We start from the raw sequence: 67053 nt of genomic DNA, 5'->3' as shown, positions 1-67053 counted from the left end.
GTCAGTAATAGCAGTAGTGAAGCCAAGCTAAAGGCATGCATCCTCATTTCTTACCTATAAAACCCTACTTCACAGATCATTCCGGACATTAAATTCCATGGCTATGAAACAGTAGCAACTGTCAGTCCAAAAGTCTGGACATGTAGAAACAGGAGGTTCTTCGTGTTTCTAAAACCAAGATAATTATTATCATTATTGTCACTAAAGGAACCCTCCCGTGTCAAAGGCTGGCTTTGAGCATACTATTTAACTGAAGGGGACCTTGACTCTCTGATCCCCCTGCCTCCACTGCCTGAGTCATGCCCTGCCACCTGGTTTAGGCACAATGAGGGACCCAGGGCTTCATGTATCTTAGGCAGGTACTCTTCCAAGTGAGCTACACCCTCGCCCCTCGCCTTCTGTTTTGTTTGTTGTTGTTGTTTGTTTGTTGTTTTTATGTTTAAAGCTATTCTGCAAAATAGCTGGAAATGTTGACCAACTTCAACAAGTAATCCCTCAGCTGAAAATCTTGTTCTAATGAAGATTCTAATTTTGAAGATCTGAGATGAAGTCGAGTCTCATCTCTAACAAGTTCCCAAAAATACTGATGGTGACTGATTGCTGGTCCACAGTTTGGACTGCAAGAATCCAAATCTCAGAGCACTGACAAATACCCTGCTTATTTAGAACTGAAAGAGACCATGGAGGAAGGGAATGGGCCCGCCTCAACTTTAGAAGACTGTCTCAGTCTCTTCTGCTATGAGAAAGCACTGACCAGAAGCAGCTTGGAGATGAAAGAGTTTACAGTCATATTCTGTCACTGGGGGACGTCCAGGCAGGAACCATAGAGGAGGGCTGCTTATTGGATTACCCCCTACGGCTTGCTCAGATTTCTTATACAGTGCAGGACCACCTACCTGTTCGGGGCAGCACTACCCACAGTAGCCTGGGGTCGTCATCATTAACCAAAAAAATGCTCACAAGGTAATCTGATGGGGACATGTCATCAGCTGAAATTTCCTCTTTTAACTACTTTTGCCAAATTGCCAAAAACTAGCAACACAAGCCTCCTTCCAGAACACAGGGCAGTAGGCACTCAGCAAAGGAGAGCGGTGTGTGTTCATCTTTGAGAATAGATTCTATCTGTCCTCACAGGGTTCCCAGTCTGCGTTAATGACTCATGTGCTGCCTTTTCTTCATGACTTCATTGATCCGGGTCACTTTGCCCCAGAGGATAAAGTTGCAAACAGCTTAATCATTTCTTTTGAGAATATCCGGAAACTTATTTTACAGGAACCTTAAACTACTAAACAAGCCTGTGTCTTTTTAAACACACAGCTTCAAATGATTGCTTCTGGTCCAGCACATCCCGGAAGCCATTGCTCTTATCTCTATTTCTAAACATGTTAAGGGTTTACCAAACATAAAAAGCCGCTCTGACCAAACGCCTAGCTCGAGCCGGACTCCAAGCCTCTTTCCTTGTCCTTCCCGCTCTGACAGTGGAGTGGCACTTTGGACATGAAATTCATATGCTGAGGGAGACCTGTGCATCGAGGTAATACTACGGGGATGGGCACAAGGTCACTGGGTCATGAGAGTGAAGTCCTGGCAAACAAGCTTGGTGTTGTGATATGAAGAGATGTAAAGGAGAGAGTCCTCCTTCCGCTGTGCAGAGGAGGGGGCTGTGCTTCAAGGTCCTGGTCCCCGCTCTGGCCCTCCAGGATGGCATGTGGGTTGGCGAGGAATGCTGGAACTTTTCTTCGTTGCCCCGTGACTAGGTTGCTAAGAGAGGAAAGGTTCTCGTTCTCATCAGAGCCTGGCAGGTAGGAAAGAGGCAAAGCTGAGAAGGGAGACTGGTCCTCAGATCCTCACAGGTCCTCTGAGGGCATCTTCTCCCTCCTGTCCCAAGCCTTGAAATGACATCTCCATCCGGGCCTCAGATCTCTCATCACAACCCCCCACTCCCTGATGGTGTCATGGGGGCATTAGCAAGAGACCTGTTAGGATTCTCTCCTGGGTCGTCCTCATGTTTCTGAGAAGTTTGATGTTTGATAACCTGGAGAACTCGCTGATCTTGTTTTAACATGTTGTTTATTCTTTAATGGTTCAGTCAAAAGATGATTCTAATGCCTATGATATTCTAGTGTTCTATGTGCTGTAGCCAGTCATAGATTCTCACCCTCAAAACAGTTCACTGGGGTAGAGAGGGTTTAAGGGGAGGTAGTCACGGAGATCCAGGTTGGGGATTTATTCAGCCAGCAAGGTTTAAGATGCTGCTTTGGTCATTATTCGTAATAGCCAGAACCTGGAAATAACCTAGATATCCCTCAATTGAAAAATGGATAGAGAAAATGTAGTACATTTACAAAATGGATTTTACTCAGCTGTAAAAACCAATGACATCTTGAAATTTGTAGGAAAATGGATGGAACTAGACAAAAAAAAATCATCCTGAGTGAGTAACCCAGACCCAGAAAGACAAACAAGGTATGTCCTCACTTTAAGCTGATATTAGACATAAAGCAAAGCTTAACCAGACTACAGTCCACTCACTACCCCAGAGAAGCTAGGTAACAAGGAGGACCCTAAGAGGGACAGGCATGGAGGGCCCCAGGAAGGGGAAATAGTTAAGATCTCCTGAGTAAACTGGGAAGGGGGGGTAAAAAGAGGGGATGTGGATGGGAACATGAGGGATAGAGATGGCCAAGTTGCGGGAGAAACGTAGAGGAAGAGCGATGAAAGCAATATCTGGAAAGTGGGAGCCATAAGGTGTTAGGGAGAAACCTGATGCTAGGGAAACTCCCAGGAATCCGCAAAGCTGACCCCAGCTAGTACTCCTAGCAATACTGGAGAGGGTGCCTGAACTGGGCTGCCCTTGTGATCAAATTGGAGACTACTCTGTCATCCTAGAACCCATAGTAACTGATGGAAGCAGATGCAGTGACCCACAGCCAAGCACTGGGATGAGCTACTGGAGTTCAGCTGAAGAGAGGGAGGAAAGATCATAGGAGCAAGGGGGTCAAAACCATGATGGGGAAAACCAGAGACAGCTGACCCAAGCTAGTGGGAGCCCATGGACTCTGGACTGACACCTAGGGAACCTGCATAGGACCAAACTAGGCCCTCTGAATGTGGGTGACAGTTGTGTGGCTTGATCTGCTTGTGGGACCCCTGGCAGTGGGACCAGGACTTAGCCCCATGCATTTGGAGCCCATTCCAAAGTGGTGGGATACCTTGCTCAGCCTTGACACAGCAGGGAGGGGCCTGGTCCTGCTTCAATTTGGTATACCAGACTTCATTGGCTCCCCTCTAAGGAGTAGATAAGGGGGTGGGAAGGGATGGGAAAAGGGGAGGGAAGGAGAACTGGAGTTGATATGTAAAACGAAAAAAATTAATAAAAAAGATGCTGCTTTGGTACAATTAAAGAAAAGTCAAAACTCTATTTGCCTGAACTCAACAAAGAATGTCTGTGGTGTGTGAATCAGGGAGCAGGACACCAAGAATGTGCAGGTGACTGTTTTGATGCTCTGGGCAGTCCCGCCCTACCCACCTCCTATGAGCTGAGCTAAGAGTCTGTCCTCTGGTCTTAGTATCTCTGTTGGTCCACAGAGCACGTGACATCCCCCGGCAGTCCTAAGTACCTGGTGAGCACAGCGCTGCTCACAAGGAAAATGCATTGTCACTGCATACGGGTCACTGAATGTCACCTCAATGCCAGGGGAGACAGTTGGGCCAAATCTCAACACTTAAGGGAGTTACTTCCCAGACACCTCCCAACATCATCTTTAGGCTAGCTACACTAAGCCAGAATTCCCTATCTTCCTAGATGTCTATAGCTCTAATCTCTAACACAAATGCATGTGTAGTTACTAAAATGAAAAATAATTTATTGGAATAAGTTCCTTTCTTTAAAAAAAAGTATATACGTTTCCAAACTGACAGTGAGCCATCATTACACATAAGAAGACATGTTTACTGTTTGTGTTTATTCAATAGTGTTACTCAATTTCTGCTTCGATAACCATAACACAGTCCCATTTATAGTGTTCTTACCCTGATGGTGAGAATTTATTCTTCCCTCGTCTGCTTACATGGTTTCTAGAAGTAAGCAAAGAAATGTGATTTCTGTCTGTTCATTCCAATGAGTATGTCTCTTGTTCTACCTACCTTCAATAACTGTCCTAAGGAAAATTTTTATAGCTTTTATCATTATAAAAAAGATGACTTTGGAATGAACGAGAAAGATCACTGTATAACCTTTCAGTGAAAGGCAAAAGGCTCCAGGAGTTACGTAACTCCACTGAGAGGTGACTTTACTATGCTATGCAATGCCAAAGGTGTGTGCTAACCTCTAATAGACTGACAGGAGTACAAAATGGTTGTCATAAAAATTTAAATTAGATGGAACCAGCTGGAATAAAACTATTGCCTTATAGGTAGACTAGTGTGGTAGTTTCATTTAAACATTTCCTTACTGTATCATAATGCATATACTCATCCAATAAAACCTTTAACATGTGGATTTATATCTGGAAGTAATAGATCCTCTCGATTTTTGAAAATTAGCCTCTGTGGTCACAAATTTCAGTGAATTAGTATTGATTTATTTATTAGTAACATCAAGATGTGGAGTATATATTGGTCAGCTATTCAATAAAACAGACTCAAAATTCTTAAAACTTGGCAACATCAGGATTTCTTTGTTGGTAGAACCCAGTGCTTTTTACCCAGATTTCTAATTGACTTGACAGGGACTCACACATTGGCTGGTCACATCCATTGCCAGTGTCACAACGGTGATGGAGACAGCCACGTGGGGTGCTAGAAGGGTTTCCTTGTTTAAAATGTACATGGAAATGATACCTGGACTTGGAAAAAATGCTTGGATGAATCTAACACTTTATAATAATTATTTCTTAAAGTATCACAGGTCAACTTAGCTTTGGACTACTTTATGGTTTCACAGCAAGGAATCACAGCAAACAGCATTCTCTGCAGCAGTCTTTGGCAAACACCACTTGTCTGCGTGTGGGTTGTGAAAACAAATAGCAATACTGTTGGAGAAATGCATAAAACTGTGGGCATCCATAGACCTCAGACAGCATGTTCTGGATCCATCAACTACACGGAACAGCGAAGCTATTTGGAAGCCCGAGGAGTGTTGCAGGTGTCTGTCTACAAGTTCCAAGGAAACCGTGCAACGCAAGAAACAGTAAACTAATTGTGGGTGATTATTTTTTAATATTTTTCCTGTGGAAACAAAATATATGGGAAAAGCAATAAAAATATGGTAACTATTGTGGGGAGATCTTGCTCAAAAGTTTGAACTATTTTCCTCTTCTCTTTCGGATTGTCTTGTCACACACAAAGAGCAAGTCTGTTGACACAAATCTATCCAGATCCCTGAGGATCCAAAATTGTCATCTCTCTTGTACTGTCTTCAAGAAAAACAAGTACAGTCTCTGCCTACAAATGGCACACCAACATGGGGCAACGACACCCGCATAAAACCTGAGAGATCTTGGGAAGGAATCCTAGACACACAAAAAAAAACCAGTTAAGCACAGCTTCTTGGTAGCCACATTTTTTCATAGGCTCTGTTTGCTGGCAGCACAAACTCTGGCCTTTTAGGAGGTCCTGCACTTAATGGAGTTTGTGAACAGCATGCTACAACTTGCTTAATGGCAACATAGACCTGCTGTGTCCCTGGAGCTGGGGTAATGAGCATGGCTGGCAGAGACAGTGAATGTACCTCTGCCGTATTAAAAGGCCAAGAGAGGCAAAGCCAGCATCCAGGGCTGCTGCAATCACACTGCCTACCATTTTAAAATGCTCCTTGGGAGAAAAGGAATTCAGATACACAATAGGACAGATTCAAACATAAAAGACTTCAACACGAGACATAGTAAAAAAAAAATGTAAGTAGTCTTGAAAAAGAGAGAAAAGAGTAGAGACAGTTATAAAAAGACTGACAGTCATAGATTAAAGAAATAAAGATAATAAAATAAAAATTTTTAATGTAATAGAAAAAAGCCCCAGAAAAATGGAATATACACACAAAGTCTGGATTATGCATATTATTGTGTTTTCTTTGAATTTTGACTTCAGAGGGATATTTGATTCTGGGGGCTGCTAAGCTAAACCAACATAAAGGTATCTTGACTTCAAAATTTGGGTTTAAGGATATGTTACTTTGGAAAAGAGGTTCTATTTTTGTTTTCACGGAGGATTGAAACCGGCAAATTCCTTCCAGGATAATGTGGTTTGATGGAACAAGACCCCAAAAAGTCTCTATGAACCCTAAAAATACTTCACCCAACAAAAAAAACAGAAAGCAGTTTTGAGAAAACTATATCCAAATTCCCAAAATGATTGTTTATAATTTTTTGTTTTCACTTAAAGGGGGTTGATTATAAGTGATTAATGGTCACAGTCAATTTCTTAAAAAAAATAAGGGAGATATGATATAGAGATGGATATTTTGCATTGGTATGGATCTTGGTCTATTTAAGACTGATTTTGTTATATGTATTTCTGCTCTTGTTTAAGGTGTTGTGTTTGTGCAGTCCATTTAAAATGTAATATATAATTAAAAATTACAGATTAATAGATGGCCATTTATAATGGCCAAACTTGTAGTCATGTTAGTTAGGTTTTCTAGATATACAGAGATGTATTTCAGATGTATAGGTACTCTTCAAATGTTTCAAAGACCAGCCGGCGCCGGAAGCGACACACACAGTCTTGTAGTCCCTCATGGCTGCCGTAGGTACCTGGGCGGGGCACAGCGGTGACTGAGCTGCGAGCCCGACTGAGCTGCGAGCCTAGCGGGCCTGTGCCAAGCCACTGTGCCCCCCACCCCTGGGCTCTTCACCCTGATGCTGCACGGGTGCTGAGCTCGTCCGGGTCGGGACGATGGTAAAGTATTTCCTGGGCCAGAGCATACTCCGAAGTTCCTGGGACCAAGTGTTCGCTGCCTCCTGGCAACGGTACCCGAATCCCTATAGCAAACATGTCTTAACGGAAGACATAGTACACCGGGAGGTGACCCCTGACCAGAAGCTTCTGTCTCGGAGACTCCTGACCAAAACCAACAGGATGCCACATTGGGCAGAGCGACTTTTTCCTGCCAACGTTACCACTCGGTGAACACCCTGGAGGACTCTATTGTGGACCCACAGAACCAGACCATGACCACCTTCACCTGGAACATCAACCATCCCTGCTGATGGTGGTGGAGGAACGATGTGTTCACTGTGTGAACTACTCTGACAACAGCAACTGGACCGAAATCCGTCCGGAAGCCTGGGTCTCCTCCCCCTTATTTGGTGTCTCTCAAGCTGTCCAGGAATTTGGCCTTGCCTGGTTCAAAAGCAATGTGACCAAGACGATGAAGGGCTTTGAGTACATCTTGGCCAAGCTACAAGGGGAGGCTCCTTCCAGAACACTCGTTGAGACAGCCAAAGAAAAAGCAAAGGAGACGGCACTGGCAGCTACAGAGAAGGCCAAGGACCTGGCCAACAAGGCCACCACCAAGCAGCAGCAGCAGCGGCAGCAGCAGCGGCAGCAGCGGAGGCAGAAGCAGCAGATGCTCCCTTCCTCTCCCTTCTCCCCACTGTGCTTGATTATTAAAGATGCGCCTCCAGCCCTATCTGCTGTCTGGGTGTTGGGTTCGGATGATGTCCTGGTCCGCATCTGCAGGACACCCAGCTTAGCGTCTACTGAGCCCAGCCTCCTTTTACCCCATTGGGCAGAAAGGCGCAGTGACTTGCCCAGGGTCACAAGCAGTACATAGGTGAAGCGGCGACACACAATAGACTGTGCGCTCCACGAGGGCAGGGCTCCTTGTTTTATTTTCTGATGTGTCCCAAGTACCCTGAACAATATTTAGCACATAACAGGCACTCAATAAACACGTGAATTGATTGCCCCCCCCCCAAAAAAATTCAAAGACCTACAGAACACGGCATTTAAAACTTTTAGACTTTTCTCGACAGACATGTCTGCTTCTGGCAACACCAATTACTTCAGAGAGGTTGATGGGCATTGAAGAAACTCGTTAGGGAATTTGCCTTCAATGTGACAAGGCTAGCCATTTGGGCAAGGAACTGCTCTTGGACAGTCTGCTTGATGGTATACTGTATGAATTAGACATGCAGGACCCATAGAAAAGTGACTGCTGAACTTTCCAAAAGACAGAATGGTCCTTCAGGGTTCCTGCTTCACAGAAGAAACTACCAGATATTCTGCAGGACACAGAAGAAAGTGACTGGCAAAAATGACAATATAGGAGAAACAGTCTTTTAAATTTCCTTCTTCATGGTAAAATTTGCCAGATGCTAGGGGCCTGTAGGCTGAAGACGGATGCATCAACATTACAGAAGAACTCTGGATGACTGTCCAGGCAGCAAGATGTCTCTGTCTATTCTAGACTTTGGAAGTTGCTTACAATTCACTTCCTGTTAACTTAGGTGATATTATATCCTTCTGGGGTCTCTGATGGAGTTGAAGGCAGATAATTATAGTTTTCCTTAGTTATGATAAAAGATAAGCTAGATATAAAACTTTAGACTCACAAACATAGGATAGATGATAGATTATTTTCCTTAATTTACCAAATATAAATGGGCTTGATATTGTTAACTATAATTCTTGCTTAATAATTGTTTTGTATATGTAATTTCATTATGTTAAAGTTAAAACCTTTCTTTTTAGCTAAATAGGAAAGGGGGATGATGTGAGATGTCCTTCTGTATATGTGTTGCTTTGCTGTTTTGTTCAATGGCTTAGCACAGTAAAACCAGGCAGAAAATCCAGAGAGAGAGAGAGAGAGAGAGAGAGAGAGAGAGTAGGCAGAGTCAGAGAGACGCCATGTAACTGCCAAAGCAGAAGAACATGCTGGAACCTTAGGAACTTTTCTGGTAGGCCACAGTGTCAAAGTGATACATAGATTGGTAGAAATGGATTAATTCAAGATGCAAGAGCTAGCTAGGAATATGCTAGAGTCATTGACCAAACAGTGTTATAATTAATATAGTTTCTGTGTGATTATTTGGGTAGGGCGGCCGGAAAAGCAAGCACAGTCTCCACCTACACTTTGTGTTATCTTTATCTGGGTTTTGGATCAGGAATTTAGTATGTCTGGAGCACAGAATGAATTATGTTCTAATTTGTGGAAGTGTTTGCTGAGTGTCCACATTTCTAAACTAGGGCAGCTTTCAGAAGTGGTGGTTGAGGTGAACAGGCACAGACCTTCTGAAGATAGGCTTGTGACTAATTTCCCTGGCTCACTAGAAACTTCCTGACCCACAGGCAGGGAAGTCTACACTACCCAGGTTCTGAGAAGTCCCATATCTGCTTCTGCAGCCTCGTTAGGATCACCTTCTGCACTGGACTTTCCTGCTGTTGTGTTCCCTGTATTTATACACTTTGAACGACATCATATTTCAGGAGTCCTTTATTTGCTGATAACTCTCCTGTATTGCTCCTTGTTTTAATGCATTTACTTCCTTTGATGCCTCTACTGATCTTTCAAAGGGGTCTCACAAAGGAGGTGAGCTCAGTGTGGGCCCAACCTGCCATCAGGAAATGGAAGCCCGCTGCTTCTCCTTGATTAACCCATGCCAGACCCAACCTCAGTGTGTATGTAAAGCAGAATCAAATTTACTACAACATATTAGTGCTTTGGAAACTAGATTATTCTGCCTAACTATTACCTGAAGATTTTCATATTTACAGAATGAGAATATCATTTGATTTGCTTTATAGCCCCAAAAATGCAATACAAAAACCAATGAGCTCAGGTTTACAAGCTTTCATTCTGACCGTATAAACATACTATAGAAGAATTTAATATATACTATATATTATTCTAATTTGCTATCTACCTCTGTGATAAAGATTATGACCAAAAGCAACTTGAAGAAGAAATATTTATTTGGCCTTCAGGTTCCAACACTGAGGGACCAAGGCAGGAACCAAAGCAGAGACCATGGATGGAGTCTGTTATTGGGTTGCTCCCCCTGGCTTGCTCAGTTTGCTTTCTTACATATCCCAGACCACCTGTCCAGATATGATGCCACTCGCAGTGAGCTGGGCCCTTTGCTATCAATCACCAACACAGATGTCCCACAGACAGGCACACAGGCCAGTCTGATGAGGGCAAGTCTGCAAATGAGGCTCCCACATAACAGGTGATTCCAGTTTGTGTCAAGATGGCAAAGAAAGAAAGCAATACAAACACACACATGTATGTATACATGTACATGATACTATTGATATTTATGCATATGATATATATGTGTGTATGCCCATACATATATACATATCTGAAATTGTAGCTGTTTTAAACTGATATTGAAATATCACATATATTGGCCCTCTTTATTTCCTTTGAATTCTTAAATAGCAGCAAAATATTACCAAAACCTAAGTTTTTTAAATAATTCTTACATTCAGAGAGAATGGGTACTGTTTGATACTTCCTAATTATAAAGATATTAGATAAATGTTATCAAGGAGTTGAATTTGAGTTTGGGATTTCCTTAGTAATGAAAATTCTTCATTTTCAAAATTAAAGTCAACCAGTTTCTCCTGTAGTGGGCTGAGTACTTTAAGCCTTCTGAGGATATTTTAACATATTTCTTCATCATAAATTTCCATAGTTATTACACTCATAAGAAATTCTTCTGGCTCCAATTTGAACTCGTCTCCCTCCCTCTTTTGCCTCCTAACATTTTGAAGGAGACCAGCACATACTAATAGCATCACATAATCACCTCCAAGAAGTCACACCTACCACGTCGTGTGACTTGAAAAATGCCAAGGGCTATTATCGTTAAAATTGAACACTGCCATAGAATGATAACTAATTTGATCTTTAATGGTTGAGTGTCACCCCCTGCACGAGAAGCAATGGATGGGGTAAGGAATGCACTGGCTAAGGGCACAAGGTTTCTAGTGGGTCAAGCGGAAGGTTCCCTCCTATCCCCGTAGGCATGCTGCGGAGCCTTATTGACTCCCATTTTCCTTTCTTGAAAACAGTTCTAATACTAGTGCCACCGTTGCGTGGCTGTAAGGTTTAAGCAGGTGTGACACTAGCCAGAAAGAGCCCTGCACTGACGTGATCTGCACCTTCTCTTGACTTGCTCTATCGGAGCATCCCATGTCCTAGACTGGGTCTGTAAAGAGGACCTAGAGATCTTTTCCATTCTCATCGCTCCATGTGGTCAAAGTTGAAAGCAATGACAGAAGTTTATTTATTTGCTTCAAAGTTATTCTAGGTTTGAGTACATAAATAGAGGGGAATTTTTAAATGTTTTCACAATCTTCAAATAATTTTTAATGAAATTAAATATTTTCACACAAATGATTCTGAGCATGTCTTCCCTCCCCCAACTCTCCGCAGATCCTCCCCACATATTCTTCTCCCCCCTCCCTGACACTTTCACAGCAATGTCCTCAAACCTGGCTGGCCAGGCAACAGTGGTGCTCAGGGGGTGACTCTCAGCCACTGCTGGCCAAGAGTTTGTCAGGATTAAATAATTCTTAGATTGCTTCATTCAGTTCAGTAGACAACTATTAATTGAGTATCACAGAAAGAAGAGGTAGCAGGATAAATAACATAAATCTATAACACACACAGGGGTTAGACAGCACTGTTTTCAGGGTAGTCAGAGATGGCATGTCAGGGGATGAACACAGGGCTGGGTCAGTACAAGGACCTTAGCCTCTCTACTGCTCCAGCTGCCCTGTTCTGACATAGAGGGCCCATTACTCTGGCATGCTCAGCTTGGAAACCACACACAGAACCTGGAACACTCCAGAAACAAGGCAGCATAATCTATGCAAACTAAACTGATCATAAGATGGCCTATTGGGTTTGTTCCCTTTGCAAGCCAAAAGCAGATATTTCAGCTGAAGTAGTAGTCACAGGTGAGAACCAAGCACGAAAGAACAAGTCACAGGCCTTGTCTGACTTAGATGGGGTCTCAGCCCTGTTGTGAAGGACATCTGGTTGTTGTTTATTACCTATTATTTAGGTGAGGCAAAATTCCAAGAACGAACTACTTACAAGAAAAAGAGGTGTTCAGTTCATTGATGTTGAAAGTCTGGTGGGTAGGAAGAGGAAGCCAGAAAGAGGCTGACTTCCACATTCTCTTCTGAGGCCCCATTTCCTATGACACCCATGCCACTCTCCAGTCCACCTCTTAATGGGTCCACAGCACCTCCACACCTCAAGCCTAGGAGCAGTCCCCAACACATGAACCTTTCGGGAGAACAGATTTAAACTATACTCAAACCACACCAGGCACTTTTCACATTACCCATTTCCTCCAAAGGCATTCTCTTCAGTGTTGATCAAACCATTCTTTCTACTAAAAAATACAGAACTTATAGCAAGTACCCACGTCCACCCATGCCATGATTACACATGCTACTAAGAAATTCTCTGGAAATAATGTGAAGACTCCAAACAGCAGGTTTAATTACTGATTTTATCTTTTAAATTAAAACTGGTGGAGCCTCGGGTCCCGCAGTGTTGAGTCCCTGCATCTGTTCTTCATTCATCAAACGTTTATTGGCACCTTCTGATACCTAAAAGGGAAATCTAAATTCGCAACGGCAGCTGCACTCCTGGAATGGTGCTGGCATAACTCTGAGAATTGGGGGCTGGAAAAGAAAAGGTAGATGCAAATTTCAGAATCAAAATACCGTGGGATATAGTCCATATTCCCTGCAGTCAAGGTTTCTTTGTTGATTTTGAATTCTAAAACCTGAATATAAGAAAGGGAATAATCTGGGGAGAGGAAGAACATGGAGAAAGAAAAGTGGGGTGTAAGGAAAGGATGTGCAACAGATGTATAAAAAGTGCCAACAAGGAACCCATTGCTTGTATGGCAACCTGTACTGGTCAGTTTTTATCATCAATTAAAATGTAGAGTCACCTGGGGAGGGGAAACCCCAAGCCAAGAATGGCTTGGTCAGATTAGCCTGTGGCCATGTCTGAAAGGAACTGTCTTGATTGATGATTGATGTGGGAGGGCCCAGTCTACTATGAGTACTAGACAGATGGGACATAGGTGGCATGCTTTAGTAATTAAAACAAATAATATACCACTATATTTCCCTTTTTTGTCTAAAATAAAAAGGCTATAACTAATATAAAAACTATGTACAATAAATACAGTAACTATATGCAATATATACAGGCAATGAGTATAACAATGTCTAGTTCATTTGTATTTGACAAATTCAGAAAAAAATACTCCATTATCTATCCTATCTTGATGAGTCCAAAAGGTTGTACCTAATTCACTTTCTAGTCTAATTTGTGTTATCAGATTCTCTTTTAATGTCACTTCTTTAGTGAGTTCCTTTTCTGAGTCTGGTAAAAAAAAAAAAAGGAAAAATATAACTATCTAGTCTTCAACTCTCTCAGAGACACAAGAAGGAAATAATATTAACTGAGTAAGCAGAAAGTGCAAGCAAGTGACTTCCAAAAAATGTGAGAAATAACAGAAACAGCTGGCTGCCTGGACAGTCACCCAAAGTTCCTCTGCAACATTAAGTCATCCATCTTCAACCTAAGCAAGGTAGAATTCTCACCTGCCTAGGCAGATGGGCATGTCTGGTGTAAGAAAACTAACAGAGGGCAACTCAGAGAACAACCCAGCAAGCAGCTGTGGTGGTGTGAATGAAAATACCCCATAGGCTCACATTCAAGTGATTGATCCCTAGTGGTGGAACTGATTTGGAAGGATTAGGAGGTGTGGCTTTTTGGAGGAGGTTTGTCACTCAGGGGATGGATGGGCTTTGAGGTCTAATTAGTCCCAATTAGTTCTCATTCTCTCTCTCCCTCCCTCCCTGCCTCCTGGCCACTCTGCCTCTGACCTGTGGATCAGATGTGACCTCTCAGCTGCTGCTCCAGCACCATGCCTGCGTAGTGCCATGCTCCCCACCATGATGGTGATGGGCTAACCCTCTGAGACTGTAAGCCTCCAATTAATGCTTCTATGGTCATGGTGTCTCTTCGCAGCAATAGAAGTTTTTAGAACAGCAGCTCTCACCCATGGGTTCTGCCGCTGCTCCTGCTGGAGTTCTTGCCCTGGATCCCCTCAGTGGGGGACTGTGACATGGCGTATGTAGAAGGAAAACTGTAGATGGAGCTGCGGGCTGCGTCCCGCCACCCAGCCGCTGGCTAGCTTTACACCCGAAATAATTACACAGAAACTGTATTCTTTAAACACTGTCTGGTCCATTATCTATAGCCTCTTATTGGCTAATTCTCACATCTTCCTTTAACCCATATTTAGTAATCCATGTAGCACCACGAGGTGGTCGCTTACCAGGGGAAATCTTAACTTGCGTTCATCTTGGAGAGGAGAGGCATGGTGACTCACTATGGCGACTGCCTGAAGTGTCTGTCCCACTACCTTCTACCCAGCATTCTGTTCTGTTTACTCTGCCTACCTAATTTTCTGTCTCTTAAAGGGCCAAGGCAGTTTCTTTATTAATTAACCAATGAAAGAAACATAGACAGATAACTCTCCTCCATCAGACATAAGCCAAATAAAGCCTTTCCTCTCCAAGCTGCTTTTGATCAGGTGTTTACCACAACAACAGAAAACCAGATGTAGAAATCTAACCTTTTAAAATGCTGAAGAGCCCCATTCCTCCCCACCTTTTTGTAACAAACAATCCCTCTACCAGTGCCACTCAGAGTCCCATGTCAATGCTCAGTTTGCAGTGCTAATAAAATCAGCACTCCTCGGGTTCTAGTCCAGCCCAAGTCTCCACACCTCAGGAAAGGGGTGTATGAGCAGGGATGCTCTTAGTGTGGCTGTGATCGCATGGCTGCTCTGGCAATCCAGTGCTCATGACGAAACAAAAATGAACCATGTGTGGTGTGGGACAATGGTCTGTATTCTGTCAATTATATTTTAAATAACCGCGGATTGGCCAGTAGCCAGGCAGGAAGTATAGGCGGAATAACCAGACAGGAAGTAGAGGTGGGTCAATGAGAACAGGAGAATTCTGGGAAGAAGAAAGCTCTTTCTGCAGTTGTGGTCCAATCACAGAAGAAGCAAGATGTGACTGCCCCCACTGAATAGGGTACTGAGCCATGTAGCTAACACAGATAAGAATAATGAGCTATATAAGTTATGAGTTAATAAGAAGCCTGAGATAATGGGCCAATCGGTTTATAGTTAATGTAGACCTCTGTGTGATTTCTTTGGGACTTACTTAACGACTGTGGGAACTGGGCAGGACAGAAACCCTGACAACAGAATGGCAAAAACTACAACATTGAATTCTTAATTTTAAAAAATTATTTTTAAAAAATTGAAAACACTCTAATAGTCTTGCTTCAGGAAACTTCTGACATACTAATAGTATTGCCTTAGCAGTGGCAGAGAAAAATCCATGAACTCAGACTCATAGAAGGTGAATCAAGAATTCATCCAAAATGGATGCCTTCTGGGCACTAGAACTTCTTAAGAGACTGGAGGAGGTGAGCTAGGTGAGCTGCCTGATATTCAGCCTAGCTGGGGAGCAGGGTTTTACCTCAACCTTTGAACCCTGAATTCTTTGGAGGGACAACGGTTTAGATAAATTCCCTTTGTAACTGAGAGTAGAGGCTGAGGGAGCAGAATTTTCCCAGGCTGTGGCTCTGGCAGCCTAACCTGCTGGTGTGGGTGGAGCTGCAATTACTGGCTAGGACAGCTCTAGCTTTAAAGGCAGCAACAATTAAAAAAGGGAACAGATGGTAGAAATAGCCTGCCTCTCTTCCCATCCATGCTTATTCTTTCCCTCCAATGTTGACTGTAGAAGCCATGTTCTGAGTGTGGTGCTGGCACTGGTGAGGGAAAGATAAACAAACAAACAAACAAACAAATAAATAAATAGAAATGGATGCATGCTGCTTCCCACATGGAGAAGGGTCCAGGATTTCAGTACCTTCCTTGTAACACAAACTAGGAATAGACTTTTATTAGGTTTAGTCACAGATGCTGGATGATTGGATATGGCTTCTCATTACCGGGACATCCCCTACATATTATGATAAGGAGATGGAGGGCTGTTTACCTGTTTCTTAACTTGTGGGTCAAATGCATGTTCTACTCACAAGAGACTTTTGCTTCTTGGTTTAGTTTTTGATTTTTTTTTTCGAGACAGGGTTTCCCTGCAGTTTGTAGAGCCTGTCCTGGAACTAGCTCTTGTAGACCAGGCTGGCCTCAAACTCACAGAGATCCGCCTGCCTCTGCCTCCCGAGTGCTGGGATTAAAGGCGTGAACCACCACCGCCCGGCCTTGGTTTAGTTTTTGAGAGAGTGCCCTCTTCTGTAGTCCACACTGACCTGGAATTTTAATCTCTCTCCTCAGCCTCCTATTGCGCAACGCCTGCCCAGGGAGCTTTACTCTTACTTTGTTGTTGGTTTGTTTTCAGTTCTTCCTCTTGAAGTTTCTCATGTGCTTCAAGATGTCCTTGTGAAAGTTAACAGGAGCAGAATTCCTGGAGTCTCCGTCTGTTTCCTTTAGTAGGAGGTGGGATAAAGCTTTCAGAAAACACTGCCCTGTTTTTATAAATCAGGTGATATGACTGACACCCGATTGCTTCAATGTTTTTCTATGGCAAATAAAAATCATAGATATCTTTGGGGTACAAGATGAGGTTTTAATACATGTATAAAATGTGTACTATTCAAGTCAGGGAGCTGACATGCTCATCATCTCAAACGTTTATCAGTCTGATGTGGGAGAGTCTTCTGTTTGTGTTAATTTCATTTGTTAATAAAGAAAGTGCCTTGGCCCATTTAATAGGCCAGCCCTTAGGTGGATGGAGTAGACAGAACAGGAAGAAGGAAGTGAGGTAGATGGCTCAGACAATTGCCCCGCCTCTCCTCTCTGGGACAGTCCCCATGAAGCCAGCCACCAGGTCAGACATGCTGAATCTTTCCCAGTAAGACACCACTTTGTGGTGCTACACAGATTATTAGAAATGGGTTAATCAAGATGTGAGAATTAGACAATAAGAGGCTGGAACTAATGGGCCAGGCAGTGTTTAATTGAATAGTTTGTGTGTTGTTATTTCAGGTGTAAAGCTAACCATGCGGGAGCCGGGCAGGATAAAAAGCAGGCCGGCAGCTCCACACTACATCAGTCCTAAGTGGTCGCAGCATTTAACGCCCAAGAGCTTTTGAAATTAAAAAAAAAAATGGTAAATTGAATCATGCACATCACTGGGTACATAGGTCTAAGGGTCCTTTCATTTATAATCTACTTTTAGACCTTTGAGGCATTTAATAGCCATAAAGACTGCTTACACCATTCGTCCTATCATGAAAATATTCAGGCATCTCTCTCTCACACACACAGTAATAACAATGAAATGAAATTTAAGCAACTAAAAAATAGGTGGGGACAGCAAAATGGCTACGTGATTAAAGACACTTGCCACACAAGCCTGAGGACCCGAGTTTGACCCCACCCATGTAAGATAACAAAGTCGTCCTCTGAGCTCCACATGGAGCATATGCAGCCACACAGCCGGGTGTACATGTACGATAATAACAAATAAATTTGAAAACTTAAAAAAAAAACACTTTACTTGTACATTTTTAGCCAGGTTATTTTTCATTTTATTTAACCTTATAAATGAAAAACTTAAAAGGCATTTAATAGCAAGCAAAATAATTATACTTTATTGACAATTCAGAAGTCACAGTACTTTCAGACACTTTCCAAATTCTTTTACAAAGAATAATAAATTATAAGACACAAGTCCAATGACACTTGACTTTCAGTAAAGCTAACAATGAAAAACAAAGATCTATAGCCTTTTTCATGTCACGAACATGTTTTCCCATGTGATCATCATCCGGTCCAATCTGCGGCAGAGTAGCTGAAATGGACTCAGCTGTGAGTCCCTCTGGGGTGACATGCATGGATGCACCTAGAGAGCAGCCAGTTCTAACAGGAAATCTGAGCAGTTGGGTGATTTGTCATTTCGCTTGCTAGGCAATCAATTCTAGACCTAGACATATTTCTTTTATATGCTAGGTCTAAACCAAGCCAATCCAGGAAGTAAGTCATGTGTGGTCAAGTACATACAGTCATTTAATGAGAGGAAGCAGTCTGTTTCCCTCCTAGACAAATTTCTCACATCTTCTTAATTAAGGGAAGATAACTAAGTTGAGCTGATCAAAATAAACCCACTTCCAATATTTTACAATTTTATACTATTGATGCATTATATTTTAACCAACTGTTTTATTGGTCTACAGTTAACATCTGTTGATATAAACAAGTATATTTATTATCTCCATTGGCTTGTTCTGTATCTTTTCCATCTTGGAAGAAAAGGGAGCTGTGCGCAATACCTAATTTAGGTTGCCAGCAATCAAGGCACTGGCATCTGTGGGGACTGAAGTGGAACAGGGAGCTGTTAAGACGTCTTGAGACATGGCACCCATACACACTCAAGCTGACATGTTCTAGGACTATGAACATATCAAAGCTTAAACCCTGTCGGGTAACTCACAAGTGCACTGCCATAAGTGGATTACACTCTAAGGAGACCATCTCACAAGACTCACCAGGCTTTGGTGACAAGTCAGAGAGAGCAGAACAGGAAGTAGCGGGGCACAGCAAGTGCCAGTTTGCTTTCTATAAGTGACTATCTAAGCTCTCTCAGCTCCCGCTTCTTAACCGTGAAGAAACTGGGCCGCGTGTTAAAAGCTGTGTGGGACCAGTGTTCTGACGAATGCCCTAAGATACTCAGGGAACAGAAGCAGGTGGTGGATAACTGAGGTTAGCCCATGGCTTTCCTCTCACCGCCCCACAGTGGAAATGACACCCACACAACTGACTAGCCTCCTGGGAAAGTTCCCAGTGTGATGGGAAGTAGCAAACATGAGTTCAATGTGTGTGGCCACTTCCCCTTCTTGCAGGCCCCCCAAACAAAAGAAACAGCTGCTAGAATCAAAATATCTTCTCCAAAAATCTTTAGAAAATTATGTAAAACTAAATATTATAGAAAAATGATGAAATGATAAATATATCTTTGGGCACCCTTAAAGAACGGGAGTGTATGCCTTTTACAGTTTGTATCTAAACAGTGTTTCACAAGAAAACTGAAAACTCTCTCCTTCTGTCAGCCTACGCTCCTTTCTGTCAAGGACTTCTCTTGTGTTGATAACCTGGGGGCTTCCGCACGGGTGCTGGCGCAGCAGCCCACTGTGCGGGAAATCCTGGCTGAGGAGATGTCACACTGTGAGTGCAGAACCTAGAGTCCTGCAGTGACCCGTTATGTAAAAACCCATCGCACCTGGTGAATTCCACAAGTAACAGGTGGAGATGCAGCTAAAACTGAGCACGCAGAGCAGAGTGGCGTACGGCGCGAAGGCAGCTGACAAGAGCTCGCGCTGCCCCAGCCTGTGAGCTTTTAACCCTTGTACGTCACTGCACATTTTAAAATATCTACTACAGTGCTCACAGTCAAATTCCTATGAAACTACTGTCCTCATAACCTCACCCACTGTCTCTGCACAAGACTAGAGACTTGGAATAACGATTTAACATAAAATATCATAAACAACTATTAGAAATATCTAACATAAATGTTTTTAAAATTTTGGTTCTTATGAATTCATACCAAAATAAAGCTTCTGATATATTTATAGGCTCACAGTTGAAGGCAAAGAAATGACGTAAACAAAGCTGAACCTGAATAAGTTAACATATACATAGAAAAATAGAGACTTCCACAGAGAGCTTGGTGACATCTTACAGACTAACGCACAGGAGAAGCAAGGGCTGAGAAGTCCAGAAGACCCCGCACTCATGACTTTAAATGCCAGAATTCCCATCTTCATCATCAAATGAGCTTGTTTGCCTTGGCTAGTGTGTTTGGAGATGGAAGGAAGGAGATGTTTTCCACGACAATGCCTGAAGCGTCTCAGTATTTTCTAGACAGTTCCTAATTGTTTCAAGTCTCCTAAGTATGCATTTTGGGTCCCTCTGCCCATTCAGATCATGGGGAAATTATAGTAAGGAGTTGCTACAGGGCTAGGACGATGCAAAATCCTGTACTTCATCACGTACCTATGATTCCCAAAAACCCAGGGGGAAGGGGACATGCGACTAGAATACTGCACAGCTAGCCAGCTGACCCTGCTGTTCAAGGAGACCCCACTTCCTGTGGCCTGCACGCTCCATGGCTAGCCAGCTGACCCTGCTGTTTAAGGAAATGTTAGCTTCTTTTCCTGTATGAGGTCTATAAAGTCACAGGCAGGATTCTTGGATTTTTCTGGATTTTTCTGTCACATATATTCAAATATATCAGGCACACACTCTCAAAGATGAAAACATAATTAAATAAACTCTACAGTAAATTAAGCTGGATGTAATTTTTCATCTTTCTTGACTTTGACATGAAAAATAATTTAAAAAAAAATCTCTGTATGGAATCAAATATCGGGTTCTCTTGACTTGGATAAGTGCTCTTGACAAAGTCACCTGACATTCTGAGATTCCATTTCCTACCATGGTAACTGCCCTGTCTTGACACGTCTAGAATCAATTTGGAAGAGAGACTCAGCTGAAAAAATGTCTCTGTAAGACTAACCTGTAGGTAAGTCTGTGGGGTAGTTCTCCAGGTTGATGATCAATTTGGAAGGACCCAGTCCATTGTGGGTGGTGCCACCTCTGGGCTGGCGTTCCTGGGAGCTATAAGAAAGCAGGCTGAGCAAGCCATGAGCAATATCGTCCCATAACTTCTGCATCAGCGCCTGCCTCCAGGTTCCTGCCCTGAGTTCTTGTCTTAACTTCCTTTGATGATAGCTGTGATGTGGAACTATAAACTGAAATCAACTCTTTGTTCCCTAGGTTGCTTTTGGTCATGATGTTGAGTCATAGCAAGAGAAACCCCAACTAAGAGAGTAACTAAGGGAGGGGAATTCCAGAAACCTCAGCGGCCTTTTCAACCACAACTCAAACAGATCAGAACCTTGCTCAGTACTTACCAGTGACTATGGAGCCCTACTGTCTGTAGAGCCTAACAGTGAGGTGATTCTGGCTCTACGAGCTTTCTAATGTCTACACAATGGTCAGTGGGAACCGTCTGGCCTTCCAGGGGCTGTCAGAAGCATTCCCCAATCAATAAAAATGCAACTGATGCATTCTGATACACATACACAGGAGGCTTACTTCGCTTTATGGGAATCTCCAGAAAGATCCTATTAACTATGTCCCTATTTAATTTCCACAATGTTGAATGCCTTTATCTTCTCAATAGTGGCAAGAAAGATAATTCCTATTCAAAGTGTTTCTTACAGAAACAAATAATAGGGTATGCTTATTGTTTTAAGTTTTGGATTTTAATTTTTTTCAGTTTTTCAAAGCTAATTTAAAATTTTTCGTTGTCATTAGATAAAAGCAAGAATCTGCCATGGTTTACCACAGCGGCAAAAGTGGCCAGGTCACAGTCCAATCGCAATGCTTTGCCAACCAAAACAAGAGTGTGGCACCATGCTTAAGTGTATGGTGACTGTACTGGTTCTTAATTTGCTGTTAGAATGGGACAACAAACGAAGACTCACAGCCCAGACGCTGCGCATGTGGAGTTCACATTCAGAGAGAGACTCTGGGAGGTGCCTGCTACACCTACTGTAGTTGGATAAATAATCTCTTCAACAGTAACATATGTGCCCAGCACGAAGCCGATGACTCCAGTGAATGCTATGGAGATGTTTTTCAGGATCATCCATATGTTGTAATGCTCCTTAGAAAACGTAAGGATTTCCACGAGCGGCGGCAGGATCAGGGCCAGCGTGCTGCTGCTTACAGCCCCAACAAAGGAGATCACGATGTCGAGGCGAGGAATGAGAACAGCCCCAGCACCTATTAAAAATGGCTTCTGTTGACATAGTCACTATACAAGGGACTAACTGTAGACAATCATTTTTGACAATGAAAGTGGTTAGCAGAAGTTACTGCTTATGGGGAAACTGACATAATTTATTCTGAGCTAAGGAGGGACAAGCCAGAGAAACACTTTCTGGACTCATCCTTATCAATACCATTTCTCATGTAAACAACTATTAAGTTTTTCCTATGAGATTGGAGCATCTAATTCAGAGATTGGAGCATCTAATTCAGAGCACTGAGTTCCTCTGCCCACCACACAGCAGAGTCTACGTCATACAAAACAGCATGGCGCGCCATGAATAACCGGGAGCAGAGAGAGCACCAGTTCTTACATCAGAGCTCTAACCAGCCTCTCTAGGACAGCACACCAGAGAGTGATGACCACGAAAACGAGGCCATGCTCCTAAGCAAGAGGAGCCAATTCAATGGACAAAGCAGGGTGTGCTGTGTGGCAGTGAAAACCTGAATCCCAGAAACTGGGGTTTCCGAGACAGAAGATAATGAAATTCAGGCCAGCCTGGGCTACACAGCAAGGCCCTCAAAAACAACAAGATCTGGGGATTAACTTGGGGGTACAGTGCTTGCCTGGCACGTTTAAGGCCTTTGTTTCTGGTACCAAAAAGCAAAAAACTGGATGAAATCTGGATGCACATATAGTTGCAAATCATCTCCCTGAGACTCTGTCTCTGAAGCAGAGAAATAAAGGTTACATTACCCTCGTGAGCAAAGCTGGCATTCTGAGGTGGTACGCTGAGCAGTACCCAGGGTGCCTACTCTGGTATGTGGAGCAGTGCCCATCTCACTCCTGTGGAACTCCTCCTAAGGGTTAAAGGCTAAGCCAGGAGTGGTGGTGCAAACCTGCCATCTTGGAATTTGGGAAGCTGAGGCAGAAGGACTGAGTTCGAACCTGCCCTGATCTACACAAATGTAAACATAGCCCTGTGTCTTTAAAAAAATTGCAAACTATATAATTTAAGCAGTTCTCATTTTAACACATGCAACTCAACTATTACGACAGTATGCACTGATACTTACAGGTGATACTAACCAAGAAGGACCGTATCCCAAATTCACAGATGCGCCTCCATTTGGCATGAAGTCTAGCAGTGACTCCAGGGATAATGATCTCTGCCGGAACATAGAACTGAATTGAATAGGTCACGAAAATGCCGAAGGAATACAGAATTTTCACAGACTGATACAACCTGTTGGAAAAAAGAAATTCAACATTTAGTTTTTCTTAATGTGACTCTGACTTTCCTCTTTTTTAAGTTTTAGGAGCAAACAAGAAATAAACATCACAAGCCAGTTCAGAGACCTCCTAAGCAAAGGTGAAAAGCCAACAAGGTAGAGGTGGTGGGGTACAACGGTAAAGCCAGCAGCCAGGAAGCCAGCGCAGGCCTGCTCTGAGTTCCACGTCAGTCTGGGCTATATGCGTAGTAATTTCTAGACCAGACCAGTGGCTACAGACTGAGAACTCTGTCTCAAGGAAGAAGAAAACACAAAGCCAAACAAAAACTAACCCCCACTAACTCCATTTCTAGTCCTCGTACAGACAACTCCTTCTGACCAGCCTGGTGAGCTTAGCATGGATTTGGGTGCTCAGAAGATCGTGTTTAGGGCCAAGCCCGTGCTCCAGCTTGCACTCAGTCCCATGAAGACACTTTCAAAGTTCTCAATCATTTTTTTCAACTTTCTTTCAAAGACTTGAATATCCTTATATTTCTTTAAAATACTGAGTCACAGCCCCAGTGATCTACACGTAGAAGAAAATGTCAGATTAGGCTCTCAATCTGAGCTCTCTTTGCTTGACATTTTTGTTGGCAGAGGACACAGGGAGGCACCCCTGGATCATCTCAACCAGCTGAGTTCTCTATGCTGCACCGCTGCCTGTTAAAATTCTCAGGGACAAGAGAACAGACTGGTTGCAGCTTGCTTGTGATGTAAACCTATCCCTTTGAGGTCAGGGCTTCAAAAGTGCACATCAGTGTTCAGCTTTATATGCGTCTTTAGAATTCTCTAATTACTCATTTTATGTGATTCACAGAGAGCTGCACAGACTAACAGGATCCAGTGTAGTCTGACAGGGCAAGACAGTACAGAGGCCATTTCAGGCTGAACTAGAAGTTGATTGCCTTGATGGAGAAACTCGTGGAAATTCACCCAACTCAATTCTAGGAAGCAAGGGCGGGATGCTTCTGTTAAAGGACCAACTTGTGCAAACCTCGTCTCCAGCTAACTGCTCACCTTAGCTTCTGTTGAACTGCTTGTTTACATAAAATCTCCCTCCTGCAGCTGCCAGGAGGTGCTTTTTGCCTTTAAAAGCCCCTTGCTCTGAATGTTCAGGGCTACAGGTGGGTCCCAAATATTTGAGTGTAGTCCCAGCCAGCTACAATAAAGACTTTAAACTGGCTGCAAACTGTGTCTAAGTGGTCATCTCTGGAAAACTCCATGTTAAAGACTAGTATGTCAAGGCGTGTATAAACTGTGTGATAGTCTTTAGATTCCAGCCTGGTGACAGCCCCTGCCAAAACCTGGCCTGCCCTTCACTGTTTTCTCTTTCATAATTCATTTAGTATTTTATGTGTTTCACCTACATGTATGTCTATGTACCATGTGAGTTTCTGGTGCTTTTGGAGGCTGGAAGGGGGCATCAGATCCCCTGGAACTGGAATTACAAATGGCTATGAGCTATCGCCTGAGTACTGGGACTAGAACCAGGTCCTCTGGATGAGCAACAAGTTCTCTTAATGGCTGAGCCAATTCTCCAGTCCTCTGCAGGAAATATCTTAGCAAATTCCTTTGTCTAGAGAAAGCAACATTTTCAGAGAGGTGTAGGGAATGTGTGGGCTCATAAGAATCAGAACAACAATAAACCTACGGCTCTGAGCTATCAATGATAAAATGAGTACACTGTATTTCAATACTTTAACATGTTGACTTTTTAAAATATTTTTTATATTTAAAATAATCTAAAGAAATACCCACTTACATGTTTTAAGAACGAACTAGAACGGTGGCTGTGGCTGGGGTGTGCCTTACTCTGGGGCTGAGCAGAGAGGCTGGGCTGCAGCTGGGGCAGTGAGCACCTCCTGGGTTCTCTCTCTGTGGAAACGCCCGGGTCCACAGCCTCTCCGAGAGACTGAAGCACAGGGGAAAGTGTTTTCCCTGGAATAAATCCCATTATCCTAAAAGGATATACAGGACTCTACTTTCGACAGAGTCATTAGTTAGGGCTTAGGCTTGTTTCCGACATCCTAAGACCTCAGCCTTAAGAAGCGTAAACAGCTCTAGTCTGTGGCCGGATGAGAATTCAACCAGCTTTGCCACAGTGCGTTCATCTTAGGAGTAGAAGTAGGACTGAGTAAAAGTAAATTTGAAAATATGGCAAATAACATAATTAGGAACAAAAAAAAGTACTCGGGGCTGGAAATAATAAATCTTAATTAAAAAATTACCCAAGGACATATTTAGCTAGGGCCTTAAAATATAACTACAAATGGTTGTGGCTGAAAACAGGCAAAATTACCAAATGATTATTTTTTTCACGTCCTGATAAGCAGTTGTAGAGAACTACACAAACATTCTTATTAGTTCATTATTCACTTAAAAGAGGAACATTGCTTTTTCCTAATTACTGTTACGTTTTCGAAATATGGCTGATAATATAGTTTAAAATGAAAACACTATTTTTGCATATAAATACAGTTGCATTCCACGGACAGAAGGCTAGAGTTGACAGGCTAACCCTGGCTAGTGTCAGCACCGGTCCACGCACCGCACTATTATCTGGTGTGCTGTGGAGCACCTGCTCCAATGTCTTCTTCACACACACATGCTGGAGAAGCAGGCACTGCACAGACTGTTTCCAACCCCGGAGGAGTAATATGGCAGTGACCGTGTTCAAACACACTGCGTGAATGCACCCATTTATGTCACTTTTACCCATTCTGTTTCTAAAGCCCACTTATTTTTACCGTTGGCATCTGTGCTTTCAACAAGACCAAACAGTTTCTCTCAGCTTTTCAACCTCTGTTCACACTCAGGTTTTAAGCATCCCGAGAGCTGTACACTCTGAGTTGCACACAGGAGACATGAGGAAACACCTCATTCCAGGGCCATTCATTCCAGGGCACGCTCACTTTCCAGAACACTCTAACCTTTGAAGGGACAGCACCACCCTGTATCTCTCGGCCAGGGGACTATTAGCTCCTATTTCCTTCCCAGGGCCACAAAGCCGACTACGAACCAGAGGACAGGCTGCACCCAGCCGCCTTGTGAAGAGGTTCCGACAGACTCTTTTTAGAGGAAATCTCTCTCTGCCCTGACTTGCTCTCCTACTTTTCAAGATGTCTACTATTTCTCAGGGTGATTTTTGGAGGCCTTTGTCCAGCTGAAAATCAGATGACCTGCTAGCTAAACTGAATGGTCTCTGAGTTACCAAGTCCCAACCTGCTCTGTTCTGACTTGAGAACCACAGCAAGCAGGCATCAGGGAAGAGCTGTGCTGTAGAGAAGGGGAGGGCTGTGCTGTAGGGAAGGGGAGGGCAGTCACACACACAAACTTAAACTGGCAATACATACAAGCTTGCCTTCATATCCTCCTGCCCCAGTTCTTCCCCATGTCTTAGCTGGAATCAGAGGCATCTATCTGTCTGCATGCTTTCTCTCCAGTTCCTTCTCCAGTAAGATTTTCCTTAAATACTTCTGTGAATAAAGATTGTTACTGTTTCTACCCATGTCTCCTATTTGAAATTTTAAAAGCCTGTCAAATGCATTTTTAGATCCACAAACAATGAAATCATGCAAAAGTTTAAATGCTCAAATCATAAATCAGAAAATGTATCTTCCCCATCAAATCTTGGTGAATACAGAACACATTAACTATGAGTGGTTAGTCACCTCTCACCTCTACCTACCACATGTCCTGGGGCAGATTCAGTGTAATGCTGCCCTTGATTTCATCACGGAAACACATGTAGCCTAAAGTGGCCAAGCTGATGTACAGTACTGTCACAATCGCCATGCCAATGTTCAGGGCCTGAGGGAAGCGTTTGGACTCCTTCATTTGGTTTTCCAGGGGAAGCACCTACATGAAGAATACAGAACACAGCTATTTTTGAAGGAACAGGATACAGAAACTTCAGAATAGTGAGCGTAACTAGAACAGATGATCTTTTGTCTTCTTGTGTATAAAATCTTTTCTTCATTCCACATATACGTGGTATTTTCCTTTGCGATGTCTAAAGTGTGTGTGTGTGTGTGTGTGTGTGTGTGTGTGTGTGTGTGTGTGTGTGTGTGTGGGGCTGATGTCGTTTTCCACCTTAGTTTTCCTCCTCTCAGGTCCATTTACAGAGTTCCTCACTATGTAGCCCTGGCTAGTCTGTAGACCACTATGTAGCCCTGGCTAGTCTGTAGACCACTATGTAGCCCTGGCTAGTCTGTAGACCACTATGTAGCCCTGGCTAGTCTGTAGATCAGCCTGGCCTCAAGCTCACAGACATCTGCCTGCCTCTGCCTCCCACATTCTGGGACTAAAGGCATGTGCCCCCACACCAAGCTTCTACCTTGTTTTTTGAGACAGATCTCACTGAACCTGGAGCTTCCTGCTTGAGCTAAACTGTCCACCTGTGAGCAACAGGGATCCCCAGTCTCCTAGTCCCAGCACCAGCATTACACCTGCACCCAGCTTTTTATGTGGGGGATGGGCTCATCCTTATGCAGCAAGCACCTGCCAACACACCCTCCTCCTTAGCCCCTGCGCTCAGATTTTTATATTACATTATTTTTTGATTCCTAAAAAGATTTGAAGATCAGCTCTCAGCAGGCAACCTGCATATTATTTTTATGCACCATTTCTGGTCATCTTAACTTTAGATTTGTTTTTTAAATGCCGAGGGAAGCATAGATGGTTCCCACGATTAACACTTCATATGCCAGTTGTCACACTGAGCCAACACTGGCCAACCAGAGTGACTGAATTCTGAATTCCATTTCAATTTCTCTAACTGCTCCACGGATGACTTCTCTGCAGCAGGAGCCCATCCAGGACACCGCAATGACCGCACTGAGTCTGTCAGTTGCTCCCTCAGTCTCCTGTGGTCTGGCTGGCTTCTCAATCTCTCTGCTCACTGTTTTGACTTGTGGAACTGCTTTGTACCACATCCCTCTAACTGGGTTTGTTCCAGTGCCTTCCTTGTTACTAGACAGGGCCAGGGTTTTAGAGGACATCACACCCTGGTGTGCTTCAGGTGTCACCACTGGAAAGCCACCTCCCCACACCCTCATCATACTCCAGGTCTCTAACTCTACCAATTCCCTAAGAACCAAGTGAGAATGAACTATATCTGCTGGAGGGAGGTGGCTCTGCTAGGGAGTCTGCCTCGTAGTCATTAGCTCAATCCTTTACATTACCGTGGGCTTCTGAGACGTTAAGGAAACTATACTGCACCCAATATTCTACCACGGACTCTGCCACTTAGCCTACCAGCCTGGGTGGCTGTGTACTAGCAGGCATGTGACCAGCGGGCATGTGACTAGCAGGCGTTGTGCACCCCCGGTGCCCACTCCTCACTGTCGCTGTGAGCACCCCTTCCTCTCTGGCCTGTACAGAGCCCCACATTCATGCTGAATTCCATGGTTCAGTCTTCATCAGACATTCTTCTCCACAGAACACGGTTCTTTCCTCGGAGCATGGCATTTAGAATCAAGATCTCCAAGTTGAGTGTGCTGACTGAGGAGTGTTGCTTCTGAGCCCTCAGGAGACAGAGCCAGTTACAGCTCGTACACAGATGAATACACACACGTACATCTGTAACTGCTCTGCAGCGTGTGTGTGCAGTGGGGGGAGCAGGAAGGGAACCACAGAAAAGGACAAAGAGGTCTTGGGAAGGGATGGGAAACAGGAGTGGAATGAATGGCATGAAGGCAGAAGGGACTGTGTGGTCAAGGAAGGGGCCAGCCAGACGATGGGGAGGACAGTGAGAAACATTTAAGAACAGGTAGATGATGTGTGTACAGAAATGTCGTAGGAAACTTTAACTTGTGTCCTAACTCAGCAAACTTTAAAGATCACAATACAGAGACGAGAAAGTGGGAGAGTACAGCTGGTCTTAGAGGAGAGACCGTATGCTGGACTCTGTCAGCTGGTCCTAGAGGAGAGACCGTATGCTGGGCTCTGTCAGCTGGTCCTAGAGGAGAGACCGTATGCTGGACTCTGTCAGAGACCAACCCTTAACTAAACATCCAACGATTAAGATCCTAACTCCTGACAGATGGACATTAAAATCCACATCTACAGCTGCAACGCTGTGAGAGGAACTGTGAGATTTTCTAAGACAGTGTTAGAACTCAGATAGCAGTCAGCCAAGGGAAGAGGACGGGGCGAGACATCCATCTGCATTCACAGGAAGAAACAATCCAAGTGCTTTTGTTCTGACACCAAACCATCAGACCTTGAAGACAGTAGACACTAATATTCTAATTGCCCTAAATCTACAAATTCTAGGCCACAAATACTGAAAGTATTTTTAGTAAAAATATGTAACATGTTGGAGGCCTCAGGAGGTATCTCTTGGCACTGGCACCTCAATAATGTTGTACCTCAAAACAACTATGGAAGAGTTATCTTTGACTTTCACATGACAATAACTTTGTAATTATTTCCACAACCTTCAAATATTCTAGTCCATAGCATGTGATGTTTGGGCTGGCAGGCCAACACGCAAATCTGATGGCCTGAGTTTGGTCACCAGAACCCAGAAGGGTCTAGATGTGCTGGCTCACATCCTAATCCCATCATTCCTGTGTGAGAGGGCAGGTGGAAACACAGAACTACCTAGATGCTCTTTGACCTAGAGCCCTGGAGAAACTCAGAACAGCAGAAACAAGAGGGCCCTTGCTCCATAACTTAAAAGGAGAGAACCAACTCCTGGAAGGTGTGCCCTGAACTCCCCTGACCCACATCAATACACGCACCTTCTTAAAAATGTGTTATTTGGGGGCTGGAGAGATTGCTCACTGGTTAAGAGCACTGGCTGCTCTTCCAGAGGATCAATTTTGAATCCCAGAGCCCATGTGGTGGCTCACAAACAGCTGTGACTCCAATTCCAAGGCTCGGCAGCCTCTCCTGGCCTCCACGGAAACCAGGCATGCACTTGGTGCACAGACATGCTTGCAGGCAAAACAACCCCAACGCACGATAGAAAAAAAGAATTTTATTTGGGCATGCTAGAATATGTGGGACACAAACAAGACAAACTTGTCTGTGAGTTCTACTTTCTGAAGTTATGTTATACTTACAAGAGTTTTCAGAGCATAACACTTTAAGGCTTTTATAGGCTTGAAATTTTTCCCAATAAAAATGCTAAAAAAAAAATCTAGCTTAATATTGTCACTTAAACTTGTTAGTATTCAGGCATTATGCTGGCCTGTCACCTGACAGGATGCCCTCAGGCAGTACCCTGGCCAGCCCAGGGTCCTATGCTGCTGTGTCACTATGTAGTATGCACGGAGACACAAAAGGTCCCTTTAAGAGACAAGTTCTGCCCATTCAGGCTCTCTCTTTCCTTCTTCTGAAAAAGCAAGCAGCTTGCCCCTCTCTCTCTCTCTCTCTCTCTCTCTCTCTCTCTCTCTCTCTGTGTGTGTGTGTGTGTGTGTGTGTGTGTGTGTGTCTGACTGACTCCGCCTCTCTTCCTTCCCTTCCCCCACTCCCTCTTTCTCAATAAACCTCCCATTGAAGTTCTACATGGCGGGGTCTGTCTCTCACCCGCTGCATGGCCCCTGGGTCAGCTAAGGTCCCTCTTTCACACAATCATATCAAATCTACCAAGGAAAAGACTTAGAGAACCTAAGAAACAAGTCAATAGAAAAAATAAACAATAATCTGCGTCTACCTGACTGCTAGGTCTCATTCAGCTCCTGGGGCTCCTCCCAGCACCCTCACCTCACCCTACCTGAAACCTCCCCCTCCAGGGGCTGGGCTCCCCCAGCTGATTCCGACACAAGCCATTTTGGCTACACTGGTCTCTTGGCCTAGGCCGGGAGCTCCTCCCTCTGCCGTTCCTCCCCCCCCCCCCCCCCGTATCTACAGCTCACGTCCCACACCTTAGGGCGGTCACGGCTCCTCCTCCTCGTTTTCTCTCGTTTTTTTTTCACTCACCCACCACACTGGGAATCATGTTCTATGAATACAAGAAACTAAGCACCACCCCACCCCCCAAAAACATGTATTTTTATACAGTTTGACTATAAAAATTCTTGTGTTAAGAGTTTAAAGACAAGTAATGGCTAATTCTCACCACTCCTATGCCTTCAAAAGCAAACACAGCAGTACCAAAAAACAGTGGGTATTTCTTCCAACCGGCCACAACTGGAAGATTGTGGGGATCTGGCATGTTCTGCAGAAAAGAGAAAAAAAAGAAAAAAGAAACCAAGTTACAGTTTTATCGAATGCTAATTATTTAAAATTAAAGAGCAAAATCGCGTTCTCTCAGGCTTCACAGAGCAGCTGGTCTTATGAAATTCAGTGAACAGTTTGCATCCTCCGTTAAGGGTTCCGCTATTAGGATGCAGCCAATGAGACAATGGTTGCCCTCGCGTCCACACACGTCCACTGGCCAGTCCCAGGCAGCCCCTGGGCTACGATTCCTCCACACCACAACTACGCAGGCGTACTCAGAAGCCAGAGCCCACAGTCACCAGGCACTGCTGTGGTCTCCATGCACCCCCACTTCTTCAGTTCCCTAAGACACCTGGCTCCTGACTACTGCCCTAGCTGCCCCTGTGCAGGTCTCCTGGTTTCAGTGTATGCTCTGATATGACACACACAGTCTACTCCCCATGTGGATGATCCCACCACCATACATTACTCACGGGAATGTGTCCACTCTCTGGAATCTAGACAGGACTGCAGCACACCTGCTCCAAACCACTGACCACAACGGCCTTCCTTCCGGACTCCCCAATCTGCCCCCCACCACTATCTTCTCTGAAGTAGAACTCAAGGCCAAGGGAAGAGGCTGTGCATACCAGAGTGTGAAAGCGTGGGGGTAATGTGGACCACGTGGAGGTTGGCGGTGGCTGAGGCGCATGTAGAATTCCATGCTATGAAGAGATGTGTGACGGGGAAGCCAGGGTAGGGTGAGCAGGATGCTATGTCAGCCACTTCCCTGTGCCCTCCTCTCCGCTGAGGGATCCACCTTCTCTGCCCCACCAAGTCTAACACGTCCAGCTAAGCGACTGTAAATGCCAGAAAGGCTCAGGCAACCTCCTTCCCAACTAACGCTGTCTGAGAATCCAGAGGGAGGAAAAGTGAAACGGACCTGGTATATGAGTTTCTGTGAACTGTTCGGAAATCTTAGGATTATCTTGGGATATCTTTGATAGATTAGATCATGAGGAAATAACACAGGATCCTCAACCCTCTTGGGGTCCCTGGTCTCCACCTGACATAACTGGGCTAAGAGTCCAGAGACTCAAACAGTGACCTCAGTTCTGACTGCTGCATGGTCTTCTCACAAAGAGTCACAGCAGTGGACTGCACGTAAAAGCAAGCAAAAGGCTTACAGAATTACATCCATACCCGTCGTTGTGACTCAAAGACATAAACACACACTGTCACGGGAGCTCTATACAGGAGCCAACGCTCAGTCTCACGAGAGCGCTAACAGGGAAGGTGGGATGTTTGGGAACACTGATGCGAACCCACAAACGTCCTCATGAACATTCAGGCCAGACGTGGCCTCTGAGCCTCTACATTAACATTATCCCCTGCAGGGAAATCAACAATGGCTGCCTGTCTGTGTGCCATGTGTGGGACAGGTCTCTCCATGTCACCTCCAGACAAAGCTTCACGTACATGGGAACAAGATGGTTACTCAGAGCACACTTACCCTGACAACATACTGGTAAATTATCACAAGACTGGCAGCCATGGAAATGTTGGCAAGGAAGGAAAGTATGAAGAGATTCTTCAGCTCACGAATGAAGACCAAGAGAATTATAAACGGGAGGAAGCAGAGCATATAGACCCTGAGGTCCACACTTCTTCTCTCACAGGCCAGAGATGGATCTGTGCTGTTGGAAACCAGCACTGTGCTCCCCAGGAGGCCTTCATGAACCTGCAGGACAGTCACCGGGGAGGAAGAGGAAGGAAGGAGATTACCCATCTGCTTACAGTCATGAGAGACAGCTAAAATATAACTCACACCCTCTATGATCAAGCCCCATGACAGCAGTGACCAGTGAGGTCATCCCGCTGTGCCTAACAACGACGGTGGTGACCAGTTGACTAGTAAGGTTCACCAGTGTGTGAACACTGCAGACTGCCAAGAGCAACAGTTTCCAATCTTACACTTCTGTGGCCACGCCTGCCCTGCACATGTGGGTGTTCCTTGCTGCCTCTGGCTGTTTGCTGAAGTCTGACTACATGTTTTTCTCTGTGTTTTGCTTTATGCTTCTAAAAGCCTTTCATCATTCCAGCTAAAAGACAGTTTCTCCTCCCAACCAGCCAAGGAGCCACTTCTTCTACCTCATTTCGCCATGTCTTAAAGTCTCCATTAAACTCTAGAACAGACAATGTTTCATAAGAGTAAGTCATTAAAAGCCCTTAGATGTTTCATCCCTCTCCCACTCCCCAACACACACACACACACACACACACACACACACACACACACACAACACCCTACCCAGTGATAAAAATCATTACCCAAGGTGGCTAACCAGGTGTGGCAGAACATAACTAGAAACCCAAGCTTAGAAAAAGAGACACCAAGATCCTGAGTTCATGGCCATGTACAGCTAACAAACAACATACTAGGGTAGGAACTATGGCCAGGGGCTCCATTTCAGGAAAATAGCCAGTAAGCTCAGGGGATGTCAATCATGTGCACAAGACTTCCCAGGCATTACTCCAGGGAAACTGTGACCGCTAATGCCGCGTTACAGTTCATAAACATAAACCCCAGGGCACTGTTCCTAGAGTCACTCAGGGCTTGTTGGCTACTCTCTTGCGAGAATGAGAAGAACCCAGCAATGCCCAGTCATGGTGGCACACATCTGTGGTCCCAGCACTTGAGAGGTAAATACAAGAGGATCAAGAGGCTCAAGACCAGGCTGAGCTACACAGAAAAGTTCAACATGAGCCTGAATTAGGTGAGACCATCTCAAAAGCAAGTGAAAATGGCGGGGACAGGATAACGGCTCCATCCCAGCCATCTTGCCATCGTGTGCCACATGAATGACGGCAGGATGGCATCTGTCTTCAGATCCTTTGTCAACAACAGCAACTACTGGACCCTAGGGAGAAACACTCATCTCTCTGCCCCATGTTTTCAGCTGCTGTATCTGTATCTCCTACACAGAACATCAAATGAAGAATGTGACCCCAAGTATCCATGTGCATACTTTTGAGATCTGAATTTGAAATAATCAAGAAATAGTATGCCACACCACATTCTGGTCAAAAAAAAAAAAAAAAAAACCGAGCATGGTTGATATCCCGCCAGGGATAGCAATACCAGTGACAATAACATCAGAAATCCAACTTGTATAAGAGACACCAAAGAATCCATAAAAATGACAGCGAGTGAAACACGCCATTATCCTCAACCATGAGAAGACGAGCCGTGCTACAACAAGGCAGCAACGCAAGCATCTCCCCGACTGCAGAAACGTACTCACTTGTTTCACATTCTCAGCTAAGAAGACGATATAGACGCTGCAGAATCCCAGCTGCGTTATCACCAGAAAAAAGTCGACCACGCTCCTGAAAACAGTCCCGGGAAGAAGTGTCACTGGGGGTTCTAGCCAGGCAGCAGGCCTCATTTCTCATTTAGCTATTCTAAAGCATTTTACAATAGCATTTCTTCTTTTTCTTCCTAAGATAATGACCTCTAGATATTTGTCTCCTGTGAAGACCATGTCAGTCAGTAAGGCACTAGACATGACAGTGAACGTACACTTCACTCGGTTCAAAGGCAAAGATTTTTACATCACTTCCTACTTCTGTAATTCTGCTGTGTAAGAACAGCTACTTGTAAAATGATTCCACAGAACTATGTTCAGGCTTAGGCTGTGGCTCACGATGGAGCCTTTAGCCTAGTGTATCCAAGGACCTCCATTCGAGCATCAGCACTGGAGAGGAATTCATGTTTGGACTACACCATCCCCTGTACTCCTCAAGACTGCTCTCATGTCAGCTCAGTGTATTTCCACCCTGCCAGACTCCTGGCATTGGCACAAAAGGGAAGCACATTTGCCACTTCCTAAACCAGTAAGAATGCAGAATGCAAGAGGACTGAAAGCATCTTTGGTAAATTTTCTCTGTTGTTATTTTATAATGAGATGCTCTAGAAAGTTCTAAAATACAAAACAGGTATGTAGAAAGAGGGAGCAACTATTGCCAGATATCATTTGGACATGGCAGGCCCCAGGTACAACATCTTGTATGCTGATCTTGGAGCAAGGAGAGAGTACACTGTCAGACTGACTGATTGGTGACTTATAACTCCTGTCAACGGCCATCACCATCATAAAACAGCCAACAGGAAGAGACTAGAACCAGAGTCGGTCCAACTGTAATGACCACTTACTGCCTTCCCATAACTCTGCCATACTTTGAGTTCTGTCTTATTCAATGAAAACAGTTAAAATTAGCATAATTTCAGCACAGAGACATTAGAAGCAAGGCCAGTGCTCACCGCCCCCATGCCGCCTGCCGCTGAAGACAACTCCATGGGCTGACCTCCATGGCAAAACTCACAGTGTCACTGTACCCCAGTGTTGACTTCTTAAACCTGCAATTTAATGGCACACAACAGAGGGAAGCATTAAATTGGTCTGTAAGGCCATCCCATGAAAACAGCATCACATACAGAGATGCGTGAGCTCAGGATAAACATTAGCAGATCCGTTTGCAAAGAGCAAATAAATATCTGTGTGCTCACGAACATGAGGGAAGCAATTTCAAAATATCATCAGCCCTGTTGCAGGCATATGAAGTTTTATCTTCTGCTGTAGTTTTCCTATCTGTAGAATTCAGACAGCTTTGTATTGGTGCTTCATTGGTTTAAATACTTCAAGCACCTAAAAACACCAAGTCTACGGTTCATCTGTAGATGAACATCCCATGATAGCAGTATATAACAGTTCCACAGAAACGGGCTCATGAAATCTTCAGAACATCTCCATGAAGCCAGGGTCACTTCTCCGTTCTCTGCTCCACTGTCTTCTTTAGAGTATGCATCATTATTTAAACAACGTACATAATACAGTTTCAAGAACATTTAATTAAAATGCTGGGCCAGATCACTGGTTTGCTATAACATGAAGCATTTTTAAAGGCAGATTTATTGTCTAGTAGAACATTTCATGATACAGAACTAAAAGGGAATATTTTATTTTTCTAAGCTCCGACCCAAACTGAATCACCAGTGAACTGAAGACCCGGAACCATCACGGAGAATGCACAGCTGCTTGGCTTCCTCTTCCACTGAATACCAGACCACCCATGTCCCCGTTAGAGCACCTTCTGAATGTCTATAGTGACAATAGCTCAGCAGCTAAAGGACTTGTCACAGAAGCCCCCAACAGCCCAGGTTCGAGCCAGGAAGCCCCGACAAGGGGAGGAAAGTACTGACTGCACAGAGTCCTCTCACTTTCCCATGTTCACTGTGTCATACAAGTGCTACATATATACATCATATACACACAGACAATATCCAACATGAGGAAAGAAAGTACAGTCATCCCTTCTTACCCACAAGTTCCTCATGTGTGGGTTAACTAACTGCATACGGAAAATTCATGAAAAATCATGTCTGTGATGTTTACATACACAACTTTATTCTCCTTGTCGTTATTTGGTGAGCACTTTAAAGTAATAATGTGCATAGCATTTACACCGTATTAAAGATGATTACAGCATCTGGAAGGTTGTACATCATCTTCTGTGAGAGACTTGAGCACTTGCAGGTTTCCATGGGGATCCTGGAACCAGTTCTCTAAGAACACTAAGGGATGACTATGGACAGATGCTGACCACATTAACTCCAGAAAAATGCTAGCCTGTGCCATGGTCCTCCACATTAACTCCAGAGAATGCTAGCCTGTGCCATGGTCATTATTAGCTGTGTCAGGCAGCGGAAGAAACAACCTCCAGATGCAAAGCACAATAGATACACGATACAATGACACTCTAGGCAAATAGAAGCTTTACAATGAATCAAATCAACTTAATGAGTCCACATTTACCTCTGACATAGAAAGTGACTGCAACGTACCAATATGTGCATACAGTGGACGGAAATAATTCCTATAAACACAAGGCTGATTGGTCCAAGCTGTGGAGAAGAAAACATGGAAGATTGAAATATTTGTTTTTAAAAAGTGAGTGAGCTTTTAAGCAATAGGTCAATGGCCAATTCATTTACAATGAGAAAACTGGTAAGTCCATTGATTAAATTGCCATAGGCATGGGGAAAATTAGTAATTTTAACACAGAGATTATTTCAGGTAATATTTTAGAAAATGATGCTATCTTGCAGACTTGGTGACTAAAGCCTATGTTACTAAGTACAGACACTCAGCAAGGAATACAAAATACGATGTCACATCCAGCACTGGAGGACAAATCCATGGAATCAGTGTCCACCTCTGTAGTACACACTTACATCCCCTGTCACACACACACACACACACACACACGCACACACTCACACACACACACTCACACACACTCACACACACTCACACACACAGATCTTTAAACTTCTACACATTGCTCTTAGAGAACCCACACGTATGTCAGGGACAGCACTTAGGAGATAACTGTTTCAAACAGTTCATGAAATGTTTCAAGTGTGTACTCTCCAGACTCAAAGGGATGCCTGGATCAGGCAAAATTTACCTGAACAATCAAAAGTCCTTTACACACAGGACTGTTAAACCCAGAAAAATGGGATAGCTACAACCTCTATGGAAGCCAATACATTTAAAAAGTTACATCTAATTTACTTCATCCATGAACCTGCCTCAACATGGTTCTCAAATGCAGCAATTATTTATACTGTCTCTAGCACTGTTTTGATATCTGTGTTTAAAAGACATTATTACCCATTTCAACTATTTTTCTTAGATATGAATACTGCATGCACACTTATTCTGACTCTAAAATACTAATGAAGTTACACCATAAATATAATCCATTCCCTTAATATATTAGCTGTTGTGGGCACACTGCTTAAGCCACTGACAGCATGCCGAAAACGAGACACTACCATCTTCTGAAATCAAGACCTGGGTTAGGATTGAGAGTCTGTTGTTGCTAAATGTTAAAAAATAAGCAATATCACATAGAGATGAAAACAGTAATTCTCATTCTGGTTTAGGTACCATGATTACAGTTCACATAATTATACCAGAACAATGGTCAATGGCCACCTACATGCCACCTGGCCAGGTTACACTGGATGAGGTGAGAATCATCCTTACATACAACTGTCTCCGGCGTGGAGAGCACAGACAGCCTTACCACAATGCCGGCATTCTTTATTGCCAAGGGAAGTCCTAAAAGGCCGGTTCCAATGTTCCCCTTAAGAAGATGCATCAGCGTCTGCATGAATCTGGAACGAAAAAGCCGTAAGATTTAAGTGTTCAACCTAGGGACCTCGGCAATGAACAGAACAATGGTTTCCATCCCAGCAGCAGGCATGAGGACACACGAGGGTCGAGTCCCATCTTTACACAATAAAAGCCAAGTACAAAGAATTACTGTGGAAATTAAACAAAATATTTAGTCAGTGTTGGGCATGTAGAACAGTAATTTAAATCTAGTTTTCTTATAATCTGCTTTGCTGCTCTGGTGTCGAGAACCCTGAGATCCAGCTGGTAAAACAAGACTTACTGGCACTGATAACTATGGTTCTAAACATCTGATCTATGATTGTCACCCTAAAAGTACATTATAAAAAATTATGTATACAAGTTTTAACACTATACTGAGGTAAAGTAATTTCTATTATCATGAGCTCAGGACTTGACTGGAGGAGGTCTTCTTGACCAAGAAGAAACAAACTAAAATTAAGATAAGCACAAACTTCAAACTCATGGAAGAAAATAACTGGCAAGAGTCACTCAGTATTTTAGTTCCCACAGGACCAAATTTCAGGTGAGTGTGTTTAACCACTAAGTTACTACTAAAGCATAGATTCGGTGATGACAAGACACCAACAGGCTTTATAACCTACTCTGCCAGCAGCCTATCTCCTCGTTCTGCACGAGCCCCACCCTCCGAAGACATTCTCCTAACACTTAACCCTTCTGTCTCCTTGCTGGCATCATTCTCTGAGGGACACAGGATTCGATATCTCTCACCACTGGAGAAATCCCTACGCTACTCAGTATCCTGATATTCTTCTCTAATATACTACAAGCATCTAGGAATCTGACTCCTCATGAATCATCTCTGTCATCTGTAGCATCCTGTCAAACACGCAGAGCTGTGGGAGACTAAGGCACACAGTGTCCAGAAGAGCCCAGAACCCACGACACTCACGAAATCCCATGCTGTCCGTCAAGCTGGTAGTGCTTCTGCACCGGCAGGATCATCTGTTCCTGCTCCTCATCCGACGTCCCATCGAAATTCTGCTCGTTTATTAAGGGCCTCATCACGTCCATATCTAAAGAACAGAAACAGTCCTGTACCACTGCTTGTAAATCTGAGGTAAGGCCACAACTCGTGAATTTTGAAATATCAGGAAGTATCAGGCTAGAGAGGTGAAACGGCTCAGTGGATAAAACAACAGACCCACAAGTTTAAGGACCTGAGTTCTGATCCCTGGGACTCACAAAGAAGCCAGGTAGCCATGGCAGCTGCTTGTAACATTTGCACTAGGGAGACATAAAGACAATAAGCTGTACACACACATGCACGCACACCTACACATGCAAGCAGTCCTACACTCTGCACTGCTCAAATGCACATACACACATACACGTGCACACCTACACATGCAAGCATTCCTACACTCTGCACTGCACACACGCATACACACAGGGGCATGTGTAGCTACACATGTGCAAGCATGAATACACTCTGTGCCCACACATGCATGTGCACACCCACACATGCAAACAAGCCTACATTCTGCACACACACACACACACACACACACACACACACACCATGAAATGCCACCTATATTCACTGCAGCTGAGAATCTTGGTTCACATTAGCCCCGAGTCTCAATATTGTCACAAAGAAAAAACCAGACTTACTTTCTGGATGTCCTATGGGATTACATACAGTGTAGAGGAAAAAACTTGAGTAATACAGAAAACAGTTCTTGTTTTATACAAATGAAGTTTACAGGACAGGAAATGTGAAGAAATAATAAAATATATTTTTCCAGTGTTCCCATCTCTAACCATGTTTTCATGTGACTATTCCTTACTGTCCTCTTATTGCAATAGAAATCACTCAATCTGAATTAAGACTGAAATACAAAGCCAAGCATGGTGGCGCATGCCTTTAATCCCAGAGTTCAGAAGACCGAGGCAGGTGGATCTCTGTGATTTCGAAGCTAGCCTGGTCTATAAAGTGAGATCCCAGACAGTCAAGACTGTTACACAGAGAAACCCTGTCTTGAAACAACAAAACAAACAAAACAGACTGAAGTGCAGAGATTTTAAAGGCAAACACTTTGATCTACCACTCACAGTGAGCTGACACACCAGGGGATGGAATACCTTAGCTAGAAATGATTAACCTCACTCTTCAACTTCTCATTTTAGAGTAATTTCGGGTTTAAATCTGCAACAACAGGAAACGTACTAATTTTCGCCATTTGCTGCAACTGCTTTTCCCCTCTCAAACGAAGACTCGCTTCCAGCAGTTACTGCAGCACTGACACATGATCCCAGTTCACTCTGTCTTGAAATTCCACACTAGTGCTCTCTCTTCCCCAGCTGCACCATCAACTCCTCTGAGCTGCTTCAGGACAGGTCAAAGGCTCAGCCACAGACTCCACTGTCCTGGGCTCTTCTGTTGGTCACTCACCTCTGTCTTTGTGTATTTGGGGATGTTTGTAGTCCTCCTTAACTTTTTACTGTCTAGACTGTTTGAAGATGTTTCAGTCATGTGTACGTGTGCATCTGTGTGTGGGTCTGTGCGAGACTGAGTGCAGCACCCGCAGAGGACAGCAGGAGGCCTCGGATCCCTGGGAACTGGAACTATAGGTGTTGCTAGCCACCGGTGTGGGTACCAGGTCCTAAACACAGGTACTCTGAAGAGCAGTGTGCATTACCAGCTGAGCATCATTCCAGCCTGCCTTGACAGTTTTGAATGTTATACAGTTTTTACCTATGTATGCTATTGATCAAATGTGAACTGTCCACTGGCTCTGTTCCCCTAGGCACTGCTGCTTAGGGAGACTGGACCTTCAGAAGTGGAGCCTGACTCACAGTGAGTATCTAGACAGGGCAGGCCCAGAGGTGCACTGTAGTGAGGAGCAGATGGGCTGCATTCTCACCGCCCTGCTCCCGGCCGCCTGGCTAGCTTATGCCCCGAAATAACAAAACACAAACTGTATTCATTTAAACACTGCCTGGCCTCTTATTAGCTAATTCTCACATATCTTGCATTAACCCATATCTAATAATGTGTGTAGCACCACGAGGTGGTGGCTTACTGGGAAGATTCTAGCATACGTCCATCTTGGGCCAGAGCTTCATCGCATCTAACCCAGAGAGGAGAGGCATGGCAATTGCCCGAGGCATCTGTCTCACTCCCAGCATCCTGTTCTGTCTATTCCACCCACCTAAATCCTGCCCTATCAAAAAGCCAAGGCAGTTTCTTTATTAACCAATGAGAGTCCTCCATCAGTGCACAGCTTCAGAAGTGGAACCTGACTCACAGTGAGTATCTAGACAGGGCGGGCCCTGAGGTGCACAGTTCAGCCTTCTTTCTGCCGACTCTACTCCTGATCCACTGAAAAGTGAGCAAGCAGCTCACGCATGCTCCCACCAGGCTAGGGCCACCTGAAACCACCACGCACCGTCTGCCACCACGTTGTTCCTGCCATGAGGGACTGTAGACCCTTCTCCTGTTGCCATCTCGTGTTCTGTTTCCTAATGTATTATTATTTTCTGTAATGTCCTTCCCATCATGTCTCCATCTGTACCTTAGATTTAGGTCTATAGTTCTCTGACATTTCCTCAATCATCCAGAAGCTTATGCCAACTAGAGTGTCTCAGAAAGGCCTCGGAGGGCTCGCTAACAAACTGACATGCTCCACCCCAAAGTTTCTGACTCAGATGCCTTGGCTGGAGCTGAGAGTCAGGCCTTGAGACCCTGATGTGGGGGGACTTGCTCACTCTCAGAACACAGTCCTAGCAGGTTCTTCAGAAAGAACTCATGGCAGGTTACTCTCTGAGGATTCAACCTTCGTTCAAACTTAGCATACAAAGTCCTGGGTCTCATGATATTTCCATACATGCTTTGTTTTTGTTCATCTTCCCCCTTACTTCCCCTGCTTTCCTCCCCTGACTCCCCTTTCCAGGAGCCTCTTCTGTTTCCAGGCCATCCTCCTTCATCCCCTGCCCCATCTTCCTTAAGACCTCATTTTCCCCTCTCACAGTGCCCTTCCTAGTTTCTAGTCTTCCGGGACTCTACACAGGACTAGCACAGCCAAGCCATGGGGTGAGTGGCTCTATTTTTGTCTTTTGTTTTATTTTGCTTTGGGTTTGGGGTTTTTTGTTTGTTTTGTTGTGGTTGTTGTTGTTGTTTTAGGAAAATCTGGTATTTCCACAACAGCTGTGTCAGCTCACACTCCCACCAGCAGGAGGCACTCTTTCCCTCTTTCCCATGTCCTTACCAGCACTTGCTGGCTTCTGCTCTGCATTTGGTTAATGTTTCCCACAATCCAGCTATCTAAAGGGCTAGGTGTAAAATCCTCAGCTCGTGCTTGCCTTGTCTTTCTATAGCTTTTCCTGGGTGTTCCAATACCAGACTCATCTTCTTGGTCATTCAGTAATTTGTCCTTTGTCCTAGAGGGCCTAATGACCTATTGTATCCTTTTTCTCTTTAACTCCTTATTCTTTGTGGATTTCACATAAAGCACCCCAACTCATCTCCCTGTCCCTTTGTATCCACCCTCAGCTCTTGCAACCTCCCCCACAAAAAAAAAAAAAAAAAAAACTTTAAAAAAATTAAAAAGAAAAAAGAAATCTCATCATGGAAGCTGAAGCCCTGCCATTACCACACAGTCCACCCTCAGTCTACACATCTTTACTTGTAAGTCTTCACTGCAGTGAGTCATTGGTCTGGCTCCTGCTACCTTGGCGTTGGCTTAGTCATACCTCCACCACCAGGGCCAGCTCTCCTGTGCTGCTCAGGTGAGGGGCAGGACCAGCTCTCCCACTCTCATGTGCCCAGAACCAGTTCTCCTGCCTACTGCAGGTGGTGAGGGGTGAGGGGGTAAGACATCTTTCCCTCTCCCATGCCAGCACACTGGGCAGATGAGGAACAGAGCCAGATCTCCAGCTCTCACACCCTCAGGGCCAGTCTACCCACACCCTTGCCAACAAGGTCAGCACTACTGTGCTGCCCAGGCAAGGTGCAGGGCCCACTCTCCTGAGTGCTGCAAGTGGCGAGGGGCAAGCAGGGAGAAGGTATCTCTCCTTTACCCACACCAGCACACAGCATATGAGGGATGAGTCCAGCTCTCCTGCTCTCACACCCTCAGGGCTGGCTTACCAGCTCCCCTGCCTCCAGGGCCAGCCCCACTGTGCTGCCATGGTGAGGTACAGGGCTCAATAGTGCTTAGGGGCAGGGGCAGATCAGCAACTCTCCCTAGTGCTGCCCCCAGTGAGGGGTGGGACCAACCCTATGCAGTCCTTGGATATCGTGGTCCCAAGCAGCAGACCAGGGACATCCATGTGGCCTTTGGTGGTAACATGGGCCATGGACATCATCAGAGACCCGGACCTGACCTGCAGTGGCAGCAAGAGTAGAAACTTCACCATGGCCTCAGGAAGCTGTGTGGGCTGCTCACATCAGCTGTCCCTCTCCACCCTCAAGTCTCCACACCCCTCTCGTCACGGTGCTCAAGCTGTTTCTCTTTCTCTCCCATCTCTCCACCTCACACCCGGACATCGTGGTAGCTCGTGCTGCAAGCAGGATCTCCAGGTGTCTTCTTCCTGCCCACTCTACATGGTGGTGGGTGGGGGTTCTCAGTATCTTCAAGCATTTGTCCAACCCAAAGCTTCAAAGGGAAATAAATCTCTGGCCAAAATTGGGCAGTACATGTAAAACTAATTCAACATAGAGTCGTGCAGTCTCATGAACTGCCACTACAGCAAACTAGAGAGATCATCAGAGAGGCCAACGATGAGAAGAAAACACAGCAGGCCAAGCCCAGTTGTGGGTCTCCATTCTGCAGACACTGCTCCTCTTCCTGGCTAGGAGGCATTAGCATTAGGGGCAGCCCCTGCTTCCATTGTTAGGGTCCCACAAGTAGGACAAGCTATACAACTGTCAACTGTCATATGTGTGTGTATCATATATGTACGTACGTACGGATGGATGGATGGATGGATGGATGGATGGATGGATGGATGGATGGATGGATGGATGGATTCTAGGTCAGTCACATGTGTAAGCTCTCTGATTGTTGGTTTAGATTCTGTGAGTTCCTATGAGACAGGTTAGTTGTTTCTATGGGTTTTCATACCCAAAGGTGCTCAATCATACCACAAGACACTTGCTCAACTATGTTCACAGCATTTTTATTCATAATAGCCAGAACCTGGAAACAACCTAGATGCACCTCAACCAAAAAAATGGATAAGGAAAATGTAGTACATTTACATAATGGAGTATTATTCAGCTGTTAAAAATAGACATCATGAAATTTGCAGGCAAATGGAAGGAACTAGGGGGAAAAAACATCCTGAGTGAGGTAACCCAGATCCAGCAAGACAAGCATGGTATGTACTCTCTCATAGGTGGATGGATTCTGGCTGTAAGTAAAGGATACCCAGGATACAATTCACAGACCCAGAGAGACCAGGTATAAGGAGGGCTCAAGGAGGGACACATAGATCTCCCTGGGAAGGAGAAATAAAAGAGATCTCCTGTGTGGGCCTGGGGCAGATGGGGATGAGAACCTGAGGAATCAAGTTAGGGGGTCAGTGCAGGGGGAGAGACTGAAAGAGAAAGCTGGAAAGGGGGACATTTGGGGGTCAGGTAGAAACTCCCATGAATCTACAAAGATGACCCAGCTAAGACTCTTAGCAAAAGTGGATACTTAGCCTGAACTGGCCCACTCCTGTGCTCAGACTGGTGACTATCCCCATTGTCATCAGAGAGCCTTCATCCTTTAACTGATGAAAACAGATGCCGAAAACTACAGCTAAACATTAGCCTGAGCTCAGGGAATCCTGCTGAAGAAAGGGAGGGAGGGTTGTACAAGCTAGACAGGTCAGAGCATCACAGGATCTGTTTCCTGATGATGTCAGTCATGGTGCCTGACAGGAGCAAGCAGTACTCTCTTGCCCTTCGCAGTGGTGCTCTCTAGGTCCCTTCTCACCTAGCCAGAGGAGAGGAGCAGGAGCGCTCACTCTCAGCAGAGATGGAGGCCCCCAGGCTACAGCTGCTGGAGCCAAGAGTCTGGAGAAGCATGATAGTCGGGCTGCACTGGCTGACAGTGTCATGTTCAGTCTCCCCTACTTGTATCCTTAAGGCCCAAATACTTTACTATGGGCACCTGGATCTGGTCACCCTGAGATCCTAGACAGATGACTGTCTAGGAACTGAATGTGCCTTCTCGACACACTGATTCTGGTTTTCTCTTGGATTTCTAAAAATGTATCTTGGATTACAGTTCTAAACGCTTGCAGGTTCAAATGCTTGCTCTTCTCTGGGATTCCAACTGTAGGCATGCCGGCTCTCCCTTGCCCATCTTTCACCTCAACACCTTTCTCTCTGACTCCTTCAATGTCTCTCTTCATTGCTTTGGCAAGGACACACCACTATAACACAGTGTTTCACGACGCTCTCCCTTGGCAACATGTGACCTCTCACCTACGCTGCATTTCATGATCCTAAGTACCTCACGTACAAGAATCCCAACGCAGGTGTCCAGCTTAGGGCCTGGGTGAGGCTGTGGGGGGAGCAACATGTCTTCTGGCTGAATTAGCTCTGCAAGGTTCCCAGTTTTCTCTCCCTTTCTCTCCCTTCACTGGAGGGTGTGGGGAGCCTCTCCTCTCCTCCTCTAGCTCTTTTCTATGAGCAATCTTAGCCAAGGCTGCCCCCTCAGTCCTACTAATAATAAAATTAATTTTCTGGCCTCAGGCCCTGAACTGCTAAGTTGAAGACCAGAGCTCTCTGTTCAGACCCTTAGCACTTTAAGACGATCACATTGAAGGAGATTTCCAGTGTTTCTTCCTAGACTTCTAATCCCACCCTTACATACGCTGATACTAGCCCTGTCCACTCTCCACGCTGTCCCCTGTCCACTCTCCACGCTGCCCTCCGGTCTACACCACACTGTCCTCCTGTCTACTCCATGCCCCGTCCATTCTCCATCAACAACAACTTGATAATAACAGTGTTTCTTTCTCTGCTTGTCAATGTCTCCCTGTTGGTAGTACCCTTGTGTTTCCTGGTTTCTTTCTCTGCTTGTCAAGGTCTTCCTGCTGGTAGTACCCTTGGGTTTCCTTGCACTGTTCCATGAATCATTTACTTTTGTTCCTTAACTGTTTTCACAGGCTCGGGACTGATGTGTTGTTCATACATTAGCTCAGGCAGTCCAGTCTAGCGCCACCTGGAATATGGCCTATGGATTTCTAATGATTTGGCCAGGCTCTACAATACGGGGAGATACTTTTCAGTCTACGCTTACATCATTCCTCCTGAAGTGATATAACTAACAGAGAGAGGCTAAAATCATCTCAGCTGTGGGAGCTCCAAATTCCTGCCATCCGTCTGTTCATGGGGATTTTATAATTTAGACTGCACTGTCTTTCGTCCTTGGGTGATTCCTCTGACTCTATCATCCTTGGTGTATTCTCCATAGGTTACTTTGTGGGGCTGCCTTGTTTCTTAGCCTCTAGTATCAAAGAATTTACAGGCTGGACTTAAACACAGTGAAAACTTGCAAGGAGAAAGTTAATTGTTCCCCCGTGGAGGGTCTACTGCGATGCCATCTCATAATTACCCCAGAAACACATGAGGGTTAGCTATATGTATCCTTCGTTAGAGCAGCTTCTGCTTCCTCTTCTGTTCTGCTCCATGCAAAGCAATGCCACTGCTTCCCTATAAAACCAGTACTGCAGCTTTGTGAGGGTCACCATAACAAAACGGACAACAGAAATCCATCGTCCCAAAGGTCAAGAAGCCTGGAGCCTGAAACAAGAGTGTCGGGGAATTGGGGAAGTGAAATCCTCTCAGGGGCTGGGAAGGCTCTGCCCCAGGCCTCTGTTCTCTGTCCCATCTTATATGTGGTCGTTTTCACGTCCATGCGACACTCCCCCATAACTAAGCCTGTGCCTAAGTCCCCCTCTGAAAGGACATCAGTCACACTGCCTTCTACAGCAGGTCCTATCTCGAGTAAGATCACCTCCTGAGGTACTGAACCAGCATACGACTTCCGGGGAAGCTAGTGAACGCCGTCAGTCATCCCGATTATTTTCATCAGCTTCGGTTTTATGCCTCAGTGCACCCCGCTGCCCTGTAGGCTCTTGACTTCATCGCTTTGATTAGCTCGGCTTGTCCAAACTACCAGTTACGCCCACTTTCTCATTTCTTTCTGCCCTGGGCTGTGGCTGCAGTGAGTTCACTGTGTTCTCCATAAAGATAGCGATCACTTCCAACATTTCATAAACCTTAACCATCTATTATTAGAAGCCGGCTGCCGGAAGATCACAGCGGCCACGAAAGTCAAGGAAAAGGTAAGTCCTCTCACGACTTTAAGAATGTATCAACTCTAAATGAGAAGTTTGTTTATATTGTATGTATGGGGAATTTATTTTCAGCGTGCTTTTTAGATCAAACCTGGGAATCTAACCTACAAGTATCGAATGGCGGTAAATAGTAGGTTTGTAATTTATGGTTGACTTTCACATCAGCACCACAATGTTCACTGGGCTCGCACAGGTCAGCTGGGCTCAGTCCCTCCGAACTAAGGTTGTTTAGCAACTGACTTAAGTTTGTTATTCCACCCCACGTTCCACTTTCCCCTAGTTCTAAAGTAATTCTCCATGTTATAACAGTCCAGGAAACATTAGCCATGTCTTACTGTGAAAAAAAAACTGCCATATTTCTTTGCTTTCAATCCATTTTCTTATCCCTCATATTTGAACATCTTAATAGAAGTCAGTTACTCCAGGACACTCCTCTATCCTCACAGTGGGATTAAAGGGAACTGAACTGTAAATGTTGAGATTGACGGAAAGGCACCTCACAGGTTCGGAACGCGGGAGTCTCCATTTATGCATTGCTTTGACTCTGCCACTGCAGCCGAGCTCAGCGGCAGGCTGCACTGTTCCCACGTCCTGCCTCTGCGCTTAGAAGATGTCTAAGAGCAGCCAGAAAGGTCTGTGACTTCCTGTGTTCCCGACTTCGTTACAGGAGAAGCACTGCATACTAAAAAATATTTACCTCCTTTAACTAAACTAAGAATAGGTGAGAGGTCAAGTTCCAAAACTGACTATATTAGTCAAGAGGACACAGAGTAACTCAAATATAAAGAATTAAAAGATACTCAGATGCTAACACAAGGAAAACTACAGCTAAGAAGCTCCAACTTACTGATTAATTCAACCAGAACCTCTAAAGGCAGATCTGTGCCAACAAACTCAGAAACCCCACCAATCACTACGAGGCAAGGAGAAACTATTTCCTTCTGAATCTGAGGATACAGCATGTCAACGTAACAACCATGTCTTGAGTTTGACCCCCTAGAAGATGCAGTGGTGTTTTCTTACATGTGGTCTCCAGCACTAACACTACATGCTAGGCCTGAACCTCAGCCTGCTGGTGAGGACATGCAATAGTCTATTGTGTTTAATCTCAGGAGTCCAACATACTGCCACCTGACCGGATAATCAACAGAAAAAGTAGGGTGTTTTACATCCTGTTTTCTATACTAAGTACCTGAAATCCAGGGTGTGTTTACTAGGACACACACACTGCAAATACTCAGAGACCAAGCTCATGTAGCCAGTGGCTGCTGGGTTGTTATACACAGAGGGATGAAGTCATCTGCATGACATCTTACCCAGAGGCCTCTGGGCCTGTTGTATCATACACATAATGAAAGTCACCTTGCCCACCTCTCAGAGGAATAGACAAGGAGACGACACAGCAGTCAGGAAGCATTGAGCCCGCTACACAGCCATGAGCCACCCATGAACGGCAGTTCCACCCCTCACTGTGTAACAATGCTACAAGCAAATTACACTTCCTCGGCTCTTAAAGTATTAATCCCTGACAAAAAGTTAGAACTAAATTAATAAAAAATAATTGATAATGAGCACTTTGGAGCAATAAAGTGTCCAATAAGACTGAGTTTGCAAAGACGGTAAGTTATACCAACTAAAGGGAAACAGAAATAGAGACTAGAGTAAAAAATCAGTCCTAAGGAGAGTCAGAAAGACAACTCCGTAGGCTCAGTAGGGACCTACACAGTACAAGGAGAAAACTGACTCCCACAACTATACCCTGGCCTGCACATGCATGCACACACATACACACATATGCACACACACACACACATACAGACACACAAGGAATTACTAAATTAATCCTGTAATAATAATTATAGTGATGATGATACCTAAAGACCCAACATGATAAAAGATGTAACAGAGTTAAGAACTGTGATATCTTGTTTGTACAAATAAAGCTTGCCTGAAGATCAAGGGCGGAGTTAGCCACTAGCTAACCATAGAGGTCTGGAGGTCTATGCAGACAGACAGGAAGTGATACGGCTGGGCAGAGAGAGGAAATGATAAGGCGGGAGGAGACAGGAACTCAGTCTCTTTTCGGCTGGGAAGTTGAGGTGGCTGTGGTTTTGTTCCTTCATCTCTCTGATCTTCAGGCAAGTTCCATTTGTACAAACAAGATATCACCACAAAGAGCACATGAAATAACGTCTGAATACTCTAACATTAAGTAATTAAAAATCACATGAGCCCATGTTGTTTATACATAGTCTGTTATTTGCTGGTGTTTTGATGTAATTTTTGATCAAGCAGTAAATCAGACAGTTCTGATAAAAAGCTATGGTAAATTAATCATGCCTTATAAAATACTAGTAAGCAGTAGATTTCAAACTATTGAGGCATGATTATTTCTATTCAGAAGTGTATAACTTATATATGAATAAGAAATGCTCATTTGAGTCAGTGTTATTCACCCTGGACATAGTATGCGCCATACGGACACCAATGAAACTTGGACAAGGCAGAACGCAAACGATCTCTTATGTCACGCCGACTCTTGTTTCAGCCTCAACTGCCTACCCTAAAATCAGCCTAAGCTCCAGTTGTAGCTGCAGACTGACAAACTTAGCAATACGTATTAAAGTCTCACAGTGCTCATTACTGGCAAGCTACTGATAAAGGCGTTTGCCGAAACACAAATCTTTGGAACTTGCTAAGTATATGCAATAAGCAGCTTGCTCTCCTCACTAGTGCGCACCCTGACTGCACTGTAGTGTGAGGTCCCAGACACACGGGGGCTGTCGGAGCTTACTGCGAATCAGGAGAGGGACTGCACGCTCACGCCACACTGCAATGTTTAAAAAGCAAAGTGGAAATGAAGAGAAGAACATACACCAAAGTGAAAATTAGCTAATGAGGGAGCAGAAGGACCACAGAACCGTCTGTGTCCTTTTCTGTCTATGAAAGCATTGAAAACACGATGTTAAATGGCTCTCATTGTTCCAGTGAAGTAAGAACCCACTCATAAGTGGACAGTGAGAACACGGTGAAGTACACATGGTTTCTTTATGTCGTCACCCAAGCCTACGAACCACCATCTTCATCAGGAATAAGATGACTTGCTCCTGTGGCTGAGAGAGTAGTACGTAAGGGCAGTTTGGAAATCTCCCATGGCTTGTGACATGAAGTCCAGCCTTTGAGAGAGACACCGAATCCTCTCCAGCCATGTTCTCCACAGATGTCACACTGCATAACACGAGGCCACTGTGGAAGATCGGAACACGTGTGGGTAACAATGTAACAGCACTTCCTAAAACTCATCTGGCCATCCCGACACTACCTCAGCAGTAATTCAGAGCATCTGTGTATCCATTCTCTCTTTCCCCTCCTCCCTCACCTTCTCTGCCCCCGCCAGCCCACAGCTTCAGCACTACCTACATGCTGACAGCTTCCAAGCCTCCCCGCTAGACCTCACCTTCCAGGAACTCTCCACATAAACAAGCTCTCAGCCAACTCCTCACCTCCTCTCCAAACCTATGTGACTCCACCCACCAAACAAGTCACCTCTTACGTGGGATCACTTCTACTAGCGGTACCAGCTGTTTTTTCCATTATTAAAAAAAATACAAGGCTGGGCAGTGTTGGTGCACACCTTTAATCCCAGCACTAGGGAGGCAGAGGCCAGCCTGTTCTACAGAGCAAGATCCAGGAAAGGCTCCAAAGCTACACTGAGATACCGGCCTTGAAAAAACAAAAAGAAAAGACAAAGAGAGAGAGAGGAGGGAGGGAGGGAGGGAGGGAGGGAGGGAGGGAGGGAGGGAAGGGGAGAAGGGGAAGGGAAGGGGAAGGGAGGGGAGGGGAGGGGAGGGGAGGGGAGGGGAGGGGAAGGGAGGGAAGGAAGGAAGGAAGGAAGGAAGGAAGGAAGGAAGGAAGGAAGGAAGGAAGGAAGGAAGGAAGGAAGGAAGGAGAAAGGTCTAACCTTCTATCAGGATGCCTCCAGTCTATGCCCTACCCCCCCCCCCCACAGACACTGTCTCAGTGCCTGAGGAACTTCCCAACATGGCACGTGCCCTCCCTTCAAGTGAGCAATCCTAATGAGAGAGCAAAGAGGAAGGCATGGAGCCTCTTACAGTCTAACTGAAGAGGTAAGCCATCACATCGGCCAAAGTCCAGTACATACGTACTCAAGGGAGAGGAAATTAAGCCCCTTCTTTTAAAGAGGGAAGCGTAAGTCTGGACACATCACTAACCCGCTGTAAACTCTCAATCCAAGGCACCTTCACTCTTCAGATGCAGCTCCCTCGAGCCAGCCTGACCACCTCTGCCCAGTCTCTTGAGAAAGCAAGCTGGTCTGCATCCTAACATGCATAGTCTAATCACCACTGTCTCCTTTGCTGCCTCCGTGGGAGTCTGAAGAGCATGCTGGTCTCTGTCCCAAACCTGTGGAAAGCCCTCCAGCTGCTGCTTGTGCCCTTTAGTCCGCTCTTCACATGAAAACCACCAGAAGCAGGCTTTATTTTGTATGGTATTGTCTTTCAAAACAAGGTCTCACATAGACTGTGCTGGCTTCAGACTTGCTATGTAGCTGAGGATGACCCTGAACTTCTAACCCTCTGTCTAGGTTCCTGAGGGCTGTACCGCTGTGCCCAGTTGATGCAGTGCTGGGGATCACACCCAGAGCGTAGGTCACACTAGCTACATCCCCACAGCCCTCCCCCATAGCCTTTTAAAACCTAGCTTGTGCAAGGCCCACCCTTTAATCCCGACACTTGTACTCAGGAGGCGGAGGCAGGCAAATAGATCTCTCAGTTCTAAGACAGTTGGGGATACACAGGAAGACCCTGTCTCAAAAATATACAAGTAACTCCACCTAAGTCAGATATGTCACTGTAAATATTCAGCTAGCCCACTCTCCCCTCAAATTCCCTCACACTACTCCTCTTCCACAGTGCCCCTCCCCAGCCAGGCTGCATAATTCCCTGATCTCCGCTGCTCACTGTCTGCATCTGCTTACTAAACCCAACAGCTATGGCAGACATCTTGATGGGTTTGGGTTGGGGTCTTTTTTCATGATGTTTCCTGTGCGCTGAGCTACACAGTGAGACCTCACCTCAAAAATTCAAAAGGAGGAGGGCTGGGGAGGATGAAACAAACGTACTTTTCCAGTTAACAGTCATGATACACGGTGAACGCTCTTCTATGTCATGTTTAACAGCTAGGCAGTAGATGACTGCGTGGCTAAACCGTAGCTTAACCCACAGCCTTTCACTGGACACTCGGACAGTAACTACCTTGACCTATTACAGATGCTGCAACCAAAGTCCTCTGGCAGACATTTGTGTGTGTGACGCGTGACTGTGGGAGCACATGCACCAGAGCACGTGTGTGCTTTGCATACATCCATGCACATGTATGTGTGTGCGTGTTCGTGTGTGTGCGCATGCGTGCATGTGTGTGCATGTGTGTTAGACGATGACTCTGAGGAGCCTATTCTCACTCCCACCTTGCTTGAGGCAGGAACTCTCTGGTTTCTGCTGCTGTGCTGTGCACTATGCATCTGCCACTAGAGCAAATGAGTAATTCTCCTGCCTCTGTCTCCCATCTCAGGGTCCAGGGATAACAGATGGCCATGCTCCACTTCTGTACATGGGTTCTGGGGTGTCCAAATTCGGGCATCAAGCTTGCATGGGAAGTGCTCTTCCGCACGGAACCATCTTCTCAGCCCGATGTATTATATACACAGGATTATATTAGCACAGGATTTACTTCCTTGAGAACTAGCCTAGACATAGAATTGCTCAGTGAAAAGATGTGCTTTTCTGGGGTGAAGAGGTGAGTCGGGATCTCCCCCTGTGGACCACACTGGCCTGGAATTCACTGTGAAGCCCAGGTTAGCAGTCCTCAGCCCAGAAACGCTGGGATTGCATTACCACGCCAGCTATCTAGGTTTCAGTGATAATGTGCTATCCCGCTCCTGCCAATCTCTTCACACCTCGCTAACATGAGTTATGGATGAACTGGAAAGTCATATGAACTTGGGTTTGCAGTTACATGGTCCTACCTTTAATGAGCTTAATTGCAAGACAAAAGGACTTGCCTGGCTGAACTCCTGGAGGAGATCACGTGGACACTGGGAGCAAAGAATACAGCACCATGCTTGAGGCTCTCAATGAAAGTTACTTTCCACTTAAAGTTTCTATCTTCATTGTAACTTTAAAGAAAACACCTACAAAGTGCTGGCACGTTATTACAGGAATGTCAGCCTATAAATTAAAGTACCTTTTCATTTAACCTCTTTCCTTGCGGTTAACATCCTGCATGGAATTAGAAATATTCCTAAACGCAGTGTGCAGCTGGTAAGACATTATTTTATCCTAATCCTGGTTTCTGTTTTGCTTTCTGACAGCAGCAAACAGAAGCAAACCTTCCAAAACCATGGAAACAGAACACGGAAAGGTCACCAAACAGGTACTGCGTCTTGTGCCCCCTGGCACCAACGTCCCCATTGGAACAGTTGGGAAGCAAAGAGTTAAACGAGGCTTCACCTGGAGACACCCAGAGGTGAGATACAGGCTTAAAAAGAAAACAATGGCAACATCCTGGAAAAAACCAGTGACAGCGGCTCCCGCCTTCCTTTGACGTGGACAAACAGGGCGACTCCCCGCGCGGGCGCACAGTGCTACCAGCACAGGCCGGTGGACAGACAGACTGACACACACAGGAGACTTGAAGACACACCAGCAGACAGACGCCAACACACACGAAGCAGCGCGCCCTGCAAGGCCGGGCCAGGCCTAGGGACCACCTTGAGGTGCTGGCCCTGGAGAAGCTCACCCCGGCCCGACTCCCCTACCAGCCTCTGCCTGGGGTCTCTGCAAACTGCGCCACCCGGTCACCCCGTCACCGGCGCCCAGTGCGTGCAGGGACGCCCCCGCCAGACGCGCGAGCCACAGGGAGCCCGGACGCCGCCGCGAACGCAGAGGTCCGCACCCTGAACTGCGAACGCGAGGGACGCCCACGCCCCGGGTCCGGGTCAGGCCCCGCAAACACCCACCGAGCTCCTCGCATCCCGCCGCCTCCGCCGGCGCCGGCGCTTCCATCCCTCGGGGGTCTCCAGATCGCCGCAGCCGCCCGCTCGGCCGCCCGCACTGCGGAGCATGCGCAGAGCCGCCCCGAGGGGCGGGGCCCGGGCCAGCCTCGACCGTAGCCCACGAGGAACTGCGCCTCGCGAGGTGTCAGGCGCGGTTCCGAGAGGTCAGGGACCGAGTCTCTGATACCCGGGGCTTCGCGTGCAGAAAAACGGGGCCTCGGACCGCGTAGAAAGCAGGCAGCCTGCAACTCCGACGGCCGACATAGTCTCTGGCCCTGGCATCCATCACTCTCTCTCTCTTTTTTAACAGCCTTGGCTGTCCCGGAACTAGCTCTTGCAGACCAGGCTGACATCGAACTCACAGAGATCCACCTGCCTCTGGTCCCTGAGTGCTGGGATTAAAGGTGTGCACCATCACCTCCTGGCTTTGGCACTGGCATCTTAAAGATGACGCTAGGGTTAAGGCTAAACGGGAGGTGGCCGCACTGTCAAACACTAAACACATTGCTGTCTGGATCTCTGGGCACCGGATACACAGCGCGATGCAGTCTGTTACCCACTGTGCTCACTGTCCACACAGAGGGAAGTCACTTCACCACGACAGGAAGCCAATGAAGGCTGGGGAGGAACCGCCATTGCAGCAGGGACTCTCGCATGCAAAGCTAGCCTCCGGTGGACGCCAATAAATATATGATGAATCCACAGAAAAGGCGAACTACCATGGTCGCACATATCTGATGGAGTTTAAGGTTATGGAGTTTGAGGCCAGCCTGAGCTGCATGAGATTCTCTCTCTCAGAAAAAAAATTAAGAAAACTAATAAGTTAGAAATTACCTTTTTTTCACATCTCAGTTATTTTTTTTTTTTTTTTTTTTTTTTTTTGGTTTTTCGAGACAGGGTTTCCCTGAAGTTTCTAGAGCCTGTCCTGGAACTAGCTCCTGTAGACCAGGCTGGCCTCGAACTCAGAGATCCTCCTGCCTCTGCCTCCCGAGTGCTGGGATTAAAGGCGTGCGCCACCGCCGCCCGGCTTACATCTCAGTTATTTAATGTCAGGACATCATACAAAACTTTTTGTTTCTTTTCTGTGTTTTGGGGTAAGGGGAGAGCAGTAGGGATATTCCTGTGGGAACAGGGCAGTCTGGGTTCAGGCCACTTAGAAAATCACAGTGTGTTAGATTCTCAGACTTCCCAGATTAAGAAAGAAGCAGTTCCTCTGAGACCCTCATCTTTCCTCCTCTTCAGAATCTCAAGGATTGCACCAGGTAACTGGGCACAGTAAAACCTTTGCTCAAACCCAGTTTTCCCCGGAAAATATACACATCACAGGGAAATCCCCGTTCCTCACAAATAGCACGAAAATCGCAGAGATGCTGAGCTACTGGGACCCAAGTCCCTAAGGATGACTGGGTCCCTGGGCTGAAGGGCACAGAGATCTGTATCAGAAGTGCTGCCTGGGTTTATCACTGAGCGTTAAAAGCATCAAAAGTCATTGCCTCTTAATGACGGGGCACAGGAGAGACTAGCCTGACTGTCCTGCCAGGCCTGGTTGAGATGGCTTCCAGACGGGGTTTCTTTACTGTGGTGTGGGAATAGATCAAGTGGTAAGGATATCTCGGCTTAAAGACGCATTTCCTTCCATCAGTCCTTCACCCACCCGGTCCTACGAGGTGAGGCAGCAGTCCCTACCTACGTCCCAGAACTGGCAGAATGCCTGCAGCTGTGGGTAAAATAAACACCGGACCCTATGTGGGGTTTAACTTACAAACAAAAGACAAGTGTGAGGTTGGCACTGGGCATTAGGGTTCTTCCTAAGGGTCACTTGGATGTAAGCTCCATGCTACCATGATAGCAGGTAAGATAAACCAAGACTATGAGCAAGTACTGGGAAGGCAACGTATAAAGCATGGATGTGCGGCAAGAGGAGGTGATTCCCAAGCACGCTGAGGACAGTAGGTAGTGTGAGCCTTCACCACAGCCTTCAGCGTGTGGTTTGTAATTGTAATCTGGCACTTCCTCTTTTGTTGTTGTTTTATTTTCCGAGACAAGGTTTCTCTGTAACAGCCCTGGCTGTCCTCGAGCTCGCTCTGCAGACCAGGCTGGCCTTGAACTCACACAGAGCGACCTCTTTATCTCTAAGATCTTCCACTTACTGTTTTCAGACCACAGCTGACAGGGAGCAGCTACAGACTTGAGAAGTGAAATCTCGTACAAGGAAGCACACACCATAGTCCCTGCCGCCATAGGAATGGCTACCACCGTTGTCACTGAAGGTGTAGAACTGTCTCTGCCTCGCTCCTCTGGGAACTGAAGGTGCCTTCGCTCATTAACCCAAGGTGTTAGGGTGTAGCTGTGATGTACCGGGAAGCCTGCTCTGTGGCTTCCATCCTCCTCTCGTTCCCAGCACTCCATTATGGGTGGCAGTGCTGAGTGGAGGAACCTGAGCACACGGCCAAGGCATGTTGGCCTCACCGTTAATCCCACCCTTGGGGATTTCAAGGCCAGCCTGGTCTACATATCTAATTTCAGTCCAAACAGAGCCATACACTAAGAGCCTGTTTCAAAGGAGGGAAGAGGGAGGGAGGGAGGGAGGGAGGTAGGGAGGGAGGGAGGGAGGGAGGGAGGGAAAGGAAGAGAAAGAGAAGAAGAAATAAACGAATTTAAGCACTTCCAAAGAGGCAGGTACATCTCGTAGTATTACTTGATGTGGGATGTCCTTCTTTATTTGTGTTGCTTTTATTGGTTGATGAATAAAGCTGTTTTGGCCAATGACTTAGCAGAGTAAAGCCAAGTGGAAAATCCAAACAGAGATAAAGAGAGAGAGTAGGCAGAGTCGAAGAGATGCCATGTAGATGCCGAAGGAGAAAGATGCCAGGGCATTACCAATAAGTCACAGTCTTGTGGCAACTATAGATTAACAGAAATGGGTTAATTTAGGATCTAAGAGCTAGCTAGGAATATGCCTGAGCCATTGGCTAAAGAGTGTTGTAATTAGTTTCTGTGTGATTATTCGGGTCTGGGCAGCAGGGAAACAAAAGCCCAGTCTTCGTTTACAAATTTTTCCCATTTCTTACGGTTGGGAAATTTCACGTAGCAGGTGTGGTGACACATATGTGTTGTTCCAGCACTTGGGGGCTGTTGGAGGAGGACTGTCCAAGCTATCTAGAAAGCCAGAGAGAGTGCAGAAGGTGGGGAAGAAGGGGAAGAGCAGTAGAAGCTGGCAGATGATCTTAACTGCAGATGTGGAAATGGCAGAGTTCGGCTGGTAGGGAGCCCACTTCAGATTGTGGTGGTTGAACAGCTGGACTCTGCTTTGGGAAGAGCTGACCAGGCATGTGTATGAAGAAGAAAAGTCAGCCTGCCTATTCTGTATTTACAGTGGCTTTCCCCAGCTGCCAGCTCCCAAAAGGAGGAACAACCTCCACCAGCTGCTGATTCCCCAAAGGAGGAGCAACCTTCTCCCTATCTTGAACAATTGTGTATTCTATGGGTGGACCTAGGAAACACCATGGTAGATTCGTCATTGGTGCTGAAAACATGACCTTTACTGCAGGGTCTTTGTTAACCTAACTCTTTATGACAGACTTATCCAGCTGAAAACCAAGAAAAATGATGGATAAGTTTAACTTATTTTGAAAAGACTCCACACCATCCTCATATAATTTGTTTTTATAAATACATCGTGTCTACTGCCTTAGTTGGGGTTTCTATTGCTAAGATAAAGCATCATCGGTCAAATGCAACTTGAGGAGGAAGAGGGCTTATTTTACCTTAGAAGGTGGAAGTCCATCACTGGGGGAACCCAGGGCAGGAACTCGCAGCAGGAACCTGGAAGCAGGAACTGGAGCAGAAGCCATGAAGAGGTGCTGCTTACCGGCTTGCTCTCTATGGTTTGTTGCCTCTGCTTTCTAAAAGTACCCAGAAACCCCTGCTCAGGTGTGGCACTGCCCACATAGAGCTGGACCCTTCACCAATCAAGACAAACAGGCTTGTCTACAGGCCAATATGGGGGCATTTTCTCAACTGAGTTTCCTCTTTCCAGATATGTCTAAAATTGTGTCAAGTTGACAAAAATACAGGCAGAACATCTATAAGACAAAACTAGACTGCCATGGAAGAATGAATAATGTGGTGGAGGGTGAAAGAAGAATGAACAGACATGAAAATATTCATAGGATTCATCCAGCAGATCCGGATATTAATTCATGAAGACAAATAGAAGGCAACCAGGAATTACCCACAGAACTGAAGAAGACATCATGGAAGGGCATTTGTTCCCAGAACGGAGCACACCACTGACCGCCCAATACAGGAGGTGAAAATCAACTTAAGCCAAGGCTTATCATTATAGAACTTTAGAATCACGGAAACTATAGAAAGATGCTGGAAGTTTTGCCAGTTTAAATACTAAAAGGCAGTGGGAAGAGTCCCCTTGGCTTAAAATTCACCTGGCCACTAAAGCAAACATCAAAGGCAAGAGCTCCACGAATCCTTGAATTCCATTTTTTCAAGGAAAACACACCCAGATAAAACTCTATACTATCTAAACTGTGGACACAGTGAAAGAGAAATACAATCATCCTTAATATTATAGAAAGGCTCGGTCTCGACACCTCATGGGCTTTGTCTTAGTGAGCAGGGAGGAATGTTTTCCAGAATGAAGGAGGAAACCAAGGTGGAAGACATGGCAACCAAGGAACCGAGAATCTTAGACAGGAGAGGAAATCCTAAGAGGATGCCAGACCACAGTCGCCCTGGAGAGGGGTCAGTCCACCCGATCCCAGACCACATTCGCCCTGGAGAGGGGTCAGCCATCCAGCGCAACAGGAAGAGTTGAAAGAAATGGTGAAATTAAGGAATAATCTGAAATTGTAAAATTGGGCAAAGAATTTTTTTTTTCTTTTTGGAGAACATCAAAGTACTTTGCTACAGACATGACAAAAGGCAAGTAGCAGTAGGAGAAGGTGTGGGGCCAGGTAGACAGACAAACAAACAGGAGACGGTGAGGGGACAGATAGACATAAACAGAGTAGGTAAGGGTCAGACAGACACACGGACAGGAGAAAGTGAGGGTCAGATAGACACATGGACAGCAGCTACAGCTAATGCAATGTTGATGAAAAGAAATATAGGAAAGTATAAGCATAGCACATAATATGCCTTGGTCGTGAACAATACACACAGTCGTATCCCAATAGATCATTAACAATGGCATATGTGTTGTGATTCTGTAGACGTAGGCTTATATAAAGAAGCTAAGTTCTTATGGGGAACTTTTTTTTTCATAGTTATGGGGAAATGGTGATAAACAAAACTGAAAAATCAGTCTGTGCTTTCTAGAAACATGGAGGCAAATACAAAATAAAGTTGGTGAGAGCTCTGAGCAGTGGCTTCTCAAAACAGAATTATAAGTAGGCAAGACCATTCATCATAAATCCTATTTGATTTTAAGCTATGTACATAGTAAAAAATATTAAATTCATAAAAGAAATAACAGTCTCTAAAACTTACTAGTTTTTATTAAAACAAATATTCCAGAAAGTCATCTATATCATGAAGATTATTAATTTTTGGTTTCCTGTTCTGTAGTTATTTTCAAAATTCCTTGGTATTTTGGTGGTGATGGTGGGGATGTGGTGGTGGGGATAAAGAGGGTGGAGATAGTGTGTGTGTGTGTGCGCGCGCGTGCGCGTTTATTTATCTCAGTACTGACCTGGGGTAAGTTCTCCACCACTGAACTACATCCCAGCACATTTTTGTTTTCTTTTTTGGGATAGTTTCACTAATTTCTCAGATTGGTCTCAAATATTCAACCCTACTGCCTCATTTTGACCCGTAGCCAGGATCTCAAGTATGCAAATTCACTGTTTCGATGGCTAAGGACACAGTACCTCAGAATCTAAATATTTTAGAATCTGTGCAAGATGATGAAGAAAATGTATTTTATGAAATGTTTTTTTTTAATTTTTATACTTAGAATCAAAAGGACCTTCAGGTATTATTAAAGACTATTGACCCATAAGTGACAGATTCAATACTGCTACTAATAATAATAATAATGCATCAACTAGAATATCCATCTTTAAAAATTTATGTGTAAACGGTTTGTCAGGAATCCATGTGAGTTATAAGTCACTTTTCTTTGGGGCTGGGGAAGGCAAATGTTCTCCAGACTGGAAGTTTAAAGCCGTGAACTGAAACATTGGTTGTTATACTGACATAAGGAGCGTGTCCTGGGAAAGCATGGTACAGCTGAGAAAGAGGAAGGCCGGGCTGAGGAGCAGCCTCACAGCAGTTTGCATTGCCCTGGGTTGCAGGGCTCAGCGGGCTTGCTCGGAACTGTGGAGCAATAAATACTGTTAAACCTGCATCCATGCTGTGTACAACAGAGCATACAGGGCCCTGCTATTGGGCAAGCCTTCTGATACGTTCTGAAATGTTCTTAAAAAAAAAAAAAAAAAAAAAAAAAAAACACATGTAGAAAGCAGTGAAAGATCATCCCCTGTTCTCAAAGGTGGAGCTGGATTCTGCAGCTCATTCTGGCTTCGTCACCTTACCGCAAGGGTCGGTCAGGCGGCATGCTAGCTCTGATCGCCTTCCCAGTTAACACCTGCTTCCAACCAAGCTCGCACACACTTTCTGCCCAGCTCCTTGCCCTGGATAGCCACCCTGCACAAAATGCACAGGGGGTTCCTTGAGCTCTGCTTCTCATCAGGTTTCTGGAAGGAGACCGCAAGGCAGAGCTGAGCTAGGTGTTCACCCCCGCTGTGCCTTCCCTATAGAGTACAGAATATGGCTCCTCTTGAGACTCTCACCTAGGAGGCTATAGCTTCCCACGCTGACTTCTCTAAACACATGCTTTCTTAATTAGCTTAGCCTTCAGTAACCAAGTCCCATTCAATGGGTGTCTGGTAAACAAAGAAACTGGCTGCTCCTCGCTCTGGGGACTGGAGTCTGAAATTAAGGTTGTCAGCAGGGTACAAGTCATTCGAGCCTTCTCCAAGCTGCAGGCTGCTGCCCCCTCATACTGTAGAAGAAAGATAGGATGGCTCTCAGAGGCTCCTTTTGTAAGGATATCACCCTCATGACCACTCAAAAGTCACATTTCTTGTCCCCATCCATTGAGGTTAGGGTTATCTGGCATTGAGCCCACTGTGCCTACTCTCAAAAAGCAAGCAAGCAAACAAACAGGTAAACAGTCCTTTCCTTGCTCCGCTGTCTTGAATTAGCTTCCGCGTGCCTCTGTTTCCTTGAAAAGCCTATACCCATGCACATCGGCGACCTTATTGGTTTCAGTGATGGGCAATGGATAAGTTACAAAATTCCAATTTACAGCCTGGTAGCTATAGTAACAACTGAGTGCATGCTGTGTTGGAAATTTGCAAGTGATCTTACTACATCTGCATAGCACAAGGACACGACGCAAGGTGATGGCTATGTTAGCTTGACTGTGATAACCATTTGACAATGTATAATGTCTGTCAAGACACCACATATACTGTAAGCAGATTCAATTATTTCTACTTACTCATTTATTTTTGTTTTTGTAGGGCAGGATAGCTTCAAACATAAACGAGGCTATCCTCCAACTCCCACTCCAACTGCTTCTCTCACCCTTAACACACACACACAAATACACACTCACACACACACACACACACACGTACACACACTTGGTAGGATTACATATGTGCACTATCCTACTTGGCTTATGTTCATTTTTTAAAAATATTTATTTATTTATTTATTTATTTATTTATTATGTATACAATATTCTGTCTGTGTGTCTGCTTGCAAACCAGAAGAGGGCATCAGATCTCATTACAGATGGTTGTGAGCCACCATGTGGTTGCTGAGAATTGAACTCAGGACCTTTGGAAGAGAAGACAATGCTCTTAACCGCTGAGCCATCTCTCCAGCCCCTTATGTTCATTTTCTTTCAATTACACAACTACACAGTCAAACAGGGGAACCCAAACCCACAATGCCAGCTGCTTGGAAGGCTGAGGCAGAAGGTGACAAGTTCAAGGAATACCTGGACTACACAGTGAGTCAAAGCCAGCCCTCTCATCTCAAAACAAAACCGATACAAACTAGGGCCGAGGCTGTAGCTCCACGGCAGAGCATTTGACTGGTGTGCACTAGCTTCAGGGCCAGGCCCAAACGTTACAGAATTTACCAGAGGTGAAAGCTTTAGCTAAGCCATTCGCCCCAAGTCTCACAGCTGGAAGGCACGCAGCTACAACCATGCTTCACAGCTTCTGGAGGGCCCACGCTGGCTGTGAGTGCTGTCCACATGGCCCCTCGCTGTGCAGTATGAGACTTGGCTGTCACATGTTTTGGTGAGTTTGTCCTCTTGGGGCCAAAGAAAGATTAGGAAGGTCACTGTGGAATCAGGTGACTAACACTGCTGTAGGTGTCACGACAAACATGCGAACATATTATTTGTCTTCAGAAAACACAGCTGTTCAGAGGACAACACACACCACATGACTTGCAGTAAAAGCTGGAAAGCCCGGGAGAGGCCGAAACAGCTCAGCTTTAATAAACGGCGTGACTTCAAAGACTCAGTGGAGAGAAAGCACGCCCTAAAAGTTTCCCATTCCACTGTAAGCACTGTATCTCAGTTAAACCATGAGGACATGACTTCACTTGCTCTGCCTTCAGATCGAACTGTTGGCCTGCTGAGCACTGAAGCCCCAGATTCCTCGGGGTGCTCAGATCCTCCTGTGTAAATTTAACTCTCTGTTTCAGGATTTTAACATCAAGGTCTGGCTGGGGATTTAATTTCACAGGCTGTGCCTGTCAGCTTGTATGTAGCCCACTTTCATCACAGTTCAAAGGGAGTGTGTGAAAGTCTTCCGCTAAGTAGGTCACTGGAGAGCCATGTTATGCAGGAGGAGGCCTGAAATTCCTGCATCCGAAGCTCTCTCGGTTCTGATCTTGGGAGCATGCTCACAACTTAGCAACACTGTTGAGAATCTCAGCCCCACTGAGAGCCACAGCTCCCTAGGGAAACCTGGGCTACACAGGGCCCTAGGGATCCTGATTAGAGACAATGAACGGAACGGTAGCATCCAGGCCCTGACAGCACGGACTTTAAAAAGCTCCAGGAAGAAGTTTCGGTCAGACAGTCACATCCCTGTCCACGAAGTTCATGCCATCAGAAGTTCCTGGGACTTGGAGAGAGTCATTTTAGAAAGAGACTGCATTTAAAATAAGGATAAGAAGAATTTAAAATAAGGAAGAAGAAGCCTACCTGTTTCCCCCACAGTGCTGTTGGTAGCCACGTACACTGTGCTGTTTATTGAGTGCTTTCCTACCAGTCTTGTTTGTAGTATTATATCCAACAATATTTACAAGAGATCTACCTGTTCAGCAGAGACAGGGTGTGACTCATCCTTAACGGAGATGTCTTCTTTTTCGTGAGACACCTGAGCAGGGACTTAACTCGACCTCTTAGCTCTCTTCAGCATGTGAGAATAACCACAGACTCTTCAGAGTGTCTCTGTGATTTCTGTGTTTCTGGCTCGCATTCCCAATCCCTCCATTGCTCTGCTTGTCCTGCCTTTCAATCCAGCTGAAACAAGGGTCTGTTCCAAGTTGAGTCACATCTGAGGGTGGAGCCTGCTCATCAGCTGGCCCCAGTCTACCCAGGTAGTCTGCATTTTCGCTCTAGTTTGAAGAAGTTACATCATCATTGGAAAACGCGCCCTCTAACATGTAAGCATGGCTCAGAGCGCCACTTCGTCCCTTTTCCCATCAAAGCTGATCTGGGTTTGGTACTGCTCACAGGGACATTCATAGTCACCACAGACAAAGCCTTAAGACCATAAACGTAAAGAAGGCCCCGAATTCTCTGAAATGCATCCTCCTCCTAAGAGTATCTGAATGACCATCTGCCGGAAAGAACGGGAAGTTGTCTGGACATTCTGATTCTTAGTGGAGTGTTGTATTCTTCAAGAGCACCTGACACTCCAGCCCCACACAACTCCTTCAAGCCTGAACATCCGTGAAAATTTAAGAGCCTGGGGCTGCCACCCAGCGAACTATATACTCTTTATACGATACAGAATCAGCGGGAGGACTGAGCCCAGAAAACATCAGTCATATGTTACATTCCGCAAACAGTGGATGCTGAGCACAGGTGAGGAGCAGTCACAGCTGCACAGCTGTTCTGAGGGTGACATAGCAGGACCGCGGTGACCGGGTAACTCAGCAAAGGCTAAAACTCCCTTGTCCCTCTAACTGAGAGGCATCTTGCTATGTAATCACACTTTTTTCTCTTTCTTCTGCTTTCTTGTTATAGAAAATAATTTTTGTCTGCACACAGTATATCCCAACTACGGTTTTTCCTCCCTCTAATTCGCCCAGCTCCTCCCCACCTCCTTTTCCATCCAGATCCACTCCGTCTCTGTCTCTCCCTAGAAAATAAACAGGCTTCTGTGGGGTAATAAATAAAACACAAACTAACACATTAGAAGTGAACAAAATAAACAAACATAAGGAAAAGAACCCAAGAGAAGGTATAAGAAACAGAGACCCACACATTTACACGCTTGGGAACCCCACAAAAAACACTAAACTGGAAACCATTTTGTGTGCATGCGTGTGTGTGTGTATGTGTGTGTGTGTGTGTATTTTACATATTTCTGCTGGCTATCTCTTGCTGAGCAGGCAGACTACCTTAAGAGTAGTTTCCCCAGAGACTCCCTTGGAAAAACTAAATCTTCATTTGCAAGTGCTTATCAACTGGAGTCAGCTTCTGGGTTAGGGATGGAGCATGTGTCCACTTCTCCCTTACGTTCTAGGACTTCAGCTGGGCCGACCTGGGCAGGCTTCCTCAACCTCTTCAAGTTCATGTGTGTGTCAATCATGTTGACTTAGAAGGAATTGTTTTCTTGATGTCCTTCATCCCCTCTGGCTCTTACACCCTTTCTGCCTCTTCTTCCTTGAAATTTTCCCTGAGCTTTGAGGGGAGGGATTTCATGCAGACATCCTGTTTAAGGCTGGATGTCCCAAGATCTCACTCTCTGCATGATGTCTGACTCTGATCTCTGTATTTGTTCCCATCTGCGCAGGAGGAAGCCTCTCTGATGAGGGCTGAGCACAGCACTGATCTATGAGAACAGCAGAATGCCATTAAAAGTCATCTTACTGATATATTTCACAATTTTCTTATTTTGGCTTTTGTTTTTAAGAACAATAATAATTGTTTTTACAGAACCTTGGGGCCCCTTTTGGCCATGTTATGAGAACGAATGACGGCAGATACCCGAAGATAGCACTGCTTGGAGGAGTGCACGGGACAAGAGGAATGTCCCCAAAATGCTAGATAGACAGCATAAAGGAAGACTGTGGCACCATGGGTATGACAATAACACAAGCATCTAGGACTGCACAGGATAGGAACAACTGAAGAACCTCCATAAATGGGCTGTCCGCACAGGCTTAAGCATTGCCAGGGTTAGATGAGGAGGAGGAGGAGGAGGAGGAGGAGGAGGAGGAGGAGGAGGAGGAGGAGGAGGAGGAGGAGGAGGAGGAGGAGGAGAAGGACGAGGGCAAGGAAGACGAGGAGGAGGAGGGGTCCCTGGAATATCTTGGCTCAGGTTCTTGATCACCCAAGACATGTCAAGAGTGGATTCCATCCTCATGGAGTGTGCTTTCACTTAAATCAGGTACTGGCTGGTGACTCCCACAGACTATGCCACCACTGCACTAGCGTGTATTGCAGGCAGGTCACCACTGTCTATCCAAGGGTTTGTGGCTGGGTTGGTGTTCATGTTTCTCATTTGGTAGCATTCAGAGAACCTTCTTATACCAAAGACACTAGCTCCCAGGAGTGAGGGCTCTCTGTAGGAATCAGCTTGACTTCTCCATATTCAATGAGTCATGTAAGTATTGTCTTCAGCAATGGGATCTTGCTGTCAGTTTGAGGAGAGCTGTTGTCTTGCCAAAAACTTGAGTTATTTGGGGGTTCCCATGGGGCCCTTTGAGCCAACAACTCAATTAGATGTAACCCATTCCGAGAACTGGAAGCTTCATTTGGTAAAAGCATAACCACACTTTTAAAGGACTCTGAGCCAGGTTTCTCTAACTGGGCAAGAAGGCA

At 45.2% G+C, this 67053-nt stretch overlaps 2 protein-coding genes across 6 annotated transcripts; one reads left to right on the top strand and one right to left on the bottom strand.

The window, feature by feature from the left end:
* The first annotated feature begins 6894 nt into the window (after positions 1–6894).
* Positions 6895–18657, top strand: LOC119809268 (PRELI domain-containing protein 1, mitochondrial-like). Its single transcript, XM_042054691.1, is given in 4 exon segments — positions 6895–7114; positions 7117–7200; positions 7203–7533; positions 18480–18657. Coding segments are annotated over 4 exon segments (813 nt in total).
* Positions 17656–55019, bottom strand: Slc36a4 (solute carrier family 36 member 4). Of its 5 annotated transcripts, none has more exons than XM_038322786.1 (12): positions 54909–55019; positions 53444–53636; positions 39465–39588; positions 38442–38532; positions 37163–37251; positions 35611–35706; positions 34592–34676; positions 32800–33027; positions 31207–31305; positions 26827–26996; positions 22944–23113; positions 17656–21881 (listed from the first exon to the last, which is right to left on the bottom strand). In XM_038322786.1, the coding sequence occupies exons 2-12, from the start codon at positions 53454–53456 to the stop codon at positions 21577–21579; spliced, it is 1470 nt and encodes a 489-aa protein (XP_038178714.1). In that variant the 5' UTR covers positions 53457–53636; positions 54909–55019; the 3' UTR covers positions 17656–21576. The 5 variants fall into 5 exon arrangements, with proteins under 5 accessions (XP_038178714.1, XP_038178711.1, XP_038178712.1 ...); XM_038322783.1 differs by having other exon boundaries at positions 53444–53568; positions 54909–55005; XM_038322787.1 differs by having other exon boundaries at positions 21709–21881; positions 22957–23113; positions 53444–53568; positions 54909–55005.
* Between the last annotated feature and the right edge of the window lie 12034 nt (positions 55020–67053).

Source organism: Arvicola amphibius, chromosome 3 (genome assembly GCF_903992535.2).
Source record: "Arvicola amphibius chromosome 3, mArvAmp1.2, whole genome shotgun sequence".
Classification (NCBI taxonomy): Eukaryota; Metazoa; Chordata; class Mammalia; order Rodentia; family Cricetidae; genus Arvicola; species Arvicola amphibius.
Note: the sequence above shows the minus strand (reverse complement) of the source record. Positions and strands in the feature narration are given on the sequence as shown.

Coding starts and splice junctions, on each gene's coding strand:
- Slc36a4 (XM_038322783.1), bottom strand. Junction 35,707..37,162: donor AGTCACTTTCTATGTCAGAG/GTAAATGTGGAC, acceptor ATTAAATTGCAG/GTTTAAGAAGTCAACACTGG. Junction 31,306..32,799: donor TTTACCAGTATGTTGTCAGG/GTAAGTGTGCTC, acceptor TCTTTTCTGCAG/AACATGCCAGATCCCCACAA.